The 72,089-nt window shown below is 43.8% G+C and overlaps 1 protein-coding gene across 1 annotated transcript; it reads right to left on the bottom strand.

Annotated features, from left to right (window-relative positions):
- Positions 1–20,545: 20,545 nt before the first annotated feature.
- LOC144680394 (uncharacterized) lies at positions 20,546–61,899 on the bottom strand. The gene is made up of 4 exons (XM_078541364.1): positions 61,750–61,899; positions 40,299–40,428; positions 27,167–27,341; positions 20,546–21,551 (listed from the first exon to the last, which is right to left on the bottom strand). Exons 1-4 carry the CDS (start codon positions 61,870–61,872, stop codon positions 21,380–21,382), a joined length of 600 nt encoding a protein of 199 aa, XP_078397490.1. The 5' UTR covers positions 61,873–61,899; the 3' UTR covers positions 20,546–21,379.
- Positions 61,900–72,089: the final 10,190 nt, after the last annotated feature.

The following is a 72,089-nucleotide window of genomic DNA, read 5'->3' as shown; positions in this document are numbered from 1 at the left end:
GTGTTAGAAGCACCCGTGTCTCCGTCCACTTTTAATGATTTACCATTCACTTACGCTGTAACAAATATTGGCTCTGTCTTCCCAACTCTAATGTTGAATAATGAATAAATGTCAGGATTGGTTGTTTCTGCCTCTTCTACACTAAAGAGGTCATTGGATTTTGGTTGTTGTTTGGAGGCCTGTTTAAATCTTGCTTTGCACTATCTCATTATGTGTCCACATCTGTGACAAAAATAACATTCTACTTCTTTAAATTGCCAATTGCTAGAAGACTGATTGTTTCCACATCGATGAAAGTTATTTTATGATTTAATTGCTGAGCTGTTTCCTCTCATTTTTTGGTGAGCAGGGGCTGTTTCCCGCTTCGCCGCGGTCCCGGCTTTTTGTGACAATTTCGGCTGATTGTTCCCGCCCGACTAGGAGAACAGAGCCATTTTCGCCCCTTGAATTGCTTGTGAATCCCTTACAGCGCTTTCCATCACCAGCGCTATTTCTAATGCTAGTAATCTTCGTTGAATAATGTCTTTCCGCACGCCACATAGGAAACGAGCTCGGAGCATGTCATTCAGGGTTTCACCCAAATCACAATATTCCATTACTTGTTATAATTTCGGCAAATCAGGAGCAATTATCACCCCTGGGGCTCTATTCCATGAATTGAACCTGAACCTCTGCATTGGGACTGAGGTCTTGGGTTGAAAATGTCCCTTAACGAGGTCAACTAATTCACTGAAAGTCTTCGAATCTGGGGCATTGCAGGGATTCACCAAGGCTCCTTAGACAGCACCTTCCAAACCTACGATAACTAACATCTGGAAGGACAAGGGCAGCAGATACACGGGAACATCACCAAAAGGAATTTCCCAGCCAAGCTACTCACCATCCTGACTTGGAAATATAACACCGTTCCTTCACTGTTGCTGGGTCAAAATCCTGGAACTCCCTTCCTAATGGCGCTGTGGATGTATTTACACCACATGGACTGCAGCAGTTTAAGAAGGAACAGCACTACCTTCTCAAGGGCAACTTGGGATGGGCAATAAATGCTGGCCCAGCCAGCGAGGCCCACACACACTGCATAAGAAAACACATTGTGCCCGTTTCAGCTAAACAAGATAAGTGACTCAATCGCTGTCTCATTCTTCAAGGCAATGCCTTGACAAATCAAGGTCAAGTTGCCTGGTTAAATTTCAAACTATGTTTGGCAGTTAACTGTCAGTCACCATCACTAGTGCATCCTTCATGGCAATGCCTCTACCAATCGGAGTCCACTTGCCAACCAGTCAGCACTCTCTTCACATTTATTCATATTTATATTAATATTTACCTTAAATCCCCAAGCAGAAAACTACCAAGTCTAGCAAGATGCCTCGATCCAAGTTAAGGGGATAACTATCATCACTACACTATAGCAGCATACCTTCACCTTGAGACATGCTGGAGTGAATACAATAAATATAAATATCCTACTGTGTAGTTCCAATATATATACATGAACATACGGACAAGGAACAGGAATAGGCCATTTTAGCCCCTCGAGCCTGCTCTGCCATTTAATAAGATCATGGCTGATCTGATAGTAACCTGAAATCGGCATCCCCCATACCGCCGATAACCTATCAACCCCTTGCTTATCAAGAATGTATCCATTTCTGCCTTAAAAATATTCAAAGACTCTGATTCCACCACTTTTCCAGGAAGAGAGTTCCAAAGACTCACGAATCTCTGAGTGAAAAATGTTTTGTCTCATCTCTGTTTTAAATGGGTGACCCCTTATTTTTAATCAGTGACCCCTAGATCTAGATTTTTCCATAAGAAGAAACATCCTCTCCACATCCACCCGATCAAGATCCCTCAGGATCTTATATATTTCAATCAAGTCACCTCTTACTCTTCCAAACTCCAGCGGATACAAGTCTAGTTTGTCCAACCTTTCCTCATAAGACAACCCACACATTCCAGGAATTAGTCCAGTAAACCTTCTCTGTACTGCTTCCAATGCATTTATATCTTTCCTTAAATAAGGTTACCAATACTGTACACAGTGCTCCAAACGTGGTCTCACTAGTGCCCTGTAGAACTAAAGTATAACCTCCCCTCGCAATAAATGATAACGTTTCAATTGCTTTCCTAATTACTTGCTGTAGCTGTATACTAGCCTTTTGCGATTCATGCATGAAGACACCCAGATCCCTTTGCATCTCAGAGCTCTGCAATCTCTTGCCATTTAGATAATATGCTTCTGTTTTATTCTTCCTGTCAAAATGGACAATTTCACATTTTCTCACATTATACTCGATTGGCCAGATCTTTGCCCACTCACTTAACCTACCTATATCTTTTTTATAGCCTCCTTATGTCCTCTTCACAGCTTACTTTCCTAACTATCTTTTTATCATCAGCAAATTTGTCAACCATCCCTCCAATTCCTTCATCCAAGTCATTTATATAAATTGTAAACTGAGGTCCCAGTGGTACACCATTCATTACAACCTGCCAACATGAAAGAGACCCATTTATGCCTTCTCTCTGCTTCTTATTGGCCAGCCACTCTTCTATCCACGCCAATGTGTCACCCCCTATACCATAAGCTCTTATTTTCCGCAATTACTTTTGATGTGACACTTTACCAAATACCTTCTGGAAATCTAAGTAAAGTACATCCATCAGTTCCCCTTTATCAACATGTTTCTTCCTGAAAGAACTCCAATAAATTGTTTAAACACGATTTCCCTTTCACAAAACCATGTTGACTCTACCTGATGACCTTGACCTTATCCAAGTGCCCTGATATCTTCAAAGGTATTCAGCAGCAACTACACGTGTGCTTTCACTTCAAACTCTCTCTCTACGCAACTAACTAGTAACTACAGAGGAAGCCTGTGCTAGTCTCCTATTGGGTCTTAAAGATCATGTAATCTTCCTTAACAAACATTCTTCTTAATGGTATATTACACATTAGAGAAAGCCACAATTATCACACCCCTCTAGTTCTTTGTTACTTATCTTCAAACTATGCGGGCTGGTACCCAACCGTGCCTCCAATGCAAACAATTTCCTATTTCAGGGAATCATACTGCACTGATGGAGGCCACTTGACCCATTGTGTCTGTGCCAGCTCTTGGAAAGCACAATCCAATTACTTCCACTGACTCTGGCTTTCCCTGTAGCCCTGCAATCTTTATCTTTTCAGTGCATGTCTGAATCGTATTAGAATATAAAAGCTGCTTCCACCATCCTTTCAGACAATGTATTCCAGAATATAACTCACTGGGTAAAAAATAAAATGGTGTGCGTCTCTCCTCCTGTTCTGTGAAAATAAAAATGTGATTCCGGTGTGACTCTGTGATTGGACAACACTTAATAAACAATCGCAATTATTCTAAGAGTTACACTAATTTCCAATTTAAAATAAAATTTGTGCTTACAGTGTGGTTCACTTACGCAGGCTAGAAGCTACATATATTCACAGATAGAGCCCCCTCCTTTTCAAACAAAAATAAACATGTCCATGCATTGCACGTTTTTCAACTAAGCAAAAGCTTGAGGGACAGTCATTCCCTGGTTCATTCCCATGGCAACACCTGACCAATCAGTGCTGACTTGCCTGGTTTGAATTTAAACAGAATTTAAACAGAACAGATAACTGTCCTCGACTTTTTATGGTGTATTCTCTATGGAAATGCCTCCACTAATCAGATTCCAATCAGCACCCTTTTCTCATGTAGTATAAATTGTTGTTCCCTTTGAAATTTGGAATTCTTGCACCTGTCCTATGTGTGCAGGACAAAAAGCTTTGACAGCAGGTCTCTTTTTTTGCAGTGCTGAAGCCACTAAAGTTAGGAAAGGAAGAAAAGGGGGAGGGGTGACAATATTGATTAAGGAGAGCATTGCAGGGCTGGAAGATGTCCAGAGGAGCCAAGGACACAATCAATTTGGCTGGAGGTAAGGAAAAAAATGATACAATTGCTTTGCTCGGTGAAGCCTGTAGGCTACCAACTATTGGGAAGGATGTAGAGGAACAAATTTGAAAGAAAATTACAGAGAGGCACAAAAATTATGGGGCAACATCTTCCGGTCGGCAAACGGTTAGGGTGGGGGGGGGCAGGGGGGGTTTGTTGGCGGGGTGGGGGGGCGGGGGGGTGGGGTGGGAGGAAGCCCACTTGCCAATGTATAAAATGATGCGAGGATACATCAGGCGTGTGTCCCAACATCACCCCGCATCATTTAGATTTTCAGTTCGGCGGGTGCATAGCCGAATTGGCTGTGTGCCTGCTGAACTGTCAAAGGCCTATTGAGGCCATTAAAAAAGTAATTAACCTGACTGATTGAACTGTCCATCCAACCTTAAGGCTGGCGGGCAGGCCGGGAGCCCAGGAGAGCCTTGGAAAAACCATGAAACCTCAACAACAGGCGGGATGAGGTTTCATGAAGGTATCTTAATTTTTATTCAAGGTTTCAATAAAAGTTATGGACATGTCCCAACTCATGTGACAGTGTCACATGAGGGGACATGGCATGGAAACTTTTTACATACCTTTATTTAAAGTTTCAAATCGGAGACGATGTCCTTGGGCAGCACTTTGTCTCAGGGGGATCTCTGCGCTCTTTCGCATGTGTGCGATAAAGCGCACTCCTGGCTGAGGGAATCCTCCCCCAGCCATCACAGGAATTGGACTTCCTGGCGGACGTCACGCTGGGCCAGCCTTAATTTGCCCGCCCACGCAAAATGGTGGCGTGCCCCCCAAGAGGGGATGCCGATCGGAAGGCTGCACACCCACGGCCGGTCCCACATTACTCCAGATGTGGCTTCACATGTGCCCTGCACAACTGAAGCACAAGCTCCCTACTTATGTAATCAACTCCCCTCACAAAAAACAATAACATTCTGTTGACTTCCCTAATTACCGGCTGTACCTGCATTCTAGCCTTTTGTGATTCATGCACTTCGACACCCAGATCCCTCTGCATCTCAGAGCTCTGCAAACTCTCACCATTCTGATAATATGCTTCTCTTTTATTCTTGCTGCCAAAATGAACAATTTCACATTTGCCCACATTATCCTCAATTAGCCAGAACTTTGCCCACTCACGTAACCTATCAAAATCACTTTGTATCCTCCTTATATCCTCTTCACAGCTCACTTTCCTACCTATCTTTGTGTTGTTAGCAAATTTAGCAACTATGCCAAATGTGCCTTCATCCAAGTCATTTATATAAGTTGAAAAAGTTGAGGTCCCAGCACTGATCCATGTGGCCACCACTCACCATATCCAGCAACCAGAAAAAGATTGAATTATGCCAACTCTCTGCTTCCTGTTAGCTAGCCAATCTTCTATCCATACCAATATGTCACCACCTACTCCATGAGCTTTTATTTTCCACAATAACCTCTGGTGTGGCAATTTATCAAATGCCTTCTGAAAATCTAAGTGCAGCACATCCATTGGTTCGCTTTTATCTATAACACATGTGACTCCCTCAAAGAACGCCAATAAATGTTGACTCTGCCTGACTGCCTTAAACATTTCTCAGTGTGTTGCTATAAGATCTTTAATAATAGTTTCAAACATTTCCCTCTGACAGATGTTCGGCTAACTGGCCAGTAGGTTCATTTCTGTATCCCTCCCTTTTTGAATAAAGGGGTTACATTTGCTATTTTCCAATCGAATGGAACCTACCCCAGGTCTAAGGAATTTTGAAAAATTAAAACCAATGCATCAACTATCTCACTAGCCACTTCTTTAAAGACCTTAGGATGAAGTCCATCAAGCCCTGAGGATTTGTCAGCACACAACTCCAACAATTGAGGGTGGCAAGGACACAGAATGTACTCTGGGTGGGGGACTTCAATGTCCCTAACCAAGAGCGGCTCGGTAACACCACTACTGACCGAACTGGTTGAGTTCTAAAGGACATACCTACTAGAATGAACCTGTGGCAGGTGGTGAGGCAACCAAGAGGGAAAAACATACCTGGCCTCATCCTTACCAACCTGCCTGCCACAGATGCACCTATCCATAACAGTATTGGTAGGAGTGACCACCGCACATTTCTTGTGGAGACAAAATCCGTCTTCACATTGAAGATACCCTCCACTGTGTTGTGTGGCACTACCACCATGCTAAATGGGATAAATTTCAAACAATTCTAGCAACTCAAGGCTGGGCATCCATGAGGTGCTGTGGGCCATCAGCAGCAGCAGAACTGGACTCAATCACAATCTGTAACCTCATGGCCTGGCATATCTCCCACTCTAACATCACCATCAAGCTAGGGGATCAACCTGGTTCAATGAAGACTGCAGTAGGGCATGCCAGGAGCAGTAATAGGCATACCTAAAAATGAGGTGTCAACCGGTGAAGCTATAAGAGAGGAAAACTTGTATGCTAAACAACATAAGCAGTAAGTGATGAACTGAGCTAAGGGACTCTATAACCAACAGATCAGATTTAAGCTTTGCACTCCTGCCACATCCAGTTATGAATGGTGATGGACAATTAAACAACTCGCAGGAGGTTCCACACATATCCCCATCCTCAATGAGGGGGAGCCCAGTGCATCAGCACAGAAGATAAGGCTGAAGCATTTGCAACAATTTTCAGCCAGAAGTGCCGAGTGGATGATCCATTCTGGTCTCCTCTGAGTTCTCAGCATCACAGATGTTGGTCTTCAGCCCATTTGATTCACTTCATGTGATATCTTGAAATGGCTGATGGCTGTGGATACTGCAAAGGCTATGGGCCCTGACAACATTCTGGCAATAGCACTGAAGACTGCTCCAAAACTTTCCGTGCTCCCAGCCAGGCTGTTCCAGTACAGCTACAACACTGTCATCTACCCAGCTTTGTGAAAAATTTCCCAGGCAGGTCCTGTACACAAAATCAGGTCTAATCCAACCCAGCCCTATCAGTCCATTGTCGATCATCAGTAAAGTAATGGAAGGGGTCATCAACAGTGCTATGAAGGGGCACTTGCCTCACAATAACCTGCTCACTGAGGCCCAGTTTGGTTTCCACCAGGGCCACTCAACTCCTGACCTCAATACAGCCTTGATTTAAATATGGAGAAAGGAGCTGAACTCCCAAGGTGAGGTGAGAGCGACTGCCTTTGACATCAAGTCAGTATTTGACTGACTGTGGCATCAAGGAACCCTAGCAAAACTGGAGTCAATGGGAATCAGGGGGAAAACTTTCCACTAGTTGGAGTTATAACTAGCACAAAGGAAGTGGTTGTTGGAGGTCAGTTATCTGAGTTGCAGGATATCACTGCGGGAGTTCCTGAGGGTAGAGTGTTGGCACAAACATCTTCAACTGCTTCATCAATGACCTTCCTTCCATCATAAGGTCAAATGCGGGGATGTTGGCTGATGATCGCCCAATGTTACATACGAACAAGGAGCAGGAGTAGGCCATTCGACTGCTTGAACCTACTCTGCCATTTAAAAAGATCATGGCTGAGCTGATCGTAACCTGAAATCTGCATCCTGTCTCCCCTGGAACCTATCACCCCCTTTCTTACCAAGAATCCTATCCACCTGAGCCTCAAAAATATTCAAAGACTCTGCTTCCACCGCCTTTTCAGGAAGAGAGTTCCAAAAACACACCACCCACTAAAAGAAACAAAATTGGCCTCATCTCCATTTTAAATGGATGGCCCCTTATTTTTGAACAGTGACACTAACAGTGAATCTATTCTAGATTCTCCCACAAGAGGAAACATCCTCTCCACATCCACCCTGTTAAGACCCCTCAGGATCTAACATGATTCAATGAAGCTGTCTCTTACTCTTCTAAACTCCAGCGGATACAAGCTGAGCCTGTGCAACCTGTCTTCATACGACAACCCACCCATTCCAGGTGTTAGTCTGGTAAACCATCTCAGAGCTCCTTCCAATGGCATTTACATTCATCCTTAAATATGGTGACCCAAACTGTAGACAGTGCTCCAGATGTGGCCTCACGAGTGCTCTGAAGAACTGAAGCATAACCTCCCTACTTTTGTATTCAATTCCCCTTGCAATAAGTACTTGCTGTAGTTGTAGCTGTATACTAATCTTTTGCGATCCATGCACTCTGCATCTCAGAGCTCTGCAATCTCTCACCATTTAGATAATATGCTTCTCTTTTATTCTTCCTGTCAAAATGGACAATTTCACATTTGCCGACATTATACACCATTTGCCAGATCTTTGCCCACTCACTTAACCTATCTAAACATTTTTGTGGCCTCTTTATGTCCTCTTCACAATTTAATTTCCTACCTGTCTTCGTGTCATCAGCAAATTTAGCAACCGCCCCATCCATCCCTTCATCCAAGTCATTTATATAAGTCGTAACAGTTGAGGGCCCAGCACTGATCCCTGTGGCACACCATCCCGCCAACCTGAAAAAAAGAACCATTTATGCCTATTCTCTGCTTCCTATAAGACAGCCACTCTTCTATCCATGCCAATATGTTACCCCTGTACCATGAGCTTTGACTTTCTGCAATAACCTTTCATGTAGCACTTTAACAAATGCCTTCTGGAAATTTAAGTATAGTACATCCACTGGTTCCTTTTTTCCACAGCACATGTTATTTCCACAAAGAACTTCAATAAGTTGGTTAAACATGATTTGCCTTTCACAAAACCATGTTGACTCTGCCTGATTACCTTGAACTTACCCAAGTGCACTGCTATAGCTTCTTTAATAATATCCTCTAACGTTTCCCCTATGACAGATGTCAAGCAACCTGGCCTATAGTTTCCCGCTTTCTGTCTCCCTCCATTTTTGAATAATATTGTTACATTTGCACTCTTCCAATCTAATGGGACCTTTCCCGAATATAGGGAGTTTTGGAAAATCAAAGCCAATGCATCAACTATCTAATTAGACACTTCTTTTAAGACCCGAGGATGAAATCCATCAGGACCAGGACACTTGTCAATCTGCAGCTCCAACAATTTTTTCACTACCACTTCTCTAGTGATTGTCATTATCCTGAGTCTCTCCCTCGTTTCCATTTCCTGATTTATCACTGTTACTGGGATGTTACTTGTACCCTCTATTGTGAAGACCGATGCAAAATACCTGTTCAGTTCATCTGCTATTTCCTTGTTTTCCATTATCAGTCCTCCAGACTCACTTTCTACAGGACCAACACTCACTTTGTGAACTCACTTCTTTTTAAAATATTTATAGAAACTCTTCCTTACTTTTTTAATATTTCTGGCTAGCCTTCTCTCGTACCCTAATTTTCCCTCATTATTAATCTTTTTGTCATCCTTTACTGTTCCTTATATGCTGTCCAATCTACCTTTGCCCATCTGACTTTCCCAATCTAAATGTAGATTAAAATCTCTTATGATTATTGTTGTGCCTTTCTGACAAGCTCCTATTATATCTTCCTTTATGCTCCATCCTACCTTGTAGTTACTATTAGAGGACTTGCACATGACTCGCACAAGTGACTTCTTGCCTTTACCGTTTCTCACCTCTACCCAAACCATTTCCACACCCTGGTTTCCTGAGCTTAAGCCATCTCTCCTTATTGTGCTAATAACATAATTAACTAACAGAGCCACCCTTCCACTTTCCCTTACTTCTTGTCCTTCCTAAATATCTTGTAACCTATAATATTCAGGTCCCAATTCTTGTCCTCCTGCAGCTATGTCTCTGTAATGGCTATCAAACCAAACTTATTTATTTCTATGTACACTCTCAGTTCATCTGTTTTATTTCAAATGCTTCCTGCATTCAGATACAGAGCCTTTAGATTCATCCTTTTATTCTTTTTATAACCTCTTGTCTCATCTGTTGATTTATTGTTAGATTTGCACTCTCACTCCCTTTCTCTCATGGTCTGCTTTTCATTTCCGGTAATAATACCTTTCATTTCAGTTTTGTCTCTACTCTTTGATTTACCACATCTTCCCAATTTTGTACCCTTGCCCCCACTACTTAGTTTAAAACCCTCAGCACCATTCACGACACTTCAGATACTGAAGCAGTCCCTGTTCAAATGCAGCAAGACCTGGACAACATCCAGGCTTGGGCTGACAAGTGGCAAGTAACATTCACAGCGGAGAAGTATCAGATAATTACCATCTCCAACAATAGAGAATCTAACTATCGCCCCTGACATTCAATGGCATTGCCATCACTGAATCCCCCACTGTCAACATCCTGGGGGATACCATTGACCAGATACTGAACTGGACTAGCCATATAAATACTGTGGCAACAACAGCAGGTCAGAGGCTTGGAATCCTGAGGCAAGTAACTCACCTTCTGACTTCCCAAAGCCTGTGCACCATCCACAAGGCACAAGTTAGGAGTGTGATGGATTACACTCCATTTGTCTGGATGAGTGCAGCTCTAACAACATTCAAAAAGCTTCACACCAGCTAGGACAAAACAGCGCACTTGATTGGTACCACATCCACAACCATTCACTACCCCCACCACCGACCACAATACCAGCAGTGTGTACCATCAACAAGTTGCACTGTAGAAACTCACAAAGGCTCCTGAGACAGCACCTTCCAAGCACATGACCACTATTATCTGGAAGAACAACGGCAGCAGATAGATGGGAACACCACCACCTGGAAGCTCCCCTCCAAGCCACTCACCATCCTGATTTGGAAATATATCACCGTTCCGTCACTGTCACTGGATCAACAACGCCCTCCCTACAGTACTGTGGGTTTATCTACATCACATGGTGAAATGGTTCAGGAGAGCAGCTCACCACCATCTTAAGGGCAATTGGAGATGGGCAAGAAATGCTGGCCTAGCCAGCGCTGCCCAGGGGGTTGTACTGTACTGTGCAGGCCGATTGTAAAAGGGGAAAATCTCAAGGGTTATTTAAAGGGGACTATGAGATAGTATGTGGAGAAGTTTGGGTGTGACATACCCCCACTAGCTGAGCATTTGAGTAGGTTATGAGAGGAGATAGATAAGATCCAGGAAAGCATATTATCAAATATGACCTGTTAAACATCAGATTTTGCAAAGAATTAAAGATATCCCAGAAAAATCTTGGTGAGATGCTGGGACTATTTTTGTAATATGTTCCTGCATGAATATAATATTGTATGTTCTGGTATTGGTACAGCTTTGAATTGTAATGTATTTAGTAGGCAAATCTTGTACTTAGTCTGTCAGGAGTGTAATAATGTTCTCAGGTGAAATTATACACTTAAGGATGGATGCTGTAAGCCAACGTATCATTTACCTTTTGAATGTACAATCACTTTTTAATGATGTAACAGTTTATTTCTTTTATACTGATTAACGGATACCAGTTGTGGTATAACCCTGTGTGTGGAGTCTGCCTCATGGTGGAGACATAGAACATCAAGGCAATAGAAGAACCCAGACAAAGGATACTTCCAAAGAGGTGTATTGAACTGATCTGTGTGCTCAAAATGCAAAGCATGATGGTTAATTTAGTCAAGTCAAATCCTTGCCAGAATCAGTAAGTTCTGCAAAATGACTTAACCTGTAGAAGTGCTCGTACCAGAGAAGATAAACGGACTGAACTTCATTAAGGGACAACAGATTGGCCACCTTCTCCCAGCTCTGGGGATTGATAACAGTGTTGGAGATAACAAAGAGAAGTCAAGCTGGTTATGGTGCCTCAAGTGTGACCTTCAAAGGAGGCCTAGCCAAGGATTAGCTGGAGAAAACATGGAGATGATCAATGGTGTAATTAACAACCAATTAAAAGGATGAAAAGCAGGCTTTACTTTTTATGGCACAGGAACATAGCAAAAAAAATATAATGAAAGAGCCCACAGAACCATCTCTACTGCAATGGTTAGAGCAATTTGGCCAGTTGGTCAGAAGACACACACGGAGGATTCATCATTGGATTGGCCACTGAGACAGACTCCGGCTCACATGGAAGCTAAACAACCGGTATTATTGTGAGTGTGTGGACTTGCTTAGTGGTTTAATAAAGGGGAAATTTTGGTGAAATTTCATCCAAGTTGTTGAGTGCTGTTGATATCCAAGACAAAAACCTTTAGACTTGGAGCATGGTATTACAATGGAATACCTTCCACTTTCCTGGATTAATTCAGCTCCAACAACAATCAAGAGGCTGGACACCATCCACGACAAAGCAGCCCACTTGATGGGCACCCATCCACCAGCTTCAACATACACTCCCTCCACCACCAACACACAGTGGCAGCAGTGTGTACCATGTACATGTTGCACTGCAGAAACTCACCAAGGCTTCTTCAGCAGCACCTTAAAAACCCGCAACCTCTTTTACCTCGAAGGAAAAGGGCATAAGATACATGGGAACATCAGCACCTGAATGTTTCCCTCCAAACCGCACACCATCCTTACTTAGAAGTATACAGCTGTTCCTTCACTGTCGCTGGGTCATAAATCCTGGAACTCCCTCCTAACAGCATTGTGGGTGTACCTACACCACAAGGACTGCAGGTGTTCTTCTGTCTTTGTCCTTCTTCTCCTGCACACATATGCAGTGAACCAAATTTTATGCCACACATTATTGACTCTCATGTGACCTTATCAAAAGGTCTTGATGTCTTTGATTATCCCTCTACATATGGTCCTGATGAGTTGTGTGTTGGCAAGAATATCAAATTCAGTTCTCTAAAAAAAAACATAGACAAGGACAAAAATATCACCAACTGAAAGCTATCAACTTCCGAGCCTCATCTCTGCTTTCCTTTCACTAGAAAGTACATCAGTACCAGATTGAAATGTTCCATTGAATTACACCCAATATAGATTATTTCAATTCTCATTTGGTGCTGTGTTCTCTTGTCTCCATCTTCCGCCTTCAATTACTTCCTCTCATTCAATTTCACACATCCCACTAGTTACTACCCTATCTCATTCATGAGCCCTGGAGAAATTTGCAGTCCAATAAAATATTCTCATATCTTTCAAACAGAAATCGAACATTTCTGTTTGATTCAAGGCATTAATATGTTTTGCTTCTTTGTTCTGTATCTTAGATGACATCATAGTTTTACAGAAGTAACTTGCTCAATTAGACGGCACTATTCACATCTCAAAATTGCCCCAAATCCAAACAATTGGGCTAACAGATTTCCTTTCACATTTAATTTGTCTCTTCTTCAAATAAAACCTTGGGCAGAATTTTGCCCTTGATGGGTTGGCGGGACCGACTGGCTCGGCGGTGGGCGGGCAGCCAATCGCCGCCGCCGAAACGGGCCCCGCCGCCATTTTGAGTGGGCTGCAGATATGGATTGGGACCTGAATATTAAAAGGTATTAAATATTTTGGAAGGAGAGTAAGCGATGAAAAGGAGAAGGGGTGCCTCTTAGTTAATTATGGTATTAGCACAATAAAGGGAATGAACTAAGTTCAGGAAACCAGGATGTGGAAATAGTTTTGGTAGAGATGAGAAACGGTAAAGGTAAGAAGTCACGTGTGGGAGCCATGTACAAGACCCCTAATAGTAACCACATGGTAGGATGGAGCATAAAGGAAGAAATAATAGGAGCTTGTCAGAAGGGCACAACGATAATCATGGGAGATTCTAATCTACATATAGACTGGAAAAGTCAGATGGGCAAAGATAGTCTTGATGAGGAGTTCATAGAATGTCTCCGGGATAGTTTCTTAGAAGAGCATGTTCCGGAGTCAACCAGAGAGGAGGCAATACTCCACCTGGTGTGCAATGAGATGGGATTAATTAACAACCTCATGGTGAAGGTGTCCCTAGATAGCAGTGACCATAATATGATTGAATTTTACATTCAGTTTTTGGGTGTGAGGAGCGGGTCTAAGACTATGTTGTTAAACTTAAATAAGGGTATTTATGAGGGCATGAAAGCAGAGCTGGCTAAAGTGAATTGGCAGATTAGGGTAAAGGTTAGGTCAAAAGAGATAAACAGTGGCTAATACTTAAGGGGATATTTCACAGAATAGATACATTCCAACGAGTAAGAAAAATTCCAAGGGACGGACACACCATCAGTGGTTAACCAGAAAGGTTAAAAATAGTATCAAACTTAAAGAAATGGTATATCATTGTACAAAGATAGGTGGAAGACCAGGAGTTTCTACAGAATACAAGGAACAGCAAAGGGTGCCTAAAAGATTAATCAGGGTGAAAATTTAGAATACGAGAGAAAGTTAGCCCGAAATATAAAAACTGATGGCAAAAGTTTCTATAAATATTTGAAAAGAGAAACGAGTTAACAAAGTGAGCATTTGTCCTATTGTAAGTGAGTCTGGAGAATTGATAATGGAAAACAAGGAAATGGCAGATGAATTGAACAGGTATTTTGCATCAGTTTTCACTAGGGAGGATAAAAGTAACATCCCAGAAGCAGCTATAAATCAGGAAGTGGAAGACAAGGAGGAACTCAGGAGGCTACAATAAGTTATAGATAGGTTAAGTGAGGGGGCAAAGATCTGACAAATGGAGTATGTTGTGAGAAAATGTGGAATTGTCCATTTTTGGCAGGAAGAATAAAAGAGAAGGATATTATCTAAATGATGAGAGATTGCAGAGCTCTGAGATGCAGAGGGATCTTGGAGTCTTAGTACATGTATTGCAAAAGTTCACTATGCAGGTACAGCAAGTAATAAGGAAAGTTAATGAAATGCTGTCCTTTATTGTGAGGGGAATTGAACAGAAAAGTTGAGAAGTTATGCTTCAATTAAATAGTCCACTGGTGAGACCACATCTGGAGTACTGTGTACAGTTTTGGTCACCATATTTAAGGAAGGATATAAATGCTTTGAAAGCAGTTCAGAGAAGGTTTACTAGTCTAATAACTAGAATGGGTGAGTTGTGTTATGAGGAAAGGTTGGACAGGCTAGGCTTGTTTCCGCTGGAGTTTAGGAGAGTAAGAGACAGCTTGATGGAAATATGTTTGATCCAGGAGGGTCTTAACAGGGTGGATGTGCAGATAAAGTTTCCTCTTGTGGGAGAATCTAGAATAGGCGTCACTATTTAAAAATAAAGTGTCATCCATTTAAAATGGAGATGGGGTGATTTTTTTTCTTTCAGATGGTCATGAGTTTTTGGAACTCTCTTCCTGAAAAGGCGGTGGAAGCAGAGGCTTTGAATATTTTTAAGGCTCATGTGGATAGATTCTTGATAAGCAAGGTGGATGATAGGTTATCGGGAGTAGGTGATGTGCAGATTTGAGGTTATTATCAGCTCAGCTGTGATATTTTTGAATGGCAGAGCAGGCTCAAGGGGCTGAATGGCCTACTCCTGCTCCTTGTTCAGATGCTCATATGTAACATTGTGTAATCATCAGGGAACATCCCCACTTCTGACCTCATGATGAAAGGAAGGTCATTGATGAAGCAGCTGAAGATTGTTGGGCCGAGGACACTATCCTGATGAACTCCAGCAGTGATGTCCTGGAACACAGTTGAAAGACCTCCAACAACCACAACCTTTTTCCTTTGTGCTAGGTATGACTCCAACCATTGGAGAATTTTTCCCCTGATTCCCATTGCCTCCAGTCTTGCTAGGGCTCCTTGATGCCACACTCAGTCAAATGCTGCCTTAACATCAAGGGCAGTCTCTCTCACCTCACATCTGGAGTTCAGCTCTTTTATCCATGCTTGAACAAGGCTCTAATGAGGTCAGAAGCTGAGTGACGCTGCTGGAAAGCAAACTGAGCATCAGTGAGCAGGTTATTGCTGAGCATGTCCCACTTGGTAACACTGTAAATGACCCCGTCCATCACTTTACTGATGATCGACAGTTGACTGATGGGACTGTAATTGCTTGGGTTGGGTTAGCCCTGATTTTTATGGACAGGACATATCTGGGCAATTTGACACATTACCGGGTAGATACCAGTGTTGTAGCTGTATTGGAACAGCTTGACTAGGGGAGCGGCAAGTTCTGGAGCACAAGAATGCCTTCCTCTTACACATAATCGCATCTCCCCTATACAGGTTTCTCCCTTTTTAATGAAAATCCTGTTGTCCCAATATGCCTTTCTACTCTATCTTTCCAATAAAAATCTTTTTTAAAGATCTTTCACAGTTCCAATTTTATCAGTAAGCTTTGGGGAAAATAAACACACTGTTTGGCTTCTTCTGGTTAAGAATAACATTTTAACGCCAATTTTGAAATTCAAACTACTCTGGTTTATCTAAAATTGCAAATTTCCCTTTACACCTCACATTCTAAAACTTCAGCCATGTTTAACTATTTATAATTTCAAACCCGGCTTCACTTCTGTTACATCAAATCCTTCAGACCAGCTATTTTTAATTCAATTAAGTCCTACCTTACAATAAATTGCGATACCATTCGAAAAATTATTATAACAAAAGCAAAATACTGTGGATGCTGGAAATCTGAAACAAAAACAAAAATAGCTGGAAAAACTCAGCAGGTCTGACAGCATCTGCGGAGAGGAATACAATTAACGTTTCGAGTCCATATGACTCTCCATCAGATAAAATTATTATATTTTCCTAACTAGGGGTAGGAGGTTCGGTGTCACTCCATCAAAGACACGTTTCTCATGGAAACCAAAAAAGATGTTTGAGAGAGCTGGGCCTCGAGTTGACCCCATAGCAACACCATCTATTTGGGCTTACATGATGTCATTAAATCTGAACTCAACTGCGCGAGTTGTCATGTTCATAAGTTCAATGAAAACTGATTCACGTCTTGGCAACACCTCTACCAGTCAGAGTCCACTTGCCAATCAATCAGCACTCTCTTCTCATACAGCATAAATTATTGTTTTCCCCTTATATTGCTATTCTTGAGAAGAGTCCTGATGAGTATAAAATGAAAAGCTTTGACATGTCCCTGTTTTCAGCAATAATCATGTTCCCTACTACCAATAATGCAATATTAGTAAGACTGCATTCCCAATTAGAAACAAGATTATACAAAGTTTTCCTCGAAGTGTAAATGTTGCGATTGAATTACCATAAAAATGAATTGCATGCTCAGTTCCTGAATAAACATTTATATAATTTAGAAAGTATATTGTCTCATATCACCTTCTATATCCAAACCCGGAAATACATCTCTGTACAGCCTTCAGTGGAGAATTATAATGTTGAGGAGAGATGCCCGAACCTCAATAATATCTGGGCTGTTATAATCGAGTTTAAACTTGTTAAAAAGGCTATCTGGAGGACAGCAATATTCTCTGGTAGTTCCTTCCCTTCAGGGAGAGTTCGATCAGCTCTAAATATCTGTGAGGCCTCATTCTCTTAACCCGAAGTGAGAGTGATCATCCGAGGAGTGTGTCTGATCCGGAATAGCCCAAAGAGGGGCTAGGATTATAATCCACTTCATCCTAAACCAGTTTTGACCCTGTTGGAGGCTACACTATAAACAAAATTGTCAAAATCCCAGCTCCCAACCGCTGGGATTCATCCTTGAATTGAATGGTTGCTTCCTGGGAAGGATCATCATGGAGCAGGATATCCGGCTGCCCCATGGATATGCTGCTGCCCCTGCCTGGAATTCCAGGATCAGGACGATTGGAATATATTGGGGCTGTGGCTGTGATTCCCTCACTAACTGGTGTGTCTGTCTGAGTGGGGTTTGGACGGATATCACTGTGTGATCTTGCTGCCATGTAAGTGGGGCCTCTTCCAAAGATCCTTAAAAAAATAACAAGACCTGATTTTAAATGTTCTGTTTTGGCAGCAGGAAAAGTGTCCTTTAGATGGAAAGCAGGTCTCACTCCAGCCAGGATCAGGCCCTGGAATGCTAGTCTCCCAGTTTCCTACAGGGAGAAGCAACTTTCACACAATGGAGGTGGAACTGACAGAAATCCCAATTGATGAGATTCTCCTGTCAGTTCAACCTCTTCCTGAAAATTGTGGAGGGAAGGAGTTTTGGACCATTCTTGGGTGTAAATTTGAACATGTGAGGAAAGGAGAATGAGATGCAGATTAACCAGGTCCCTCCCCAGAATCGTCCCTTACCTGCCCAGATTGGGAGAGTTTCCAAGCGAGATGAATTTCACAACACCCGACCGATGATTGATCCATGAATTGTTGTGTGTTGCTCTCTGTCTATCCTGGGAGTTTATCAGTGAAATCCCATTGAGAGAGTTTTAAACCCTGTTCAGAGTGGAGTTTGACAGGTTGAAGTGTCAGGCTGCACGGGGTGTGAGCTGTCACCTGGAGAATATGGAGCTCACTCTCCAAGTGTCACATCTCTCAAGAAATTACTCTCTGTCTTTTCATTCCTTCTCAGTCTTTCCTCTTACACCTTAATATTTTGACAGAATCATTTCACTGAAATGTGGAGAGTTTATCTAAGATTTTTATTTCATCTTCCATGGGATATGGGTGTTCACAGAATGACAGAATCACACAGTGCAGAAGAGGCTCTTCGGCCCATCGAGTCTGCACCGACACTTGAGAAACACCTGACTTACCTACCTAATCCCATTTACCAGCACTTGGCCCATAGCCTTGAATGTTATGATGGGCCAAATGCTCATCCAGGTACGTTTTAAAGGATATGAGGCAACCCGCCTCCACCACCCTCCCAGGCAGCGCATTCCAAACTGTCACCACCCTCTGGGTAAAAATGTTTTTCCTCACATCCCCCCCACTATTACCACAACACCACTATCTCCCCAGAAATAGTAAATGAGTGACCCAGATTTATTTCTGAGTAACAATCTAACATGAGACCAAATGTTGAAATGCATCACCCTCTTTATTTCACAGTGAGAATACATTCCCAGCAGTTTGAAAAACAAAAGACAAACAAAGGCAAGAAGACAATGGCTTATTTGTTCCATGAGAGAAGCCTGTGAATGGGTCACCTGTTAACAGGGGTAATATCTGAATAGATCATGTCCTCAATCACAGGTTCAGTCTGTTGATATTCCAAATGTGAGCTCCCAGTGTGGGTGAGGAGATGGGATTCTGATTTTTATTCCATATTCAGTCCTTGGATTCTAATTTTAGATTGGGGTTCTTTCTCAGTTTTAAGCTGCTTCAAACTAGAGTCGTAAAATCTTCCACTTCAGGTTCCTCACGATTCTAATGAAAACTTAATTTGCCAATTGTGTGCATGGGAGACGTGTGTGACCATGCTGCGGGGAAGCTTTTCAGTGGTGAACACTGTTGTCAGCTGACATATGAACAGGTATAGGCGGGTTATAAAAGAGTCTCCTGGACAAACAGGGAGGATCTTCATCATGACCACAACTTTCCTGCCCAAATCTATTGCTACTAACAGGAGAATTATTGAGAGCAGAAAGGTGGACTGCGTGTTTTCAAATTTAAACTTCACTTGTAAGTATTTCACATTACATTGGTTTCTCTTTATTCATGTCGGCACCGTCAATCAGCCAATCAACAATTAGAAATGGATCCACATGTCCTGACATTGTCCTTTAAGCCCCTCATTTTCTGTTCAAAAACTCCTTTTCCCCACCACCCTTACACCCACCTCTACCAGACTCAAGATGCCAGGCCCCTCCTATTTCACCCCTCCCTGCCCCAAGTCCACCCTCTGCCCTCCTTGGATCTTTCTGTTTTTGATTACTGTTTTGAAATTGCAATCTGTACATATTGTTCACTAGAAGCTTCCTTCCAGAATTATACCCACAGAGGGAGCCTGCAGGAAGAAGTGGAGAGTCTGAAGAAGCTGTTTTAATACAAGGAGCCATGTTGCTCATGCATTTTAATTCTAGTTGTCTCTGGCTGTTTCTATTACCGAGCACCTCACACACTTTTTAACTTCTGCATGTCCCCGACCCCTGACTCAACTCCATATACCCCTTCACCACTGAGTCACTCGTGCCAGTCCTGGGCCTCAATGCAAGCTGCCATTCTCATGCTCCCCTCCCTGAGCTCAGGTACAATGCCAAACCTGACCACTCCATAATTTCATTCGTAACAACTTCAATTCTCTCTGCTCTGAAACACATCCCATTTTCAATTAGATACTTTCACTTCACCTTTAAACATTCTGATCAGCATGACTGTGATAAACATAAATATAATCCATCGCTGTGTCAAGATAGAACATTCTGGAACTATTTCAGTCACTAGGACCATCTCAATCTCAGTCTGGTCATGATTCAAGTAAAGCAAGATTTTAGAAAAGGCAAATTACTGCAGTGAATAATCTCCGTTACCCAATGGAGGGCCCACTACCCATGTCCAACTGGGATTAGGCCTGTGTATGTGCAGTGCGGTGATGTTAGACTCATTTTACCTTTGCTGCCCACAGAGGTGGTTGGTCAGAAATGAACCTGAAACATGAGCAAATAACTTGGAATTGAAGGAGAAACCTAATTATAAACAATATGAAAAGCAACAGCAGCAGTCAGGGCTCCTCTGTCAGGGACAGTCAGATCTGCCAGGGCTGGATCCTCATGTCTGCTTAACGTGTGGGAAGAAGACCATGTGGTTTCTCCATATTTGGTTGGTTAAGTGAATGGGTAAGAAGGTGGCAGACGGAATCTCATTTGAGGACGTGTGAAGTCAGTCAAACATAGGAAAAATTTAAAGTGGAATATTTTGCATGGGTGAGTGACTGGAAAATGTTGGTATTCAGAAGGGCTTGGGTGTCTTTACTCATGAAGCATAGAAAGGTAATATGCAGTTACAACAAGCAATCAGGAAAACAAATGGTATCTTAGCCTTTATTACAAAGAGAGTAAAAAGAAAATAAATTTTACTTCAATTATATAGGTGACACCACAACTGTAGTTTTGGCCTCCTTACCTAAGGTTGGATGAACTTTCCTTAGAGGGACTGCAATGCCTGTTTATTAGACAGATTACACACTCGAGGGATAGTGTGGGAAGGTGGAATTGAGGGAGAAGATCAGCCATGATCTTACTGAATGGTGGAGCAGGATTGAAGAGCCTCTGTTTTATTTGACTTTGGGAAAGACAAGGAGGGACAGCCCCTGGTGAGAACCATGATCTGTCTGTCACAGGATAGTGTGGGAGACATTGAGCTGGACATCCGGAAAGAGCCGTCGTTTAGAATCACTGAACAAAACAACTAAAGGGACCAGTTTATGTAAATGGGGAAGAAAGGCTCACTGTTGATGCTAACGTGTTCGTATAATTTTGAATAAAGATTAAATGCAGCAGTGTGTGTGGGAGTCAGAGTTATCTGTCAGTAGAGGGCAATATTCTAAACAGGGTCTCAGTGTTGAATGTGTCATTGGTGGAATTGTTCATAACCCCAATACCAGCACATATATGTAATCTGTCTAATGAACAGTCATTGCGTTCCCTCTAAGGTAAATATATCCTTCCTTAGGAAAGGAGACCAGAACTTTGCACAGTACTCCAGCTTAAACCCAATGTGTAATTAGTGGAAGGTTCAATCAGTTTAAGAATAGAGTTAAGCACATCTCACTGTTCGATGTCCATAGAGGCAACAAAACCTACCCGAGAGAATTTACTATCTTTCTAAAAGCTATTTGCATGAGCCCATGTGTGTTAAAAAAAGCAATGATAAATCTTGGATCAAAGTGTTGATTGTCTTGTTCCAAGTCCTGCTGGAATTCTGTCACGAGTTTTTCATATTGTTGCCCATCAAGTTTCTGGTCAAAATCCCTGCAACAGAATTAAGAATATATAATTTTCATTTTTGTTCCTCCTGACAAAGCCCGTATGGAAGCCAAATGGATTGTCAGGACAATCAGCCCACTGAGGACCCTCCACCATTCAGTTCATCCACAGCTGTAGTGACATAATAGATAAGATAGCCCAATGGGCAGACAAGTGGCAGATTGGATTTAATACAGGGAAATGACATTCAATGGCATTACCATCACTGAATCCCCTACTATCAACTTCCTGTGGGTTACCGTTGACCAGAAACGGAACTGGACTAGCCATATAAATACTGTGTCTACAAGAGAAGGTCAGAGGTTGGAAATCCTGTGGTGAATAACTTACCTCCTGACTCCCCAAAGACTGTCCACAAACTACAAGAATGTGATGGAATACTCTCCGCTTGCCAGGATGAGTGCTGCTCCATCAACACTTGAGCAGTTTGACATTATCCAGGACAAAGCAGCGCACTTGATTGCCGTCCCATCCACAAACATTCACTCCCTCCACCACTGGTGCACAGTGGCAGCAGTGTGTATCATCTAAAAGATGCACTGCAGGAACTCACCAAGGCTCCCTAGACAGCATCATCCAAACCCACAATCACTACCATCTAGAAGGACAAGGGCAGCAGATGGAGTTTAGAAGGATGAGGGGGGATCTGATTGAAACTTACAGAATACTGAAATGCCTGGATAGAGTGGACGTGGGGAAGATGTTTCCATTAGTAGGAGAGACTAGGACCCGAGGGCACAGCCTCGGAGTAAAGGGAAGACCTTTTAGAACAGAGATGAGGAGAAACTTCTTTAGCCAGAGAGTGGTGAATCTATGGAATTCAATGCCACAGAAGGCTGTGGAGGCCAGGTCACTGAGTGTATTTAAGACCGAGATAGATAGGTTCTTGATTGGTAAGGGGAGATGGCGGGAGAATGGGTTTGAGAAACTTATCAACCATGATTGAATGGCGGAGCAGACTCGATGGGCCGAATGGCCTAATTTCTGCTCCTATGTCTTATGGTCTTATGGTCTTATGGTGTGGGAGAATTGGGTTTCGATTCATGGTCGCTGGCACCAGTATTGGGGAAAGTGGGAGCTGTGTTGCTGGGACAGTTTTTATCTGAATTGTGCTGCGACCAGTGTTCTGGCGAGTCATGTAACTAGGTTGGCAGCTAGGACTTTAAAATAATTCGTGGGGCCGAGGGATCTAGTACAGGAGGATGTGATGAGAGAAGACAAGGCGGGAGAGCAAGGAATCAATAGGGGAAACGATAGAGTGTGGCAGGAAGGGACAGAGTGTAGAAACTTATATGTGCGCCAGCAGATAAGGCTGGAGGTTGTGGAAATAGAAAAAGCATAGAACTAAAGGCTCTGTATTTAATTGCATGGAGCATTCACAATAAAATGAATGGATTGAGCGTCCAATCATAAATAAATATGTATGATCTGATAGCCATTGCAAACACATGGCTGCACGATGGCAATGCCTGGGACATGAATATTCGAGGGTATGTGACAAGTCAGAAGGACGGGAGCTGGGAAAAATTGGAGGGTTAACTCTGTTCCTTAAGTTTGGCATTAGTACTTTAGAGAGAGATGACTTTAGTTCTAAAAATCAAGATGAAGAATCAGTTTGGGAAGAGATGGAAGTCATTTATGGGACTGGTTTATTGGCCCCAAACAGTAACCACACTGTAGGAGCGGGTATCAGAATGGAATAACAGGGGCTTGTGACAAAGGTACAGTGATAATCATGGGTAATTTTAATCTACATATAAATTGGATGAATCAGGTTGGCAAGATGTGCTCAGAGAGAGTTTTTGGGACAGTATCTTAGAGCAGCACATTCTACAGCCATCCAGAGAGCAGACGATGCTACACCTGGTCATGGGCAGCAAGACAGGATTATTTAATGAACGTAACAGTAAAGGCACATCTAGGCAGCAGTGACCATAATATGATTGAATTTTGCTTTCAGTTTGTGGCAGAGAACTTGGGCCAGAACTTCCGTGAATTGACAACGACTATTTGATTGCCACTCTGCTCCTTTTTCCAACCTTACTCAGGAGCTGCACCTTCCTCTCCTGACCTTTCACCTCGGGCCAGGTGAGAAATGTGCACTGCAGCGTGTTCCCGAGGCCTTCAGTCGAGGGCAGCAGAATCATTCGAGAGGAGGCCAGACCCCTTTTTATGGCACCAGCTGCTATAAAGCAGGTAAGTTTAAAGTATAATGAGCTGGAGAGGCTGGGCCGCAAAATACATTCAAGGCTGAGATAGACAGATTTTTAATCAGTAAGGGAATCAAGGATTATGGGAAAAAGCAGGAAAGTGGAGTTGAGAATTATCAGGTCAGCCATGATCTCATTGAATAGCAGGGCATGCTTGATGGGCCAAATGGCCTACTTCTGCTCCTACGTCTTATGAACTTTTGGACCCAGCCATTTTGAGAAGCCAGAGAGAAGGTAAGTGTGCAAGGTAAGTGGGTAGGATCGGGGGATGCCTGGTGGCCAGTGAGGGTGGTGGGATTGTAGGGTGAGCCTGGGGCTGGCATGGGAATGGGAGGGTATCCGCGGAGGATGGGAGTTGGTCATGGGATCGGGAGGGTTCAACCAGTTGCTGGGTGAGTAGTCGGGGAGGGTAGGGAGTAGGTTGGGCATGTTGGGCCAATTGGAGTTTCGAAGAATTAGGTGACCTTATTGAAACATAAAAGATGTTGAGGGGGCTTGACAGAGTGGATGCTGAGAGGTTTTTTCCCTTTGTTGGAGAGACCTGAACCTGAGAGCAAAGTTTAAAAATAAGAACTCTCCTATTGAAAATGGAGATGAAGTGAACTTTTTTTCTCTCAGAGGGTCTTGAGTGAGTGGAACTCATTCAATAGTTTTAAGGTAGACGGAGTTAGATTATTGACCAGTAAGGGAGTGAAAGGTATAGGGGGTAGGCAGGAAAGTGAAATTGAGGCCGCAATCAGATCAGCCATGATCTTAGTGAATGGCAGAGAAGGCTCCAGGGGCTGATGGCCTACTCCTGCTCCTAATTTGTATGTTTGTATGATCTTGCTGTGCACAAATTGCCTGCAGAATTTCCAGCTCTCTACAAATCTACCACATACTGCCAACCCACATAAAGGATCCACATCCAGCTGATGTCTCAGAAACTCCTCCCACCCCAATTTCTGCTCTTTGAAGGGAAAACTTCCACTTTCTTTGATTGTTTAAAATATGAGGACAGAATTTGTGATCGGGAATTCCTGGAGTGAATTGTTGTTCACAGGGGTCACTGGTTGGGAATTCACAGGCCCCAAGTCTGAATTTCTGTCAATAATTTAAAGAGAGTGAAAACTAGGCCGTAATTTTACCAAACAGCAATCTCTGTGATCACAGCTGCTCACTGTAAAAGCTCAATGTGCAAGCTCTACAGATGACAAAATAGCATCACTGTTCATTGCAGCAGGAGGACAATGTCCACATTGGAGATTGTCCTGTGTAGTGACCCTCACTGATAGTGTGAATTGGTGAATGTTTAGTGAGGAAAGGACTGGGCCCAGCTTGATCCTCTCTGAGATCAGCAAATCACACCGACATTCATTATCCAGACACATATGAGGAAAATGTCCCATCCAAAGGGAATGGGAGGGAAGCCAATAACATTTGGAACCGTGCCAGTTATGACTAAGCACAGAAAGAGCAGATAAAGGGACATTTAAACTAATTAGAATAGAACATCAGACATCTCAATGAGATGATGAAATGAAATGGTTTTGGGTGAGGCACTGATTAACCATAGAACCATAGAAAAGTTACAGTGAAGAAACAGGCCATTCAGCCCATCATGTCTGCACCAGCCAAAAAAGAGGAAAACAAAACTAACCACTCATTTTAATCCCACTTTCCAGCAATAGGTCCGTAGCCTTGCAGGTTACAATGTTTCAGATGCAGGTCCAGGTACCATTTAAAAGAGTTGAGCTTTTCAGCCTCAACCACCAACTTAAGCAGTGAATTCCAAAGTTTTTCCACATGTTCCCTCTAATACTCCTACTAATCTCCTTAAATCTATGTCCTCTGCTAATTGACCCCTCAGCCAGGGGAATCAAGTCTTTCCTGTTTACCCATTCTCGGCCCCACATCACTTTGTACACCTCAATTAGGTCACTCCTTAGTCTCCTCTGTTCTAAGGAAAACTACCTGAGCCTATCCAATCTCCCCTCATAGCTGCAATTTTGAAGCCCTGGCAAAATTCTTGTAAATCTCCTCTGCACTCTCTCCTGAGCAATTATATCCTTCCTGTAATGTGGTGACTAGAACTGTGCACAGAATTCCAGCTGTGGCCTAATCAGCATTTGATAAAGTTCCATCATTATATCCTTGCTTTTATATTAAATAGCTCGCCTGATAAAGTTAACCATCTTGTCTACCGGTCCTGCCACATTCAAGGACCTGTAGACATGCAGTCCAAAGTCTCTCACTTCGTCAAACCCTCTCAATAATTTCCCGTTTATTGAATATTCCCTTGCTTTGTTTGCCCTCTCCAATTGCATTTCCTCACACTTTTCCGGATTGAATTCCATTTGCCATTTCTCCTCCCACTCAACAAAACCATTGATATCATTCTGGAGTCAACAGCTGTCCGCTTCACTATCATCTGCACAGCCAATTTCTGTGTCATTTACAAATTTCCCAATGATGCCTCCCACGTTAAAGTCTAATTCATTAATAAATACAATAAACAGCAAGGTCCCAACACTGAGCCTGATGGAAAACCACTGGAAACCCTTTGTTTCCTGTCACTGAGCCAATTTGGGATTCAACCAGCCACCTTCCCCTGTATCCAATGGGATCTCACTTTTCTGAACAGTCTGACATGTGGGACCTTGTCAAATGCCTCATTAAAATCCATGTAGACAACATCCACTGCACTACTCTCATCAATCCTCCTTGTTGCTTCCTCAAAAATTTAATTAAGCTAGCAAGACACAATATTCCCTAACAAAACCAGGCTGACTATCCATGATCGATGCGTCCCAGTTCATCCTGTCTCTCAGAGTTGTCTCCAATAATTTGTCCACTACTGAAGTCAGACTGACTGGCCTGTAATTTTCTGGGATATCCTTCACACCCTTTTTAAAAAATGGTACGACATTTGCAGGCCTCCAATCCTATTGAGGATCGGAGAGTGATCCTCAGAGCATCTGCGGTTTCTTCCCTGGCTTCATTCAAAAACCTGGATACAATCCATCCGGCCCTGGTGATTTATCCACCTTCAAGGATGCCAGTCCCTCCAATACTTCCTCTCTCACTATGCTTATTGTATCTATATAAAACAAGGATGTGAATTTGTTCTTCCAAAAATAAACAATGTGGTGGATGTGAGAGTGTCAGAAAAACAGGAGCCAACTCCACATGAACCTGACTAATGTGGACGGGGAGGTCTCGCTGTGTTCTCAGAAGAAGGAACTGCAGATTGTGAGATATGAATCACTCCATTATACAATAAATATTGACCAATGTTCCAATGTACTCGGATGAGCCCATTAATCATAGCCTGATTCTAGGTTAGGTGATGTTGACACAAGAGCTGAGTTAAAGCAATATCAAACTCAATGTATCAGTAACTAAATTCACCTGACATAGTACCAATCTGTGGGTTGAATCCCTAGTTGAACTGTTGGATCTGTTGGTTCTGGTGGATTGATGACTTCAGCAACTATCATAACAGATGTCAAGAGTGCCTGTCCCATTGTGCCATTTTCCATGTATCCAGAAACTACCCAAGGTGCAGAGATGGGAACAATTGTACCTGTAGACAAAGAAACACATTGTTACAGCATTGCTCATGGTGAATCAGGGTGACTTTGCTGAGATGTGGAAAACACTGATGTGGCTACATTGAATCATAGACACACAGAATGATACAGCTTCCAGGCAGGCTGCTCCTGTGTTGTTTGGTGGACATATCCCACTAATCACCCTGACCTCCTCTTTTCCTACAGACACACAAAAATGTTTCCCATTATCTCAAGAATTGTCTTTTGAATTTTAATATTGAACTTGGTTCACCACCAGTTCAGGCAGTGCTCTCCATATCACAGTGACTCATTGTTTAAATAAATGTTCCACCTGATCCTTTTGCCAATCATCTAAATTCTATGCACTCTGGGTATCAGCTGCTCTGCCACTGAAAACAGTTTCTCCTTATTTACTCTGTCAAAACCCTTCCTGGTTCTGAAAACCTCTCTCAAATCTCCTGGCAACTTTCTCTGCTCTAAGGAAATGACCTCCGACCTCTCCAGTCTCTCCATGTAACTGAGGCCCATTCACACTCCTATCATTCTAGTAAATCTCTTCTGCACCCTCTCCAAGGCCTTGATGTCCTTCCTAATGTAAAGAAACCAAAGATGTGCCTGGAGCAGGTGTGATTGACAGAATCTGAACAGCTACCGCCTGAAAACAAAAAGAGCAAAACAAGAGAGAGAAAAGGAAACCAGCAAAGAGAAAGGAAAGGAAATGGAGGCAGAGGTTCTGATGAGAGTCATTGGAACATGGCAGGAGACTGTGGACAGCAAGATCAGCATGGAAGCAAGATGGAGAATTAAAATGACAGGTGACCAGAGGCTTGAAGACTGAAGGGACGTGTTTTGCAAACCAATCGCCTGATCTCACTTTCATAAAAACATACAAATTAGGAGCAGGAGTAAGTCATTTGGCTCCTTGAGCCTGCTCCACCATTCAGTAAGATCATGGCTGAGCTGATTGTGGCCTCAACATTCTTGCCCACCCCCTGTACCCTTTGACTCCATTGTTGGTCACAAATTTATCTATTTCTGCCTTAAAAATATTCAGTGACCTGCCTCTACCCATCTCAGGGGAAGTGGGTTACACAGACGCACAACCTTCTGAGAGAAAACAAAATTCTCTTCATCTCTCTCTTAAATGGGAAACCCATTAATTTTAAACTGTCTCCCCCAGTTCTGGTCTTTCCAACAAGGGGAAATATCCTCTCAACATCCACCCTGTCCAGCCTCCTCTGGGTCTTATATGTTTCAATAAAATCACCTCCGTCTTCTAAACTTCAATGGATACAGGCCCAACCTTTCCATTATTTCCTCATAATATAACCCCCTCATCCCAGGAATCAGTTGTTTGAACCTTCTCTGAACTGCTTCTCACGCAATTATGTCATTTCTTAAAAAAGGAGATCAAAACTGTACACAGTACTCTAGATGTGGTCTCACCAATGCCCTGTAAAACTACATGAAAAGCATCACTACCTTTATATTCAACTCCATTACTCAAGGAGAGTCTGGGCAGGAGGAGTGGGCCTGGGCATGCTGGAGTTTGAAATTAAATGTGAGAGAAAAAATAAATCAAAATGTCACATCACTGGAAAGTATGAATTAATTGGCTGGTGAGTATTGTAGCTTGTTTCCCTATCTCCAAAGTTAAGGAGATAGTTTAAGGAGCAGGGAAATTAAAAACTACAAAACAAAATTAAGAAAGTCAATGAGGTTTAAATAAAACATTTGGTTACATTCCCTATGTTTCAATGGCATCAGTAGAAAAGAAGTGAGCTGCTGGTGAGTCTTTATTTTTTTTAAGTAGTAAGCTGTATTAGTAGTAGTAAGTTTTCTTATCTAATAGATAGAGGAATGGAAGGGCAGCTCTGACCTCTTGAATGCACATCCTGCGCTACGTAGGAACTCCAGGATGCTTGTGCAGGAATTGTCATCAGTTGTAACAGCTCGAGCTCTGAGTTTCAAAGCTTGAGCAGCAGCTGTTATCACTATGGAACATCTGTACATCAGTAAGTTTGAGAGCTTTGCGATAGCATGTTGTTAGATGTGGTCAACCCTCAGTTTAAGAGTGTGCGGGAAGGAAGAGAATGGGTGACCACCAGGCAGTCAAGGAGAAACAGGCAGGTTGTGCAGGAGCCCCCTTTGTGCACCCCACTCTCTAACTAGTATTCAGTTCTGAATACTGATGAAAATGATGGTTTATGTGGGGAGTTGAGTCAACCCAGAAAGAAAAAACAGTAAAAACTGGGAAATAAGAATACTGGTCTGAACTGGTCTTGTGTACCTTAAAATGGAACACCAGCAAAACTAGGAAATAAGAGTACTGGTCAAAACTGTTTTTACCTCCTAGGAAGTCATGAGCACCACCATTGGCCCAGCTGTAGAGGGACACATGAAGAAGACTGAAAAATTCAATAGTTTGGGGACAGATTGTTTTTTTTCTGTGACTGAAGAGGTGAATTTGGATGGTATATTGCCTCCATGGTGCCAGGGTCAAAGATGTCATGGATCAGCTGCTGAGCACCCTCCTGGGGAAGAGTGAACAGCCAGCAGTCTGGCCCAAAGCAGTACCAATGGCACAGGTAGAAAGAGGAATATAAAGCCCTCCCTCCTGCTCCATCTTTCCAGCTACGCGCTCATCTGCTCTGTCCTCTCATCAAATGTGGTACTGTGAGTCATCCGGAGATTGCTACTCTTGAGGTCCTGCTTGCTATCTTCCGACCTGGCTCCCTAAATCCTGACTGTTGGGTCATATTCCTATTTCTACCTCTTCTCTATTCTTCTATTCTCTTCCAGTATTCTTCATCTGTCCCTCTACAGCTGAGCCAATGATGGTTTTAATGAATTCCCAGAAGGTAAAAACAGTTTTTCCAGCATTCTTATTTCCTAGTTTTACTGGTGTTCCATTTTAAAGTATACAAGGTGGGTTCAGAGTAAGGGGGAGAGTAATAATGTCTAAACCAATGTTACTGTGCATGCATGTGAACACATGGAGTGTGGTTAATAAGATTGGTGAGTTACAGGTGGAGATAGCCTCATGGAAATGTGATGCTGTGGCCATAACGGAGACCTGGCTCAAAGAAGGGCAGAAGTGGGTATTAAATATTCCTGGATACAAGGTGTTCAGGAAAGATAGGGAAGGGGTAAGTGTAGCAGCATTGATTAAACAGAACATTGCAAAGCTGGATGGGATTGTGTCCCAGAGGGATCAAGGACAGAATCTATCTGGCTAAAGCTAAGGAAGAAAAAGTCTTGTCAGTACATTGTCTGATGCAGTCTAAGGCCACCAACGAGTGGGGAACATGTACATTTTGCAAGGAAATTATAGAGAGATGGCAGAAATACAGAGTATTTATAATATAGAACTTCATCTGAATATGGACTGGGATAAAAGGAATGGAAAGGACAGTGAGGGGCAAGAGTCCCTAGATTGTGTTCAGGAGAATTTTCTACAGCAGTATTTTTCTAGTCCAACGAGAAAGGAGGAACTGCTAGATCTGGTTCTTGGGAATGTGAAGGGTCCAGTTGATCAGAAGGGGAACATTTATGTAATCATTGGGTTTAGGTTGATTATGGAAAAGGACAAAGAACAATCCATAGTCAGAATAATTACAGGGGGAAGCCATTTCAGTGGGGTAAGAATGGATCTGGCCCAGATAAATTGGAGTCACAAGTTAGCAGGTGATTGAACAACAGGCTGCCTTTAGAGAAGAGAGCGTTCAGTCACCATCAAGGTATATTCCCACAGAAGGGGAAATTAGAGCAAACAAATCCAGAGCTCCTTGGATGACGAAATGGATAGAGATTAAGCTGAAAGAGAAAAAGTGTGCACATGACAGGTGTCAGGTTGGCAATGCAGCTGTGAACCAGGCTGAATATAGAAGGTTCAAATGAAGCAAATGAAAGAACCAAAGGGAGAGTATGAGGTGAGGCTGGCAGCTAACATCAAATGGAATCCAAAAGCCTTCTGTTGGCTTTCATCTTTTATTTCATAATTGCATTTTGTAAGGAGGCCTTATAGTGGATGTTTACTTACAAGGAAACAGAGTAGGTCTGAAATGAGCATTTGGGGATAAGTTTTGAAATTGATTTGTAGCTGCTGCATTTCAAAGCAGTCTCAAAGGTACAAGAACAGGAGATTTGTGAGTAAACAGGGGCAGGCATTTTAAATTTTATGGACCTGAAATAGAGGTAAAATAGGAACATGAAAGGTTTTGATATTTGGGAGCCTGAGTTTTCACAGAGATAATTAAAGGCAATGGAGAACTAAGATGAAAGGGGTGAAAAGGTATTTATTCAAATGAGTTTTCAGCTGTAGCAGTTGCTGTGGGGGACGTCCCACCGAAGGCCAATCCCAGTGTTTTGGAGTGTGCAGAAAAGCTCGGAAAACCTTTTAATTGATGAAAGAAACTCAGTTTCGGGCCAGGAGAATATGTGTCCTGAGAAACACTTGTTCTAACTCTCCCTTTGGAAGGGCCACATAAGCGTGGATTTGTTGGATCTGGGAAGTTGTGGATTGTACTTCTGTTTAAAGTGAAAAACAATTTCTCAGTTTGGGGAATATTTTCAGGATTTTATGGTTAAGAATCTGTAAAGGCTGTTGTGAAAAAATAGTTTAATTGTGTAACTTTGATAAAGCATTTTGGGTGTCATTTTGTACGATTTATTTTCGTGCTGTAGCTTTTATCTTGTGTGTTTAAGTTTCATCTTTTCTGTTTTTTCTTTTAACAAACATGTTCATTTTTCAATTTTTAAAAGTAATAACTAGAGTCCTGTACTTTTGTGTTCTGTAGCTTTCCCTCCTCGTTTCTACAATACAGGAAAAAAAAATACAATCAGCCAAGATGGGTTTCAATCTGAGAACTGGCTTGCTGAGCATTAACATCAGCTGCAGCTGAAACAAGACCTAAATTGACAAGCCTCCAGTACCGGATGGCCTACATCCGAGGGTCTTAAAAGAAGACGTGGCATAGATTAGAGATCCATTGATTATAACCTTGTAAAATTCCTTAGATTCTGAAAAGGATCTAGTGGACTGGAAAATAACTCAAAGTAACACCTTTATTCAAGAAAGGAGGAAGGCAGAAAGCAGGTAACTATGGGCCAGCTAGCCAAACATCAGTCATAGGGAAAGTGCTAGAAACCATTACTAACTAGGCTGCAGCAGGATTCTTGATCAGGCAGAGCCAACATGGCTTTGTGAAAGGGGAATCGTTTTTAACAAATCTGTCCGAATTTTATGACAAAGCAACGCTCAAGGCAGATGAAGGGGAACCTGTGCATGTGGTGCACTTGGATTTCCAAAAGGCATTTGATAAGGGACCACATCAAAGGTTACTACACAAGATAAGAGCACTTGGTTTAGTGGTTAAAATATTAGCATGGATAAAAGATTAGATGGCTGACAGGAAGCAGAGGGTGCGGATAAATGGTTCTTTCTCTAACTGGTAAGCTGAAACTAGTGGAATGCCAGAGGGTTCACTGCTGGGACCTCTACTGTTTACAATCTATATCAATGACTTGCATGATGGGAATGAAATTGAATCCAGTTCTTTCACTGTGGCTGGGTCAAAATCCTGGAACTCCCTCCTTAACAGCACTTTGGGTGTATCTACACCACAGGGTCTGCAGCAGTTCAAAAAGGCAGCTCATCATCACCTTCTCAAGGGCAATTATGGATGGGCTATAAATGCTGGCCTAGCCAGCGATGCCCACATCCCTTGAAATAATAAACAAAATATGTATGTTAGTTAAATTTGCCAAGGTCACTAAGGTATGTAGGAAAGTAAGTTGTCAAGAGGAGGTAGTAAGTCTGCAAAGGGATATACACAGATTAAGTGAGTGGGACAAATTTGGCAGATGGAGTGTAACATGGGTAAATGTGAGCTTGTTCACTTTGGCAGGAAGAATAGAAAAGCAGTATGGTATTTAAATGGACAGAGATTGCAGAACCCGATCGTACAGAGGAATCTTGGCGTTCTCAGACATGAATCACATAAGGTTAGTGTGCAGGTACAGCAAGTGATTAGGAAGGTAAATGGAATGTTGGTGTTTATTGCAAGAGGAATGGAATATAAAAGTCAGAAAGTTTTACTACAGCTGTACTGGGCCTTGGTGAGACCATATCACTGGGCAGTTTTGATATGTTTAAAAATAAGGCATAATTGTTTTAGAAGCAGTTCAGAGAAGATTCACTGAACTCAATTCTGGAATGAGGGAGTTGTCTTATGAAGAAAGGTTGAACAGGTTAGTCCTATACCCAGTGGAGTTTAGAAGAATGAGAGGTGATCTTATTGAAACATACAAGATCCTGAGGGACATGACAGGTGGATACCGGAGAATGTTTGCTGTTTTGGGGCAATTAAAGCAAAGGAACATAGTTTAATAATAAGAGGTCTCCCTTTGAAGACAGAGATGAGGAGAACATTTTTCTCCCAAAGGATCGTTGGTGTGTGGAATTCTCTTCCACAGAAAGTAGTGGAGGGTGGATCTTTGAACTGATTTAAGGCAGGGTTAGAAGATTCCTGTTAGGCAATGGAGTCAAGGGTTATGGGGAGGCAGACAGGAAAGTGGAGCTGAGACCACAGCAAGATCAGCCAAGATCTTATTGAATGGTGGAGCAGACTCAAAGTGCCAAATGGCCTGCTCCTGCTCCCATGCTCCTACGTTCATGTTGGATGTTCTGTTAGAACCTCCTTATTTTTTACTGCATTTCCCAACATTAATATCATCTGCAAATGTTGGCATTATGCCTTGCATACCCGATTCCAGATCATTAACATTTATCAAAAGTGTAATAGCCCCTGAACCCTGGAGAACACCACTGTAAACTTCCTTCCAGTCTGAAAAACAACTGTCCACCACTACTCTCTGTGTTCTGTCACTTAGCCAATTCTGTATCTATGCTGCCAATCCCTTTAATCCCATGGGCTTTAATTTTAATAACAGTCTATTATATATTAATTTGTCAAACATCTTTTGAAAGTGTATAGACATAATATCACCTGTACTCTCATCCAGCATTAACCATTAAATATCTCAATGAAGCTAGTCAAACATGATTTATCTGTAACAAGACAGAATTTCCTGCCACTGAGCCTCAGTCTGGACCCAGCATCCCAGCAGCATCCAGTAACCTGAGAGAGATGCAATGTATCAACTTCCACAAGGGTACATGTCGACTCCAGTAGTGGGATTCATGCCTGGCGTATGGAGCCTTTATTATACTAGGAACATTCAGCAACCACTGCTGGAGTAGGAACATGAGTTTGGAATCCCATCCCACCATGGGCAGGATTTTCTGTGCCCGCTGGAGTCGGCATGATCGGTGGCGTGAACGGATAATATGGCGCGATTGGTTTCATGACAGCAGTAAACCAGTTTGCGATTGCCCGCTCAGCCCGCTAACGGACATCATTGTAACTCATTAGGAAACTCATTGTAATACATCTGCATATCATTATCAGGCCAGCCCGCCAGAATCGGACCCCCCTCCCCCGGGTCATCCGTCCATGTCAGCAGGATAGTCCGCCAACGTGGTTCACAACAGCACATAAAAGGAGTGAGCTTGGTGGCCTGCACTTTGAGGGGAACTCGGAGGTGAGTACACAGTAACTTTGTGCAGCTCTCGCCAGGGTCACCTGTTGGACTTCAAGCTTCAGGAGAATCAGTGGGGGTCGGGGTTAAGGGCAGCCACGATGCTCACAGCTCCTTGCAATGTCAGCATCCCAGTTTAGACCCGTCTCCCCAATTGCTCAAGCTAATAGGGCAGCCATGCAGCGCACTATTCTCTGACCATCCAGGTGGTGGCCAGCACTCTCCGGGAAGTGTTATGGGGCCATTACACTTAACCAGGACAGGTTCTTAGTGCACCCATGCTAACCACATGTCTCTCACTTTCATCCTGCAGGCTGAGTACATCAGGATCATGGAGCCTGGTGAACTAGCTGTGTGCCTGATGGCCTACAGGATGTCATGACGACGGAGGAGAGAGCGACTGAGGATCCTGGCTGCATAGAGGCAGGAGCAGCAACCTCAGGAAGAAAGGGCAGCTGGTGCTCCAACAAACATCACCCACGAGCCCCAGCGAGCCATTGCAGGCCAGCGCCTAGCCACACCCAGGGTCTATAGACGCTGCCTGTCATTCCTGCAGATGACCAAGAACCAGTGTTGCCGAAGACTGCACATGTCTAGGGAACTGGTCGGTCCCATCTGCCGGCTCCTGCAGGATTTGGTGCCACGGGGACATGGAGGGTATCCACTGCCAGTGGCCATGAAATTGACAGTGTAGCTCAATTTCTACGCCAGTGGCTCTTTCAGGGCTCCACGGGTGACCTCTGTGGGGTATCACAAGCTTCCACCCACAAATGCATCCATGAGGTCACGAATGCCATCTTCACGAGGGCACACAACTCTGTGCATTTCACCAGGGACCAGGACAGCCAGGAAGCAAGAGCGATTGGATTCACCCAGATCTCGGGTTTCCCATAGGTGCAGGGTGCGATTGACTGCACCATGTGGTGCTCAGGTCTCCATTGCAACATAGTGGACTATATCAACCACACGTGGTTCCATTCGCTGAATGTGCAGCTAGTGTGCGACCACCAGAAACACATCCTGCAGGTGTGCGCACGGTTTCCAGGGAGTGTGCACAATGCCTACATCCTCACTCAGTCACAGATCCCTGGAGTTTTGCAGGGCCCACAGAGGCTGCAGGATTAGCTCCTTGGGGACAAGGGCTACCCGCAGAGGCCGGGGCTGATGACACCCGTGCGTCAGCCTCAGACTGCAGCAGAACAACGGTATAATGAGGCTCATGCTGCAACTCGTAACTTGCTGGAGCAGACCATCGGGATGCTAAAGATGAGGTTCCGCTGCCTGGGTCAGTCTGGTGGAGCCCTGCAATACAGTCCTCAGAGGGTGACACACATTGTTGTCATCAGCTACGCCCTTTACAACCTGATCCTGCAACGTGGAGAGGAGCTGGCTGAGGACGAAATGGAGGAGCTGCACGTCTCCTCTGATGAGGAGGACGCCGACAGGGATGAGGGTCAGGGGGTCCTCAGAGGCGACGATGATGGGCATGAAGCCCTCGCACTGACTAGATGAGGCAGGCATGCTCAGGAGGCCCTCATAGCTGCTAGATTTGTGGAGGATGATGACGACATTCAGTGAGGAGACACCATAGTTCCTCACATCGCATGTGTTAATGTTTGACTCCAGTCTTGCTTATGGTAGCGCAAATACCCTCTGTGATAATGCATGGAGACGGAGAGGAGGCCCTAATAGTTGCTTGATTGCAGGAGGATGATGATGACATGCAGCGAGGACACTCCATAGATCTTCACATAGCCTCTGACAATGTCTGTCTCCTGTCTGGCTGAGGGGCAGGTCGCCTGTGCTCTGTGATCAGGGTCATATCATAGAGACACAGCCATGAAACTTCAGAAGCATCTGGTCCTTTGTCCGCCTTCAGCATCTGAGCCCTTCAGGAGCACAGCGTCACTGGTCACAGATGCTGAAGAGACGGGGGTCAGCCCCTCCTTAAAGGTGCTGAGAGCACACTGAGAGAATGAGCGAGCTCTGTGGCACCTGCCCACTACATTCTGGCAGCAATGACAAGCACTGTCGAGGTGCAGACATCAGTAATATTTCCCGGGGTAGAATTTTCCGTTCGTCGTGCGGGTGCGCGCCCGATCTGAACGTGTGTAAAATGACACAGGATGACATCAGGCGAGCATCCCGACGTCATCGCTCCCTCACGCGGTATTTCAGTGGGCAGGCGCGTGCAGCAGTCGGCAGCTCGCCCGCCGACAATTAACAGGCTCATTAAGGACATTAAAGGTCCAATTGAATGAAATGTTTCACTGCCCGTCCGACCTTAAGGTTGGCGGGTGGGTGAAAAGGCCAAGCGGCCTTTGGATTTTTTGTGAATCCTCATCCATGGGCGGGATGAGGTTTCAATCAATCATCGAAAAAAATTTAAATGTTTCAACTAATTTCTAACACATCCCAGTCCAGAAGCTCGTCATCTGACTCGGACTCAGCACATTTCTGGCCTCCAGCAGTCCTCCGAGTGCCAGAAACCTCGGAGGTCACTGCCTCCACCTGCTGTGCGATGTGCTCACCAGATTGTGATCCCGGGGCTGCTCTAAGGCTCGTTCCCACCGAAGTGTGTCTCTGCGCTGGTGAAGGGTGAGGGTCAGCACTGTGATGGGACTTCAGGGAGGGTGCCTCCAGATTCCTGCACAGAGGTTTCTTCGGGGCTTGTTTGGAGGCGCTGGGCTGTGGACTCCATTGGCTTTTTGGCAGATGTGCTTGCGCAAGCAAGGGGAGATAATTAGTGCATGGCAGTGGCCTGTGAAAGAGAACATATCATTCACAGCATAGTTGTCTGTTGTGAAGGGTTCTCAAAATTCCCACATTTTTAAAATCATCAACAGGTATATGACTTTTGGACTTTTAAACTGCTGAGTTAAGTGTAAAACCCTGCAGACAGGAGGCTGGGCCCATGAAGGCCTGGGGCTGGACATGCCCAGGCGTGTTGAGTGCAGTGTGGATTGTTTTGCCTGAAACCAGACAACGAGAGGAGACAGAATACTCATTCTTCCCTTTAATACAATCAACCCAGAGAAAAACTTCACCTCACACGAAACTGTAGCCCATAAAAATCTTGCATAAATAATCAAAGGCACAATCAATTCAATTATGCGTATCCATTAATACTCCACCCATACAATGGCTTTCAGTTTAAAACTAGTTACCAGGCAGGAAGACAATGATAAACATCATGCGAACCCATTAAAAACAATGAGACACCAATTACCTGGGGACTCCCACCAAAATCAAACAAAGAACTAACCTTCATTTGGATTCCGATAAGAAATTCGAAAGACAATATAACTGCCCAGTCAGTTACGAGAGGGAGAGAGGGAGAAACCAGCTAGCAGAATGGCAAGCGGTTTTGAAAGCTGACACAGGAGAGTGAGCAGTTGGGAGCTGTTGTAAGCAAGAAGATCTGGAGGTTTGCAGGCCCGCAGGCAACATCACGGCGAGGGGCATGGGGTGGCAGGTTCAACTGAAGACAACAAGGCCGCAACCGCAGCCCTCCACGAAGACCGACCACCCACAACCGCGCCCTCCACCCAACTGAAGAACCTTCGCAGATTCCACAGACCAGGACCACGTGGGGACGGCAGACCCCAGAGGACACAAAGATTGTACCCCAAAGCTGCAACCGGCTTACCTGGCTGGATTTCGAACTGTCAAGTGACCCTGGTTGGTGAGCATGATCCCTGACCTCTCCAAGATCAATTTTGTTAGGTTTTGGGGGTGGGACCAGGGTAAGGGGATTAGTAGCGTGATTTTTCCTCGTTATGCCGTGTGTTCCCCATTCTTATCTAAGTGTACTTTGTAAGTCTGTATAATCTCAGTGTAATTCTAATGTTATAAATTCATTTGTGACTTCAATAAACTCAGTTTTTTTTGCACCAAAACCAGTTGTCTGCTGCAACTTGTCACAACCCCCAAGTAAGTCCAAGGTCTAGAACCCAGGGAGTGGGAGCGATTCGGAACACTCAGAAGTCAGAGGTGAAGCTGACTCACACCACCACCTCCTACAGTTGGATGTTACACTGCTGGACCCTCAGTTGGTATAGCACCGCTGACCTCACCGTCAGCCAGGACCGGTCCAGATCATCACTGGCCAGCTGGACGGCTCTGTTTTCAAAGTCCATGAGGACCTTGATTTCGGGCAGTCCACCAGCGGTCTCTTGAACCAGCAGTGAGTGATGGCCCTGTGGGTCTGCGATGGGTTTGTGAGTGTGTGAGTTGAAAGTGATGAGAAGAGTGAATTGTCTATTTTTATTCGTTCATGGGATGTAGACGTTGCTGGCTAGGCCAGTATTTATTGCCCATCTCTAATTGCCCTTATTCAGAGGGCATTTTTAAGTGTCAACCACATTTTTGTGGGTGTGGAGTCACATGTAGGCCAGGCCAGCTGAGGACAGGAGATTTCCTTCCCTAAAGGGCATTACTGAACCAGATGGGTTCTTATGACAATTGACAATGGTTTCATGGTCATCATCAGAACTTCAATTCCAGATATTAATTGAATTAAAATTTCAAATTCCACCATCTGCTGCGGTGGGATTTGAACCGGGTCCCCAGAGCATTACCCTCGGGATTACCAGTCCAGTGACAATACCACTATACCACCACCTCCCCTAATTACCCTGGCAGAAAGAAGGAGATCTTTCATGCTCTTGTAGCACTGGGTGGCTGTCCTCTATTGAAGGGCGTTGGCACTGCCAACTGCTGCCACTGCCTCCCAAGCCGGGTTGGTGCTGTTGATGCCCTTCCTGTGGCCAGAGTGGGGGAAAGGACATCCCGGGAGCCCCTACGGCATCCAAACGGTGTTCGAGGGGCTCGTCGCTGAACCTGTGGGCTGCAGTCTTTTCCATTTCAGGGCCATGTCTTAGGTGCAGCAGTCGTAGTCTGGAAGCACTGAGATGTGTGCCTGCAGCTGGACTTTAAATGTGGCGCCCGGCGTGATGCAGCAGCGGGGTAATGGTGGAAGGGCGAATGACAGCCCGCCCACCATGGAAATAGCGTGTTTCCCAGGAGTACATAAATAATGTGGTGGGCTTGGGATGATACGGCGTGAAAACCCACCATCGTTTTACCTGCCTGCTTCCGCACTGAGTACGAATCTGGGATGATTCCGCCCCATATGTGGGAAACCTTCCGATTCTGGGAGCATAAAGTCTGCAAATATCAAAGAAATAGCCCAAGTGGCACTTCTACCCACTGGGAACAAGTGAACAAGGAAGCCCCTGGGATTGACAATGGGGGGATTTTTCAGTCAGTGTCTCAGTCTACACACTAAGTTTGAAACAAGACAGATCAAAGATCGAAAGGTTGTTTTCTATTGTTTTGTTATTTTGAGGGAACATTGGATGTACCTGCAGCATTAGAGAAATGTGAATAATTGAAAAGTCTCTCCAGGCCGGTCTCTATTGCACGATTCATATCCATTCCAGTAACCGTTGTTCGAGCCCATTGGAAGTGTTGGAATTCTTCCTCTTCATAATTCTAAGACAAAAAGGAGCAGAATGTATTACCCTATGACACAACTGAACTCCCTCTGTAAAGCGTCATTGTTGAGAAGGCACCCTAGTTTCCCAGGTGCAGTAGCAGCATTCATGTCCTGGATGGGCTGGGATTGAAAGAGAGTTAGGGGGTTTTGATGGAATTCTTGGCATTAGCACTTCCTGGTTCATTTTCCTTTTTCTTTCACTCTTTCAACTTTAGCGTTTCCTGCACTATTGGCCTTGCTCCTCCCCTTGGGTTTTCAATAAAAAAAAATAGAGAGTGTTATTGGAAACCTTTTACACTGAGTCACGTCCCTCTGAGTGTTCTCAGGGCCAGGGAGAGAAGTGCTTCTCCTCTTTTTGGGCTCCTTATTCCCAACACCACCAACACCCCACGTGCTTACCCCCACCACACCATTTCCCCCTCAATGATGCATGATCATTTATCCCCATTCAACATTCACCAATTCATTCACCAAACAATCACACAAAGGTCCCAGTAAAATTGTAACTCCCATTGTTGGCATCTGGTTGTAAATATCATCTGGAATTTTTCAGAATGGGTCATTAATATTAAGAGCTACAGTGATACAATGCAGTGTTAGTTTGTGGGCACCCGAAAGGTGATCCCACCATGACCATTAAACAGACCAGAGATTACACATGTTACTTTAACAGCATCATGCAATATATCCCATTAGTTATTTATAACACTGCAGACGATAACACTGATTTTGTTCAGCCCTCATTATAATATTCTGCATGTTGTACCTTATGGAAGTGGTGACAGTAAATTAATATTTGTGGAAAGATTCTAAACTTGCATCTCCGATAAACTGCACAAGATCTTTTTCATTCTATGGAAGCAGTAGAAGACTTTATTCTGCCTTAGGTGCATGACATTATTCAATATAATTATTTCACACAAGGGGTCTTACAGTCATAGAGTCATAGAGGTCTATAGCACAGGAAAAGGCCCTTCAGCCCATCTTGTCTGTGCTGGTCAAACAAGTACTTAAGTATTCTAATCCCAATTTCCAGCACTACGCTCTTGTATGCCATGGCATCGCAAGTGCACACCCAAATACTTCATAAACGTTATGATGGTTTCTGACTCTACCACCTTTTCAGGCAGTAAGTTACAGATTCCCACCACCCTCTGGATGAAAAAATTCTTCCTCACATCCTCTCTAAACATCCTGCCCCTTACCTTAATAGATTCTACTTTACCAGTAAACTCACAGGATAGAAATATCAAATACCTCCTTGTCAATAAAGTGGAATGATGGCACAACATGGTCTTCACTGTCAGTGAGAAGCATTGGAGCCCTAATGTGTCTCTGTGCAATGCAACATTTGAGAAGCTAAAGGACAAAGTCTGAATGGTTCACATTTGTATTTGTATTTTCTTGTTCAGCAAGTCTGAAGACTCTTCTGATTGCTGCTTCTTACTATGATATAGTTTAATATCTAGTATGCAATACAAATTTATCATGATATTTCAATGCCTCAAGAAACTCATAAAAGCACCAAGACAGAGTGAGGTAATAGGTAAGTAGATAAAAAGACAAGATTGAAGTCAATGGAAAAGACTTTTGAGAATCATGTAGAGTGTAAAATAGGTTACAGATTCACTATGAGCCCATTACCCTCTTGTGCCCTTGTAATTTCACCCCACAAAGCCTGCTCACAGTAAACTTCCATTGGCAAAAAAATAAACAGAACTCCAGCAATGATTCAACTTCCTGACGGCAAGATAATTATGGATGATAAAGGCCATTTAGACCAGCTTATTGGATCCATCCAGAATGACACACAAACATACTATTAGGAGCAGGAGTCAGCCATTTGGTCCATTGAGCTTGCTCTGCCATTCAACAACATTCCCTAAATGATAACAATAATTACAACTCAAAAGCACTTAATTGGCTAGAAAGTGATTTGAGACATTGTGAAAGGTGCTGTACAAATACATGTTTAACTTTTTTCATTACACCTGCATTCAGTAGGCAGAGTGACTGTAGCAATGGTGATATTGCTGGACCAATGCTGATTCTCTTAGGATAATTAATCTCAGAGCAATCAACTAGTGTAGGCAAAGTGGCTACAAAGAAAACATTACATTTACAAAACAATTCGACTCTGTAACAATATAACCTTGCCATTCTGACTTCGCTGGCACCAACTCATAGTATACTTTAAATGGCATTGGTCCCTTGTATGCTAATGCCACTATCCAAGGGTTTGTCAATCAGACATTTACCAGCAGCTCAGAAAAAAACGTATATTGAATCGTTGATCTGAATGTTTCAGAGTAGAATGATACATGGTACAAACATTCAGTACGGCCATCACTCAAGAACTGGATTGATTTCCCTGCCCCCAGAAGCTGTCGTACAAGTTGTGTTGAGCACTGAATTTACAGCCTATCCACAGGTTCAATGTGATGTTGCATTTCATTTCTACTAAATAAATGTGCAAATAGTATTTTTTTTAAAAATTCTACTTGCTTTTGAGATGTGTGAAAAACAGGGAAATTAAGTGGAAAAGTGTAATTAATAAAGAAGAATCTCCAAAAGGAAAAAAAAGTGACAGCAATTTTCAGTGTGACCGAGCACTGGAGTGTGACCTCAACAGAGTCCCGAGAGTTTGGTGAGTTTAGGTAACATAAATCTCATTCTAAATGTCTAATAATGTTTATATTTAGCATTTAACATTTAACTGCCAATTCTGTTTAAATTCTAAATCTCATTCAGGGGCCCAAGCAGGGAGAGAGTATCTAAACACTGGGTGCAGCTGTAGATAGCTTGCAATGTTTTTCTGTACCTGGGCTCAGCTAGTGCTGTTATTTTCAGAGCACATGAATTCAAATATTTCAGTGCAACTTAGCACTGGAGTGTGACCTCATCGCACTGCTGGGAGTTCAGTGAGGAAGGGAGGAAGGTGCAATTCTGCTTTTTCTCACTTTTTCACCTGTAGGAACTGGTCCTTGCTCTACTACATGGGAAGGAGGTAGCTGTTTGATGAGGATCTGGTCTGTGCTTCAGGTCAATTCTATTCCTAAGGTTTAAAATAGCATAGGAACTGGTGGTGAGATTAATAGAATACATAAAATAAAATAAATAATTCAATAAAATAATTAAGTAGTTAATTAAAACACATAAAGAAGGCAGCACAGGTGATGTGACACAGCTGCAGCATGTGGGATCTGGATACCACTGTCATCCAGGGCAAACACAAAGCCATTCAAGTGGAGGGAGCTAGAATGAATATAGTGATAGTCGGGGACAGTATAGTGAGCGAGACTGACACTGTTCTCTGCAGCAAAGAATGAGAGTCCAGGCTGCTGTGTTACCTGCCTGGTGTCAGGGATAGGGCTATTTGCTCAGGGCTGGAGAGGAACTTGCACTGGGAGGGGGAGAATCAAGTTGTCATGGTCCATGTACCAATGACATGAGCAGGAGAAGGAAGGAGGTATTACCTAGTAAGTGTGAGGAACTTGGCACCAAATTAAGAAGCGGAACTCCAAAGGTGATAATCTCTGGATTAATACCTGAGCAATGTGCAAATTGGCATAAAGGAAATAAGATTAGAGAGATAAATGTGAGGCTCAAAGACTGGTGTGGGAGAGGTGAGTTCCAGTTTGTGAGGCAATGGCATCAGTACTGGAGAAATTGGGGGCTTTATCGCTGGAAAGGCATACGTGCTGGGACAAGTGTTCTAGCGAGGCGCATAGCTAGGGAAATAGAGAGGGATAAGCTAAATAAAGGGGATGAGGGATCAAGCTTGGGTGGATGTTGAAAATTAAGGCATAGAGTGAAGGCAGGAGAGCCAATTAGCCACATGGGAAATGAGGGTTAGAGAATGGCAGGGACAGAGAGAAAAAAAACCTAAAATACACCAACAGTCAAGGCTGGATATTACAAAGATAACAAAAAGACAAAACTAAAGGCTCTGTATCTGAATGCACATAGCATTCAGCACATAGTAAATCAATTGATAGCGCACATTGAAGTAAATAAATATGACCTGAGAGTCATTATGGAAAATGGCTGCTGGGATGACATGGATTGGGTTCTGAATAAATTAAGGGCAAATGACATTCAAGAAGAATAGGAAGCTCGGTAAAGGTGGAGGGGTGGCACGGTTGATCAAGGATGGCATTGGTGCAATGGTTAGAGATGACCTTGGTTCAGGAGATCAGAATGTTGAATCGGTTTGTGTGGAGATGAGGAATAGTAGGGCAAAGAAGTCACTCATGGGACTGGTCTACAGGTCACCTAAAAGTAGCCACAATATAGGACAAAGTATACAAGAAGAAATATTGGGTGTTTTTGATAAAGGAATGGCAATAATCATGGGTGACTTCAAACTACATATAAACTAGAAAAATCAGACTGGCAGTATTAGCCTGGATGAGGAGTTCATGGAATGCATTCGAGATAGTATTTCAGAGCAGTACATTCTGGAATTAAACAGAGAACAGGTTATATTAGACCTAGCACCGTATAATGTGGTAGGATCAATTAACGACCTCAGAGTGAAGACACCCTGAGGTAGCAGTGACCACAATGATTGAATTTTACCTTCAGTTTGAAAGGGAGGAGAGTGGGTCTAAGACTCGTATTGTAAACTTAAATAAGGGTAACTACTTGGGCATGAAAACTGAGCTAGCTGAAGTGAACTGGGATATTAGGCTAAGGGATAGATCGATAGAAAAGCTGCGGCAGGCATTTAAGGGGATATTTCAGAATACTCAGAATAAGTATATTCCTACTCTAAGGAAAAATTCTCAAGGGAGGACCGATTGACCATGGTTAACTAAAGAAGTTAAAGAAAGCATAAAACTGAAGAAAAAAAGCCTATAACGGTACAAATTTGAGTGGCAGTCAGGTGATTGGTCAGAATACAAAGAATGGCAGCGAAGGCTAATCAGTCGAAAGAAATTAAAGTATGAGTGGAAGCTAGCTAGAAATGTAAAAATGGATAGCAAGATTTTCTACAGTAAAACAAAGGAAGGGGTTATCAACAGTGCTATCAAGTGGCACTTGCTTTGCAATAATCTGCTCACTGATGCCCAGTTTGTGTTGCACCAGTGGCACTCAGCTCCTGACCTCATTACAGCCTTGGTTCAAACATGGACAAAAGAGCTGAACTCCCGAGGTGAGGTGAGAGTGACTGCCCTTGACATCAATGCAGCATTGACCGAGTGTGGCCCTAGCAAAACTGGAGTCAATGGGAAACAGGGGAATCAGTCATACCGAGCACAAAGGAAGATGATTGTGGTTGTTAGAGGTCAGTCATCTCAGCTCCAGGACATCATTGCAGGAGTTCATCAGGATTATGTTCTAAGCCCAACCATCTTCAGCTACTTCATCAATGACCTTCCTTCCAGCATAAGGTCAGGAGTGGGGATGTTTGCTGCTGATTGCAAAATGTTAAGCACCATTCGCAACTCCCCAGATACTGAAGCTGTCCATGACTTTTGCGCTACACAATGACCATCTCCAACAAGAGAGAATCCAACCATTGCCCCCTGATGTTCAATGGCATTACCATCACTGAATCCCCCACAACTGTCAACAACCTGGGGGTTACCAATGACCAGAAACTGAACTGGACGAGCCATATAAATACTGTGGCTACAAGAGCAGGTCAGAAGCAAGGAATCCTGCAATGAGTAGCTCACCTCCTGATTCCCCAATGCCTGTCCACTACCTGCAGGGCATAAGTGAGGAGTGTGATGGAATACTCCCCACTTGCCTGGATGAGTGCAGCTCTCGCAACAGTCAGGAAGCCTGACATTATTCAGGACAAAGCAGCTCATTTGATTGGGATCACATCGACAAACATTCACACCCTGAAACATTGATGCACAATAGCAGCAGTGTGTACCATCAACAAGATGCATTGCAGTAATTCACCAAGGCTCCTTTGACAGCACCTTCCAAGCCCATGACCACTACCATCTAGAAGTACAAGGGAAGCCGACAGATGGGAACACCACCACCTGGAAGTTCCCCTCCAAGTCACACACCATCCTGACCTGGAAATATATAGCTGTTCCTTCACTGTTGCTGGGTCAAAATCCTGGAACTCCCTTCCTAACAGCACTGTGGGCGTATCTACACCAAATGTACTGCAGTGATTCATCACCTTCTCAAGGGCAACAAGGGATGCGCAATAAATGATGGCCCAGCCAGTGAAGCCCGCATCCCATTAATGAACATAAAATAAGCTTCAACAGAAAAGCTTTTGCAGAAAATAAAAATGCAAAGTGTAGCTGGTAACATATTAGGATTGAAAGAGGATTGGCTGGCTGACAGAAAACAGAGAGTATGCATAAATGGGTCTGTTTCTGATAGCAGGATGTGATGAGTGGGCTTCTGCAAATCTCTGTGCTGGGGCCTCAGCTTTTTATAATTTATCAATGACCTAGATGAGGGGAGTGAAGGCACGGTTGTTAAATTTGCAGGTGATAGGTAGAAAAGTATGTTGTGAAGAGGACACAAGGAGTTTGCAGAGAGATATATATACAGGTTGAGTGAGTGGCAAACTCTGGCAGATGGAATGTAATGTAGGAAAATATGAAATTGTTTAAATTTTGGCAGGAAGAATAAAAAAGCAGAGTGTTACTTAACTGGAAGACGGCTGCAGAATTCCGAGGTGCCGAGAGATCGAGCTGTTCGAGTGCGGGAGTCACAAATAGTGCGCAAATAAAGCAAGTAATTAAGAAGGCTAATGGAATGTTATCCGCTAATCCGAGAGAGGTTAAACATAAAAGTAATGATGTTTTGCTTCAGCTATACAGGGCATTGGTGAGACCACATCTCAAATACTGCTGCAGTTTTGGTCTCCTTATTTAAGGAAGGATGTAAATGCATTGGAGGCGGTTCAGAGGAGATTTACTAGATTAATACCTGAAATGAGCAGATTGTATTACGAGGAAAGGTTGGACAGACTGTCCTTGTTTCCAGTGGACTTTAGAAGAGTGAGGGGTGATTTGATTGAAGTATAGAAGATCCTGAACGGTCTTGATAAGGTGGACATGGAAAGGATGTTTCCTCTTGTGGGTGAGAGCAGAGCTAGTGGGCACTGTTTTAAAATTAGGGGTCGCCCTTTTAAGGCAGAGATGAAGAGAATTTTCTTTCTCTCAGAGGGTTTCTGGGATTTCAATTAACTTTTTTTTGCCAAAGCTACAACGAATGATCAGGAATAGTCCTCCCCTGGGACATTTTAGTCCCACAGTGTGACCACATTCTGCTAAATTTTAAACAGGATGGTGCAGGGTGGGATGAATCTAGGATGGAGCAGGGATTTGTAAAACCTTCCTTTAACCCAGGCTTGTCCAACCTTTCGGCTCCGGGGGCCACATTTGCATATTTTTCACACCCAAGAGGAGTATGAGCAAATTTCAGAAAGATAAGATTTGGCACAACAATAAAGTGATTTTTAAAAAAAAATCTGAAGTTTTAAGGAAAGAAACATTTGCTGAGCAGATTAGTGATAGCGACCACAACATGGTACAATTTAAACTTCTTATGGACAAAGAAATAGACAAGTTGCAAAAAAAAGTTTTGGATTGGGGGAGAGTGTATTTTAGTAAAATAAGGCAGGATCTGGCCAAGGTAGACTGGGAACAGTTACTTGTGGGGAAGTCTACAGAAGAGCAGTGGGGAGCGTTCAAAAAGGAAATGGGGAGGGTACAGGCCTCAAAATGTTCCCTCCATGCTGATAGGAAAAAGTAACAAGCCCAGAGAATCATGGATGACCAGAGATATTCAGGATACGATGAGAAGGAAAAGAGAGGCTTTTAGCAGGGACAAGGGGAGCAAATCAGCGGAGGCATTAGTGGAGTACAGAAAGTGCAGGGTGGAGCTTAAGAAAGCAATTAGGAGAGCAAAGAGGGGGTATGAGAAAGCTCTGGATAGTAAAAGTCAGGAAAATCCCAAGATACTTTAAAAGTATATCAATGGGAAGAGGATAACCAGGGAAAGAGTAGGATCCAATAGGAACCAAGCGGGCAATCTATGGGGGGAGCCAGAGGACATCGGTGGAGTGTTGAATGAACACTTCACATCTATCTTCACCCAAGAGAATGAGGATGAAGGTATCGAACTTGGGGAGAGAGACTGCGAGGTGCTTCAACAAATTGATATAGGGAGTGACAAGGTAATGGAGGTGTTGGCAAGCTTAAAAGTGGACAATCTCCAGGTCTGGATAATTTGTGTCCCAGACTGCTGAGGGAGGCATGGGGGGAGATCGCAGGGGCTCAGACCCAAATTTTTAATTCCTCTCTGGCCATGAGGAGGTGCCAGAGGACTGGAGAACAGTTAATGTGGTTCTGCTATTTAAGAAGGGTTGTAGATATAATCCAGGGAACTACAGACCAGTGAGTCTCACGTCAGTGGTAGAGAAACTATTGGAGAAAATTCTGAAGGAGAGAATCTATCTCCGTTTGGAGAGGTAGGTTTGATCAGGGATAGTCAGCATGACTTTGTCAGAGGGAGATCATGCCTAACAAATTTGACTGAATTTTTTGAGGAGGTGACCAGTTGTGTCGATGAGGGTAGTGTAGTTGTTGTAGTTTATATGGATTTCTGCAAAGCCTTTGACAAGGACCCACATGGGAGACTTATGAAGAAGGCAAATGCACATAGGATGCAGGGTAATTTGATAAGTTGGATTCAAAATTAGCTTAGTTGTAGGAGGTAGAGTGTGATGACAGAAGGATGCTTTAGTGACTGGAAGCCAGTGTCCAGTGGCATACCACAGAGATCTGTGCTCGGTCCCCTATTATTTGTCATTTATATAAATGACATAGATGACTATGTGGGGGGCAGGATTACTAAATTTGCAGATGACACAAAGATTGGCCGGGTGGTTAACAGTGAGGTTGAGTGTCTTGGGCTACAGGAAGATATAGACGGGATGTTCAAATGGGCAGATAAGTGGCAGATGGAATTTAACCCTGAAAAGTGTGAGGTGATACACTTTGGAAGGAGTAATTTGACAAGGAAGTATTAAATTAACAGCATGGCACTAGGAAGTTTTGAGGAACAAAGGAAAATTTGCCTGTGTGTCCATAGATCTATGAAGGCGGAGGGGCATGTTAGTGGGGTGGTGAAAAAGGCATATGGGACACTTGCCTTTATCTATCGAGGCATAGATTGCAAAATTAGGGAGGTCATGTTGGAGTTGTATAAAACTTGGTGAGGCCACAGCTGGAGTACTGTGCGCAGTTCTGGTTGCCACATTATAGGAAGGATGTGATTGCACTGGAGGGGGTGCAGAGGAGATTCACCAGGATGTTGCCTGGGATGAAGCATTTAAGTTATGAAGAGAGGTTGGATAGACTTGGGTTGTCTTCGTTGGAGCAGAGAAGACTTAGGGGCGACCTGATCGAGGTGTACAAGATTATGAGGGGCATGGACAGGGTGGATAGGGAGCAGCTGTTCCCCTTAGTTGAAGGGTCAGTCACGAGGGGACATAAGTTCAAGTTGAGGGGCAGGAGGTTTAGGGGGGATGTGAGGAAAAACTGTTTTACCCAGAGGGTGGTGACGGTCTGGAATGCGCTGCCTGGGAGGGTGGTGGAGGCGGGTTGTCTCACATCCTTTAAAAAGTACCCGGATGAGCACTTGGCATATCATAACATTCAAAGCTATGGGCCAAGTGCTGGTAAATGGGTTTAGGTAGGTCGGTCAGGTGTTTCTCACGTGTCGGTGCAGACTCGATGGGCCGAAGGGCCTCTTCTGCACTGTGTGATTCTGTGCTTCTGGAAGTACAGCAATGTCATGGCAATAAACTGTTAAGTTAAAGAAGAGTAAATAATAAAAATGACCAGAGTGTGAGAGCCAGTGTGTGTGCGTGTGTGTGCGTGTGTCCAGATCACTCCCAATCTCAGGGTTCTCACTCATTCACTCACCCTCACCCACTGTGAGAAGGTCAGTGTGTGTGTTTGTGTGAAGGTGAGAATGAGTGACATACTTGTGACTGAGTGAAAGTCAGACACCCACACACAAAAAAACACACACACAAACGCACACTCAGTCTCTTGGAGTCCAACTGCGCCCTCCACCCAACTGAAGAACCTTCGCAGATTCCACAGACCAGGACCATGTGGGGACGGCAGGCCCCAGAGGACACAAAGAGCGTACCCCAAAACTGTAACCGGCTTACCTGGCTGGATTTTGAACTGTCAAGGAGCCCTGGGTTGCTGAGCATGATCCCTGACCTCTCCTAGTTCAATTTAGTTAGGTTTTGGGGTTGGGACAAGGGTAAGGGGATTAGTAGCATGATTTTCCCTCGTTATGCCGTGTGTTCCCCATTCTTATCTAAGTGTACTGTGTAGGTCTGTATAATCTCAGTATAATCCGAATGATATAAGTTCATTTGTGACCACAATAAACCCAGTTTCTTTCTTGCACCAAAACCAGTTGTCTGCTGAACTTTGTCACAACCCCCAAATAAGTCCAAGGTCTCGAACCCAGGGAGTGGGAGTGATTCGGACCACTCAGAATTCAGAGGTGAAGCTGACACACACCACCACCCACTTCACTGCTTCAGTATCTGAGGAGTCGAGAATGGTGCTGAACATTGTGCAATCATCAGCGAACATCCCCACTCCTTACGTTATGTTGGAAGGAAGGTCATTGATAAAGCAGCTGAAGGTGGTTGGGCCGAGGACACTACCCTGAGGAACTCCTGCAGTGATGTCCTGGAGCTGAGATGATTCACCTCCAACTACCACAGCCATCTTCCTTTGTGCTAGGTATGACTCCAACCAGTGGAGAGTTTTCCCCCTGATTCCCATTGACTTCAGTTTTGCTAGGGCTCATTGATGCCACACTCAGTTAAATGCAGCCTTGATGTCAAGGGCAGTCAACTCTTTTGTCCATATTTGAACCAATGTTGTAATGAGGTCAGGAGCTGAGTGTCCCTGGCGGAACCCAAACTGGGCATCAGTGAGCAGGTTATTGCTAAGCAAGTGTTGCTTGTCAGCACTGTTGATGACCCCTTCCATTGCTTTACTGATGATGGAGAGTTGACTGCTGGGGCAGTAATCCAAAGATTCACAAGCCTATGAGTGAGGAAATTTCTCCTCCTCCTCCTCTCAGTCCTCAATGATTAACCTCTTATCCTGAGTCTGTCCCCCCGTGTTCTAGGTTTCCCAATCAGGGGAAACAACCTCCCTGTGTCTGCCCTGCCAAGCCCCTTCACAATCTTGTACGTTTCAATGAAATCACCTCTCACTCTTCTAAATGCCAGAGAGCATGCTCCAATTTATCATTCCTCTCATCATAGCACAACCCTCCGCATCCCAGAAATCACCCCCGTGAATCTTCATGAATCGCCTTTAAAGTGTGTACATCCTTCTTTAGATCAGGAAATCAAAACTACACACAGTACTCCAGGTGTGGTCTCCCTAAAGCCTTGTACAATTGGAGCAAGACTTCATTATTCTAGAACTCCAAACCCCTTTCAATAAAGGGCAACTTAATGTTTGCTTTTCTAATCATTTGTTATACCCATATAAAAACTTTCTGAGTTTCTTGGATTAAGATACCAAATGCTTCTAAATACCAAAATGGAAATGTTCTTTATACCAATTCAAAAGTTAGAGCCACAGAAAAAGGCCCTTCCACCCATTGAGTCTGCACAGGTCAAACAATTACCTAACTATTCTAATCCCATTTTCCAGCACTAGGCCCATAGCCTTGTATGCCATGGCATTGCAAGTGCACATCCAAATACTTCTTAAATGTTATGAGGGTTTCTGCCTCTCCCGCCCTTTCAGGCAGTGAGTTTGCAGATTCACACCACCCTCTGGGCAAAAAAATTCTTCCTCACATCTCCTCTAAACCTCCTGCACCTTATCTTAAATCTATGCCCCCTGGTTATTGATCCCTCCACCAAGGGGATGAGTTCCTTCCTGTCTACCATATCTATGCTCCTCAAAATTTTACGCACCTCAATCATGTCCCCCCTGAATCTCCTCTGCTCCAAGGAAAATAACCTCAGTCTATCCAAACTCTCCTCATGCGTAAACCTCTCCAGCCTAGGCAACATCTTGGTAAATCTCCTCTGCACTCTCTCTAGTGCAATCACATCCTTCCTATACCGCCGATTACAGAACTGTACGCAATACTCTAACTGTGGCTGAACCAGCATTTTATACAGTTCCAGCATAACCTCCATGCTCTTATATTCTATGCCTCGGCTAATAATGGCAAGTATCCCATTTGCCTTCTTAACCACCTTATCTACCTGTCCCGCTACCTTAAGGGACCGGTGGGCATGCACAGTAAGGTCCCTCTGGTCCTTGGTACTTCCCAGGGCCCTACCATTCATCGTGTATTCCCGTGCCTCATTTGTCCTGTCAAAGTGCATCACCTCAAACTTATCTGGATTAAATTCCATTTGCCACTGATCAGCCCATCTGACCAGCCTGCCTATATTCTCCTCACTATTTACCACTCCACCATTCTGATGACCCTCTGATTTTCTTCTTATCAAAGTGAATAGCCTCACACTTGCTCACAAAATATTCCATCTGCCAACTTGTTGCCCAGTCACCTAACTGGCATATATCTCTTGGCAGCAGAAAAGACAGCACAGCCTTCGGAACACCCGGTCATAGCTGCAGAGAATCGTATCGATCCACTGAACTGACCCCAAGGATGTAAACTATCAAGTACAGTGAATTGGTCAGCCTTTAGTCACATTAGTTTCTCTAGTGCTTATTTTCTTCTATATTAATTACTCCAAATTCCACACTCTCTTTCACCCTTTGGCTCCCCATTATTTTATGTGGTAAGCCTTGGATGGACCAGTATTCCCGGAAAATTTATTGTTTCTCAATGGAATGTGGTTTCACTGAGAATTTGGATTTATTTCTTTAAATGTTTACCACAGTTTATCAAAACCCCATAGCTCTGTCTGTCCATTATCCAATCCCCTATTCATGTTAATGGCTCACAACATCCGGGGAGTGATAATCACCTTCTGATGCCACTCCGCTCCTTTTCACTCACCCAGGTGTGGGGGAGGGTTATGATGTCAGGAAGGATAGGGAGCAGTGAGAGGCGATGGGTATTCAGGGGGGGTTTGGAGTTCAGGTGATAGTCGACGGGACTGGTAGGATAGTTAGTTCAGTGTGGGTTAGTCGTAGGGTCATCGAGGTAGGAAAGGGGTGTGGTGGTTTGGGGATAGTCAGGGGTGGGATGTATTCAGAGTGTTTTGGGATAGTCATGGATTGGAGGAGTGGGGGAGTATAGTGTTCGAAGGGGTGGGGTGTGGGGATTAGTCAGGGGGTTGTGGTGTAATCAGGGAGTGGGACGGTCAGAGGATAATGGTGGGGGGTGGTGGTGAGCGGTCAGAGTGATGCAAGGTCTTTCTGTCCTCTTTCTGTCCATTATCCAATCCCCCATTCGTGCTAATGGCTCACAAATCCACTTTAGACCCACTGCTGGAGACGGAAACCCTGATATTCTCACTACACAAGCTGACAGTGGAGACCAATCAGCCGACAGCAGCTCATGAATAAAATGTTGTGGAGGAATAAAATACATGTATAATTGTGCATGATTGTGAATGAAATGAAATACACGTATAATTGTGAATGAAATAAAATACACGTATAATTGTGAATGAAATAAAATACACCTATACTTGTGAGAGAAATAAACTTAAAATACATGTATAATGAAATTCCTGTAGAATGTCCCCAAACAGTCACGCAGCCAACACATAAATTAGCAAATCAAAGGGCCAGTGCTACCTTCCCAGACTAAGGGGCTCCGGATGTCAGATACGATGGCAAAATCTAAGAGGAAAAAAACTATTGTGTGTGCATTGCCCAGGATATGTAACCAATTAGCACTATCGATTTGCTGAACCATCGACATTGTCCTGTCTATTTGCTAAACCATTGACATTGTCCTGTCTAATCGTTAAATCATTAACACTGATCGCTATCCTTTGAAGCCATTTGAAACTATTGTAATTGCCCAAGTTTCTGTCACGAACCTTTTGCTGTATCAAAGTTTTGAGTATAAGGTTTGAGTTGAGATTTCTGGCAAAAATTGTAATTTGAAGGTAGTGTAAAGATAAAACAGGGCTTGCATTTGTTTGAGATGAACCAACCCTTGTACCACCCCCTTGCAGACTAGTAGGGAATAACCCTCATCACCAGCTTCCAAGCTGATTGGGATTAATACAACTGACGTTTCGGGTCCACATGACCCTTCAACAGAACTAAAGTATAGTTAGGAGAGAGGTGAAATATAAACTGGTTTAAGGTGGGGGGCGGGGGGAGAGAGAAATTGAGGGTGGGGTGGTTGTGGGGACAAGCAAGCAGTGATAGGAGCAGATAATCAAAAGATGTCACAGACAGAAGGATCAAAGAGGTGTTGAAGGTGGTGATATTATCTAAGAAAAGTGCTAATTAAATAATCTTCCGACTAGGCACTTTACAGCCTTCCGGGCTGAATATTGAATTCAACAACTTTAGATCTTAAACTCCCCCTCCTCCCATCCCCACCCCGTTTTTCCCCCTCCCTTTTGTTTTTTTCCAATAATTTATATAGATTCTTCTTTTCCCACCTATTTCCATTATTTTTAAATCTACAACTAATACCTTGTTAGTCTTTCCACCCCACCCCCACTAGAGCTGTACTTTGAGTATCCTGCCATCCAATCTTAATTAGCACTTTTCTTAGATAATATCACCACCTTCAACACCTCTTTAATCCTTTTATCTGTGACATCTTTTGATTATCTGCTCCTATCACTGCTTGCTTGTCCCCACAACCACCCCACCCTCAATTTCTCTCTCCCCCCGCCACCCACCTTAAACCAGCTTATATTTCACCTCTCTCCTAACTATACCTCAGTTCTGTTGAAGGGTCATGTGGACCCAAAACGTCTGCTCTTTTCTTCTCCACCGATGCTGCCAGACCTGTTGAGTTTTTCCAGGTAATTCTGTTTTTGTTTTGGATTTCCAGCATCCGCAGTAGCTTTTTGTTTTTATCTCTGGGATTAATACATGCAAGTTCATATTCTAAAATTTTGAGAAAAAGATATTACTTGAAATTCAGAAGGATTCTAGGAAAACCAAAAGACATAAACACAAGGTCTAGATGGTTCCAATGGATAAAAAGGGGTTTCTTTTGAAGAGATGAATTAAATATTAAAGGAATTCTGCTTTCCAAAAGCACTGGAATTTGAATTGGGGACAATCTTGAGGTGTAAAGTGCAGTGTAATTTAACAGGTTATTTTTGAATCACTAGGATGCTATCTAAGATAAAGAATGTGTCGATAAACATACGGAAATTATGACTTGGATACAAATCATTATACATGAGAAAGAGGTTGTTTTAATATTCATAGTGTAAATTACAGTTCTTACAAAGTTTAAAAATTTGAGGTTTGGTTCTTGATAAAGTTCTCAAAAGGGAATTTTCATTTTAAAAGGGTTGACAACAATTGGCACTAATTCAAATGCTGCAAGCTTTTGTGTTTGTAAGTCTGTTCCCAAAATATGAAGCTAAGCTCAAGACCTTGGCAAAGTTTGGCAGAAATCCAATTTTTGGCGGAGTTAATGAATCTGGGATAATTTTAAAAGAAACGGGTCAGACACAATTTAGTGAGTTACTTTTAAGACAATAAAATCTTTGAGAAGAAGAAAAGGAAGCAAAACATGTCAATACCTGATTTCTGTTTTAAAACTGTTATGAGAATACTTTATTGGATTGTAAAGTCTCTCCAGACAACCTGAACAAGATAAGATGGTAGCTGTTGCAAGTGTAAACTGGTCTGAGGAAAGTAGGAGAATGAGTCAGGGAAAGAGGACATAATGTACAAACTGTTTAAGGGAAATGAATTTGATAATCTGGCCATCAACTAAGGCATTGGAACTGCACAGGGGGAGATATGCAAAGATCTAGAGACAGAGATCCCCATTGAAATGGAATAGTTAATATGGCCTAAAGAGTAAGGAAACATTTTAAACAATCAAGACAATAGAGAAACTGAACTCAAGAGAACCTTAGGATGATCATGGTCAGGGAAGAAAACTTAGAGGTAAAACTATGAGGAATCTGTAGTTCAGGAATTGAAATGTAAGGAGAAATAATACTTAACAACAATTTACCCCAAGATGGATACAGGTAAAGGGAAAGCTGGAAAAAGGCTAAATAGATGTATTACTGATTACGTTAATGTGCCTGTGAGCTACAAAAAGTAAAACCATAGGATTAACACTTTGATGGTAGACAGAGTTAAGCGGTTCCCAGAGAGAACCATCACTGGAAGTGAAAATACTGAGACATTGAAAGATAGGATAAGAAGGTGCATTGTAGAGTTGTTTAAGGAATTGAGGTCTGACATGAAAGCAGCAGGAGGGAGTAAACTGGAAGGAGTGGGGGTGCCTGGATTCAGTTCAGGGAACTAATTTCACAGGGAGAGTCATTAAAGAAGTGTGCAATCTTATGGAGATTAAACAGAAATTCCATATTCCTTACCACTCCCAGAGTCCAGAGATGGTGCAAAGGATGAACTGAACTTTAAAAAAAAACATCAATCAAGAGACAGGGAACAACCCAATATTCTAATGCACTGTGGGCTACCCCAAGCAGGACCGACAGGTTCACCCCCATTTGAAATGATAACAGGTAAGGGCCATGCAGTTGCCTGAAGGTATTATAGTAGGAGGTGTAGGGCCACAGAAGGGAAAAATACAGGACAATGTAAGGGAATTAAGTAGGCAATTACATAAGTTGAGAGAGGAAGTTAGAGACTGACAGATGATTAAAGATATGGAAACAAGGCAAATCCAAAGAGCAACAATGGACCATACGAGGTAATTATGACACATTGATACATGCGCACTTGTAGAAATGAGAACAGGAAGTAAATGGAGGCATTACACACATTGAAAGATACATGACAATTGACCAAGCGGTAACCCGGAGAACGGGAGCTGATGTTAATGTCTCCACAGACCTACGATCCTGGTCGTGGGCCTATCAGTACTGGGAACAAGGTCGGGTATCATCAATGCTCATCCTGCACCGCAGGAGGAACTTTGGTACAGCATGGACAGTGCCGAATGCGACACGCAACGGGGAATGATAAATGTAACAGTAGGAGAACAAATGCTTTCAAATTGTAGTAAGGGTTGCTTCAGATCGAGCATGGGAGCTCTGCCCAAAAGAGCCACTACCCAGCCACCTCCCACCTCTACTTTCACAGTCTGAGTAGCGATAATTGAAGCCCCTCAAACCACACCGACTGATCCATCTTGTCCGACTAAGCATCCAGGACTGACGAATGGTTTGGTACTGGTTAATCAGAAGCTTTGTATGATAATGTACACCATGAGCTGGTACCCGTAGTCTTGAATGTATCCGGTGTCGTCCTGCCCCAATGGTACTCAACCCATACCCAAGCACTCTATACGGCTCTGACGCGCCAGTTGATGACTGAAGCAGTTCAGTTCAATGGCGAGATGCGATCAGGCTTGGGAGGGAACCGCGTTAAGCGCAGCCTGATAAATGATGCCGCTACAATATTCAATATAGGGACATCATTGGTTAATCCAAAGTCTGGCTACCGTGCTCGAAAGTCATACGGGGACTATCAATAAATTAATTGAAATAAGGAAAAATATTTCAGACAAAGCGAGCAGAAATGATGTATGCAACACCTATGGATCTTGGGCACTGGAACAAGCCCGAGAAAATTTAAGACAGACTAAAGAAGGGGTAGTCCCTTTATGGGTAACTAATGAGCATTTATTGAATCTCTCACGACACAGTAATCATGACTTGACCGGTTGCCAACTCAGGGGTTTAACACGTGTAGAATGAATGTTGAATGTATAGTGAATAGTAATATGCTAATAGGCATTGTATTAGTAATACCTGTCATACCTATGTCAATGACATAACCCAGGCAAGACGCCCACAGTGACTGCTGGTACAGGACCCTAGCCATGGGGCCCATTTGTACACCTACAAATGGACTTTATACAAATGGCTAAATGTATGGAATATAATTATGTTTTAGTTCTAGTATGTTTGTTCTCACGATGGGTGGAGGTGTATCCCACCCGACAAAATGATGCTGTTGTTGTTGTAAAATTGTTGTTCATTTTACTGCTAAAGTGAAAAAGGAACTGTTGAAGGCCTTACAATGCGACCATCACCTCCCTGCCCCCTAGTCTACTGGAGAAATGGAAAGACAAAATGGTATTCTGAAAAACAAACTAGCTAAATTATGTGAAGAAACCAGTTTGAAAGGGCCTGAAGCTCTACCCTTGGTGCTCATGACTGTGCTCTCTCACCCTAACTGTCTCAAGAGCTTGCATATAAAGGTAGTAGAAGCTCAGAAAAAGCCCACCATTGAAGATTGCCATCAATACCAGCCCGGAGACCTAGTCCTAGTAAAGACCTTCAGGAGAAAGAACTGTTTGGAACCTCGATGGGTAGGGCCTTTCTATGTCCTGCTCACCACCCAAATGGCCGTAAAGGTTGAAGGACGCCCTTGTGGATCCACGCATCACACGTCAAGCGGACGCTGACCTCGGACGGAAGTGCTTGTACAAGAATTTTAACTGAGCCGTCAGAATGCTGACTCTGATTTGGATCCTATCCTGCGTGGTCCTTGTGGGGGCCTGGAATACCAATTCTGCGGTTCAATGAATGCAGGCCGTAGCCTCGCAAGTTCATCGGACTAAATGTTGGATTTGTACTCATTTTCCTCTATGCAAAACAGCAGCTGAATTCCATGAGAGGGTGGAAAGGACTCTACCTTGTGCTGCTAACAACTCGAACGGCCCTGAAGACTAAAGGGAAGGAAGACTGGGTCCACGCCACTCGTTGTAAAAAACATTGTCCGGCAGTCCTATAACCATCGTTATCAGTGAACTAATTTGCATTATGTATTGGATACTGCTTTTTTCTATATTCTGTCTTTTTGCTATAATTTGTGGGGTGTACCCAAAGGATTCTCACCCCAACACCTTTTTGTCTTTATGCCGCACCTATGGTAGAGAGGTAGGACAGGACGCCTGTTGGATATGCGGCCAGACTCCCCAACATGGAGAGAGACGGGTAATTGGCGTGCTAAATGACACTGAGTATGCTGATGTTCGAGCTTTTAATATTATAACACTGCAGCACAATATGTTTAGGGGTTGGTTCCATCGCTCTCCACCTGCCAATGGGTGGAACTATACAGAACATGGGATTAGAATTAGAGCCCCACTAGAGCCGGTAAACACCACTTGTTGGTGTTCCAACCTTACACTCAGCACTTATGATCTGGGACGAAGCTCCTGTCATACTACAGTATCATACATCTTTGACCTATCTGTCCGAAAGCCCGCCGGTACTGAACATCCACCAGACCCTCTTAATGGTACATACTGGGTTTGTGGAGATAAAGCTTACCCCTGGTTGCCTGGGATGCCTCAACTATCCCTTTTCTCTAATGTGCCTGTAGGAAATTCGGAAAAGAACGAAACCACTCCCACCTGGAGGGGCTGTTGCTACCTAGCATACTTAAATCCCTATCTTCGCCATATAGGTAAATCAGATATGCACCCACATCGGCGCCTACATCGCCGTGGCATCTCGGAATCTGAACGATTCTGGATGATTGCTTTGCCCCCTTATGGATCGGCTCGTAATTCACGTGAAATTATCAACCTGGCAGCTGCGCTTGAAAAAGTCGCTAATTCAACGGCTGATGCTCTGATTAAAACACAGAAGCAGATCTCAGCCAGCACCACTGAAATGATAGCATTATGCCAAACCGTATTACAAAACAGGATGGCCCTTGACTTCCTTCTCGCTGAAAAAGGTGGCACTTGTGCTATGATAGGCGCAGGGTGCTGCACTTATGTACCCGATGTCTCTGAAAATATCACTGACTTGGGACAGCATGTCATGGACAAGGTACAAGAAATAAAGAAGGCGGGGGAAAGTTCGAGCAATTTTTATAAAAGAGATTCTCAATGGTCTACAATACTAGGCTGGTTTTCCGGTTGGGGAAGTTGGTTGTTATACTTTTTAATTGGGAGAGTCGGAGCATGTATCATAGGGTGCTGTGCATGTGTTACTTTACGGATTTGCTACTCTCAGATTATCAATAGTGACTCTACTGGATTAGGGGGTGCCCCAATCATTCCCCAAATGATGCGCACTGGCCCCAGCGAAGCCCACTGGTGGGGAGAGAAAGTTTACCCTTTCAGGGACCAGCCTTTTCCTCATGGTTATGAACCCCTGTATGATGATGAAGATATTATTCCTCACTGGTGTTAATCTAAAAGAAAAGATTAATGAGGAGGGACTGTGGAGGAATTAAATACATGTATAATTGTGAATGAAATGAAATACACGTATAATTGTGAATGAAATAAAATACACGTACAAATGTGAATGAAATAAAATACACCTATACTTGTGAGAGAAATAAACTTAAAATACATGTATAATGAAATTCCTGTAAAATGTCCCCAGTCACGCAGCCAGCACATAAATTAGCAAATCAAAGGGCCAGTGCTACCTTCCCAGACTAAGGGGCTCCAAATGTCAGATACGGTGGCAAAATCTAAGAGAAAAAAAACTATTGTGTGTGCATTGCCCAGGATATGTAACCAATTAGCACTACCTATTTGCTGAACCATCGACATTGTCCTGTCTACTTGCTAAACCATTGACATTGTCCTGCCTATTTGCTAAACCATTGACATTGTCCTGTCTAATCGTTAAATCATTAACACTGATCGCTATCCTTTGAAGCCATTTGAAACTATTGTAATTGCCCAAGTTTCTGTCATGAACCTTTTGCTATATCTATGTGTGTAAAGAGGTGTTAGTCAGAGACTGGTTCGCTCCGTTGTATGCGACTAGGCTCTCCGTCGATATCACGACTTTAATAAAGACTTCCTAGACAAACCTCCAGGGTCTGAGTGTTCACTCCGTTTTTGCGCGACAAATGTTACTGAGACCCAAGGACCAATTTCAGTCCAGTCTCATGTTTCAGGGTTGGGGTGTGCACTGTGGGGGCACCACAGGTTATTTACCCCAAAAACGGGCATTGAATAATTTCAACAAAAAGCTAAAAGCTACTGCGGATGCTGGAAATCCAAAACAAAATAAAAACAGAATTACCTGGAAAAACTCAGCAAGTCTGGCAGCATCGGCGGAGAAGAAATCAGTCAACGCTTCGAGCCCTCACGGCCCTTCAGCAGAACGGAATAATTTCCCCTGGTACAAACATGACAGTACGCAGTAAACTCTGAACTATACTTACCTTGTCCACAATGACTTCTGCGGGCTCAGTGCAGTCATTTTCATCACAGAAGATGTCCACCTCATCCTGTGCAGCAAGTTGATGCCAGAAGAGGACAGACACAGTTAGGAAGAGTCTCAGCATCCTGGTGTCTGCTCAGATCACTGGTGAACGCACTGAATGATCTCAGCACCTTCAGGTGGATCTGCAGATTGAGCAGAGAGCTCAGGTCTTTTTATATTGTTTTATGAAGATGATTTTGAATAAAGTTTAGCTGCAGGTAGCAACACCATGTGTTGAAGAAATGCACTAGCTGATTCATTATGGAAATGTTACCTGAAGTTAGAAACCATTAACTCTCTGAGTGCCGGTTCCCGGGAAGTCTGAACACTCGGGAAGCTATTTTGCAATTGATTCCAGTTCACACATTCAGGATTGTCAACCCTCCCTGTTTGGGAGTCGCCTGGAATGGAAGATTGATCTGCCGGTCGCTGGTGTTAGTGACCCGGGAGAAAACAATTTCACATTCGGGTTTCATGTCTGCACAGTTTCATTTCTTGGGTTTCCTGTAATGGCGGAAAGTGGGAACCCAGTGGCCATGCTGCACTCCAACCGCGGGACAGACCACCATTTCCTCACTGAGTAGGTGAAGCTGGTGTGGGTCTCACTGCCCAATGACTTGAGCATTTCACATCGTTCCTGTTGGTTTCTTCCGCTCCTCTCCTGAGGTAACTGAGACTGGCTGAGGTACATTACCCTTGGTAACAACTCCCACTGAAGTCCAGTTCGTGACACTGCCTTGGGTTCGCTGATGATTACACGATGTTCAGCAACATTCGCCGCTCCTCAGATACTGAACCAGTCCATGTCCAAATGCAGCAAGACCTGGATAATGTCCAGGCTTGGGCTGACAAGTGGCAAGTAATATTTGTGCCACACAAGTGCCAGGCAATGACCATCTCCAACAAGAGGGAATCTAACCATCGCCCCTTGACTTTCAATGGCATTATCATCACTGAATCCCCAATCAGCAACATCCTGACCAGAAACTGAACTGTACCAGCCATATAAATACTGTGGCTGCAACAGCAGGTCAGAGACGTGGAATCCTGCGACATGTTACTCACCTCCTGATTCCCCGAAGCCTGTCCACCAGCTACAAGGCACAAGTCAGGAGTGGGATGGAATACACCCCCACTTGCCTGGATGAGTGCAGTTCCCACAAGACTCAAGAAGCTTGACATTGTCCAGGACAAAGCAGCCCGCTTGATTGGCACCACATCCACAAACATTCACTCCCTCCACCATTGATGCACAGTAGCAGCAGTGTGTATCATCTACAAGATGCATTGCAGGAATTCATCAAGGTTCATTTCACAGCACCTTCCAAATCAACAGCCACTACCTTATAGAAGGACAAAGGCAGCAGATAGATGGGAACACCACCACCTGGAAGTTCCCCTCCAAGTCACTCACCATCATAACTTGGAAATATATCGCTGTTCCTTCACTGTCGCTGGGTCAAAACCCTGGAACTCCTTTCCTAACAGCACTGTAGGTGTACCTACACCATATGGACTGCAGTGGTTCAAGTAAGCAGATCACCACCACCTTCTTAATGGCAACTAGGGATGGGAAATAAATGCTGGCCTAGCCAGCGAAGCCCACTTCCCTTAATGAATAATTTAAAAAAGCTTTCCTGGCACAGCCTCTCACCGGGTTACTTTATCCCTGGCACTGCCTCTCACCGGGTTACTTTATCCCTGGCACTGCCTCTCACCGGGTTACTTTATCCCTGGCACTGCCTCTCACCGGGTTACTTTATCCCTGGCACTGCCTCTCACCGGGTTACTTTATCACTGGCACTGACTCTCACCGGGTTACTTTATCCCTGGCGCTGCCTCTCACCGGGTTACTTTATCCCTGGCGCTGCCTCTCACCGGGTTACTTTATCACTGGCACTGCCTCTCACCGGGCTACTTTATGCCTGGCACTGCCTCTCACCGGGTTACTTTATCCCTGGCACTGCCTCTCACCGGGTTACTTTATCCCTGGCACTGCCTCTCACTGGGTTTTTGTTTCCTGCCACTGACACTCACTCGGGTGCTGATCCTTTGGCATTGAACTCACTCGGTTTCTCTTTCCCTGGCGCTGCCTCTCACTGTGTTACTTTTTCAGTGGCACTACCTCTCACTGGGGTGCAATCCCCCTGGCTCTGACTGACTGGGGTAAAAGGGAACCTGGAATGTGGCGGTGGGGGGTGGTGCACAGTGTGAAAATAAGGAGAAGCCTAGACATGTGCATCTTTATTTTTTGAAGGCTGGGGAAAGAGGACAGGGATAGATAGCACAACCCCTCGAGACTGACCATCCATTCAGGCCCAACAGTCTATCTGAGTGTCACTCCAGGACCTGGCCTGACCTCCAGTTCAGGCATCCCTTCACCTTCCCCAATTCCAATCATTTCCAGACCTTTTCCCTGACCACTTTACTAATGCCAGGGATCATTTTCTCCCGTCTCTGGTCGTAGCCTTTTTAATGGTTCTGTTATTTTTAGCTCCCGGTAAGGTAAGCCAATTCCCTTCAACTTATTGCTAGCTTAAAGTCCCAACTAGAAGAGGTTCTAAGCGTTAAAGGAACATAATCTTAGATTCGTTCCTCAAATATAAACCCTCTGCTCCAGGAGTCTCAAAGCCCCCAAAATATCTCAGGACAGGACATACGTTGAGGCCTGTCTTAGCAGACCAGCTTCTTTGAAAGTCAGACAATATCAGCTCTTAGAAATCATAATGAGACTTCTGGAGTAGTGTATTTATGTGGATTGCCGAGAATAAATATTTTAGATTGCACATTGCATATGCTTCAAAAACTTACACGCTTTATTGAAGCCCATTACAGTTTATAGCTTATACATCAAGTTATAAATGATAATTAAAGCTAAACATAGCATGTCAATAATAGTCTTAAATACATGAAATTTATAAATCCAACTTACCTGCAAATATTGTTGGATAACTCAAACAATCAGTCACTATTAATAAATATATTTACTCACCAATTCAATATGGTTATATTGAATTTTGATAAATCTCTGTCTCAACATGGGGTAATTCTCAAAAGGGAACACTGATCCTTTATGTTCCAAAGGTGGCTGAATGGCCTAATCCTCATGGTGTGATCTTTTAAATGCAGTGGGTGGAATCGTCTGTGCCCGCTGGCGTCGGGCGTGTTCGATGCTGTGAGCGGACAACATGGCAAGAAGGCCAAAAATGGGTTCCAGGGAGCTGTGAAACCAGTTTGTGATCGTCCTCTCAGTCCATCGATGGCGGGCCGCATTTCCATCCATTGGACATGGGGAACCTCAATGGCGTACACCTGCATATCATTGTAAGGCTCACCTGTCAGACTCATTCCTCCCCCGGTCGGATCGTCCACCCACGCTGATGTGTTTCACAACAGCATATAAAAGGCGTGCACTTGACAGGCTGCACTTTGAGGCAAACTTGGAGGCAAGTGCACAGTAACATTGCAGAGCACTCACCAAGGACACCTGTTAGACTTCAAGGTTCAGGCACATTTTTCAGGGTGTTAGGGGCAAAGGCTGCCCTGCAGTTGAAGGTAGTGTACAAGCCCGTGTGGGTTGGTGGGTGGGGGAGTGGGTGAGGGAAGCGGCCACGCATTAGGGACACCTTGTATAAAGTGACCCTTACTCTGCAGCTGAGACAGTTCAGGAGCAGCCACATTGATATGATTGGAGTTGGGCCTCGAGCTTATCTGCCCACTCAAGCAACACAGAGGCATTAAAGTGCCACCAAGTGCTCCAGAGCTTATTAAAGCATGGGTTATGAGAATGCCTGCCCCTGAGCTGAGAGCACAGCATGCAGTCCAATGGGCAAAGCTGCCGCCAATCGGCCGGGTGGAGTGGGGTGGAGGAAGGTGGGGTTTCGGGCAGCCATGCAGCGCAATAATCTCTGGCCATCCAAGTGGTGGCCAGAACTCTCCAGGATGTGTTAAGGGGACTTCAAACTTAACCGAGAGAGGTTCTTAGTACACCCATACTGACCCATGACTCTCTCTCTTTCATCTTGCAGGAGGAGCACATCAGGATCATGGAGCCTGGTGAATTAGCTGTCTGCCTCATGGCTTACAGAGAGCAAAGACAATGGAGAAGAGAGTGACTGAGGCACTGGCTGTGCAGAGGGAGGAGTAGGACATGGCTGATGACACCCGTGCGGCGGCCTCAGGCTGTAGCAGAGCAACACTATAGTGAGGCTCATGTTGCAACCTGGTGGAGCAAACCATCGGGATGCTGAAAAGGAGGTTCCGGTGCCTGGACCAGTCTGGAGGAACCCTACAATACACTCCGCAGAGGGTGTCTCCCATCATCGTCGCCTGCTGCACTCTTTACAACCTGGTACTGCAAACAGGAGAGGAGCTGGCTGAGGAGGAGATAGAGGACCTGGATGTCTCCTCCTCCTCCACCACCTGTGAGGACATCGACTGTGGTGAGGGTGAGGAGGGCCTTGAAGGCAACCATGACTAGGATGAGGCCCTCACACTGGCCAGACAAGGCAGACGTGCTCGGGAGGCCCTCATTGCCTCTAGACTTGTGGAGGATGATGACACCATAAGATCCTCACATTACATTTATGAATATTTGAATCCAGTCTGGCTTATGGCAGAACACATACCCTCTGTGATAATGCTCCTGTCATGGAGATGCAGTGGAGGCCCTAATCGTAACTTGATTGCAGAAGGATGAAGACGACATGCAGTGAAGACTCAGCTAATATGTTTACATAGCCTCTGAGAATGTCTGACTCCTGTCTGGCAAAGGGCAGCTCGCTTCCGCTCTGTGATCGGGGTCAAATCAAAGAGACAAAGCCCTGAAACTTAAGGAGCATCTGATCCTTTGTCCACCTTAAGTACCTGAGCCCTTCAGGAGCACAGCGTCACTGGTAACAGATGCAGAGGAGATGGGGGCCAGCCCACCTTAAAGGTGCTGAGAACACACAGAGAGAATGATGGATCACTGGGATGACTACCCACAACATTCCGGCAGCACTAACAAGCACAGCCGAGGTGCAGGCATCAGGAATGTGTCCATGGAGCGTGAGGATACACCATTACTTTGGTCTGAAGGCTGCACAGAGCACAGGGGAGAGGCCATGGACTGAGACTCCTAGCTTGATCTTGTGCAGAAACGTTTCATATCTGAGTGACATGAACAGTGCTCGTCAGAACAAGGAGGCAGAGGATTGGCTTCCTCTGGAGGCTGAGACCTGGAGGGCCCCGGCCTGCTTTCGGGGTCCTGCTGTGTGGCAGTGGAACCCTCCTCGGCCATTGCTGCTGGAGCTGTTGAGGCCACAGGAAGAGGGGGTTAAGATGAGCCGGACACTCCCGGAGTCACCTGAATGGATGGCCTCAGGGTGTGCACCTGCTGATCCTCCCCCCTATGGGTGCCCAAGGGCCCCTGGCTGACCCCGTGAGGAGAAAGGGTAGATTTACCATGGTGGAATTGGGGAGGTCATTCATCCTCTTGTGGCACAGGGTGGCAGTCCTCTTGTGCAGGGCATTGGAACTGACCACACTGCCACAGCCTTCCAAGCCGGATTGGTGATGTTGCTGCCCATCCTGCGGCCAGAGCGGGGGTTAGAGGACATCACGGCGAGTCTCCACTATGTCCAAAAGGTGCTCGACAGACATGTCATTGAACTGGGAGGGCTGCAGTCTTTTTTCCATTCAGGACTATGTCTTCTGTGCAGCAGCCGTGGGCTGGAAGCACTGAGAGGTTTTGCCGCAGCTACACTTTAAATATGGTGCCTGGTGTGAAGTGGTGAGATGATGGTGTGGAGGGCAAATGAGAGGCCGCCTGGCATGGAAACGGTGTGTTTCCTGGGAATGCATAATTAACACGGTGGGTTTGGGACAATAAGCTGTTTTCAGGCTGATGGGTAAAATGTCTTTTTACCCGCCCGCTAAACTCACTTAAAGCAAATCTGGGACGATTCCGCCCAGTGCCTGCAGAGACAAAACAAGCTCCTATTGTCTATTTTATTAATAAATCTTATCATTGAAGAATTAGTGAAGGCTAAATGTTTTCTTTCCAACCTGTGTAATGGGGTGTTTTGAAGTGACTGGCTGGTTGGCTCCCTTCCAAAAGTAAATTAGCTTCAGGGTTTAGCTGTACTCTGTGTTTCTTTCAATTTTGGCTGATACAAATGAACATACGAATTAGGAGCAGGAATAGGCCACTCAGCTCCTCGAGCCTGCTCTGCCAATCAATAAGATCATGGCTGATATGAATGTAAACTAAACCCCACATTCCAGTCTACCCCTGATAACCTTTCACCCCTTTTTTAAATCAAGGATCTATCTTGCTCTGCCTTAAAAATATTCAAAGACTCTGCTTCCACTGCCTTTGGAGGAAGAGAGTTCCAAAGACTCACAACTACCTGAGAGAAAAAATCCCCCCTCCTCTCTGTATTAAATAAGCTGTCCTTATTTTTAAACAGTGACCTCTCGTTCTCGATTCTCCCACAAGGTGGAACATCCTCTCCACATCCACCCTGTCAAGGCTCCTCAGGATCTTGAAGGTATCAATAAAGTCAATTCTTACTCTTTTAAATCCCAGTGGATACAAGCCTAACCTGTCCAGCCTGTCCTCATAAGACAACCTGCTCATTCCTGTCATTAGTCTAGTAAACATTCTCTGAACTGCTTCTAATGCACTTACATCTTTCTTTAAGTATAGAGAGCGGTGCTGTTCACAATACTCCAGATGATTCATGCATTAGGATCCCCAGATCCCTCTGAATCTCAGAGATCTGCAATCTCTCACTATTTAGATAATTAGATTCTTTCTTATTCTCACTGACAAAATGAACCAGTTCACAGTTGCCCACATTACTCTCCATTTGCCAGATCTTTGCCCACTCACTTAACCTACCTATGTCACTTTGTAGCCTCCTTACATTCTCTTCACAATTTACTTTCCGATCTATCTTTGTCTTGTCAGCACATTTAGCAACTATTCCTTCGGTCCCTTCATCAAAGTCATTTATATAAATTGTGATAAGTTGAGGCTCCAGCACTGATTCCTGTGGCACAAGAAACATAGAAACTAGGAGCAGGAGTAGATCATTCGGCCCTTCGAGCCTGCTCCACCATTCACTATAATCACTGCTGATCCTCTATCTCAACACTTTCTCACCATACCCCTTGATGCCACTAATATCCAAAAAATTATCAATTTATTTCTTGAATATACTCAGCGGCCTGGCCTCCACACCCTTCTGTGGTAGAGAATTCCACAGATTGAGCATCCTCCGAGGGAAGGCATTTTTCCTCCACTCAGCACTAAATGGCCTGCCCTGTATCCTGAGAGTGTGGTCCCTGGACTCCCCAACCAGGAGAAACATCCTCTCTGCATTCAGTCTGTCTAGCCCTGTTAGAATTTTATATGTTTCAATCAGATCCCCTCTCATTCTACTAAACTCTAGTGAATACAGGCCCAGTCGAACCAATCTCTTCTGATGCGACTGTCCTGCCATCCCCGGTATCAGTCTAGTGAACCTCTGCTGCACTCCCTCTATGGCAAGTATATCCTTTCTTAGGTAGGGAGACCAAAACTGCACACAACACTCCAGGTGTGGTCTCACCAAGGCCTTGTATAACTGTAGTAAGACATCCCTACTTTTGAACTCAAATGCTCTTGCAATGAAGGTCAACATACCATTTGCCTTCCCAATTGCTTGCTGCACCTGCCTGTTTACTTTCATTGACTGGTGTACAAAGACACTCAGATCCCTTTGTACATCCACATTTCCCAATATATCACCATTTAAATAAAACTCTGCTTTTCTGTTTTTCACACCGAAGTGTGTAACTTCACATTTATTCATATAATGCTGCATCTGCCATATGTTTGCCCACACACACAACTTGTCTAAATCGCCCTGAAGCCTCCTTGCATTCTCCTCACAACTCACAACTCTGTCCAGTTTTGTGTCATTAACAAACTTGGAAATATTGCATTTGGTTCCCTCATCCAAGTCATTTATATTTCTCCTGAATATCTGGGGCCCAAGCACTGATCCCTGCGGTACACCACAAGTCACCGCCCGCCATCCGGAAAAAGATCAATTTATTCCCACTCTCTGTTTCTGGTCCATCAACCAATTCTCAATCCATGCCAGAATATTACCACCAATCCCATGTGCTTTAATTTTGCCCATTAGCCTCATATGTGGGACCTTATCAAAAGCCTCCTTGAAATCCAAATGCATCACATCCACTGGTTCTCCCTTATCTATTCTACTAGTAACATTTTCAAAAAACTTCAGTCGATTAGTTAAGCATGATTTCCCTTTCATAAACCAATGCTGACTTTGTCTATTCCTGTTAATGCTTTTCAAGTGTTCTGTTACCATGTCTTTTATAATAGACTTTAGCATTTTCCCCACTAATGATGTTACGCTAACTGGTCTGTAAATCTCTGTTTTTTCTCTCCCTCCTTTTTTAAATTGTTACATTTGCCACCCTCCAATTGTAGGAACTGCTCCAGAGTCAATAGAATATTGAAAGTTCACCACCAATGCATCCAATATTTCCAGGGCCACTTCCTTTAGTACTCTGGGATGCAGATTATCAGGCCCTGGACATTTTTCAGCCTTTAAACCCATTAATTTCTCTAGCGCCATTTTTTTAACTTATACTGATCTTCTTCAATTCCTCCCTCTCATTAGACCCCTGGTTCCCTAACATTTCTGGGAAATTATTTGTGTCCTCTTTAGTGAAGACAGAAGCAAAATGTATGTCTACTTCTTCTGCTATTTCTTTGTTCCCCATTAGAATTTCCCCCGTTTCTGACTCTAAGGGACCTACATTTGTCTTTGCTAAACTTTTTCTCTTCACATGTTATAGAAGCTTTTACAATCAGTTTTTATGTGCCCGACAAGTTTACTCTCATACTCCATTTTCCCCTTCTTGATCAATCTTATTGTCCACTTTTGCTGAATTCTAAACCGCTCCCAATCCTCAGGCTTGCTGCTTTTTCTGGCAATTTTATATGTCTCCTCCTTGGATCTGATACTATCTGTAATTTTTTTTGTAATCCATGTTTGAGCCACCTTTCCTGTTTTATTTTTGCACCAAACAGGAATGAATGACTGTTGTAATTCATGCATACCTTCCATAAATATTAACTATTGCCTATCCACCATCAAGACTTTTAGTAAGGTTCCCCAATCCATTACTGACAACTCGCACCTCATACCCTCATTGTTCCATTTATTTAGATTCAGGACCATAGTTTGGGATTCAACTTCTTCACTCTCCATCTTAATGGGCAATTCTATCATTTTATGGTCACTCTTCCCCAAGGGATTTCTCAGTGCACAATACACATTCTAGGATAGCCTGCTGCCTAGATGGTTCCTCAATATTTGATCTAAGAAATCATCATGTATACACTCCAGGAAATCCTCCTTCACAACCTTATTACTAGTTTTATTAGTCCAATCTATATGTAGAATAAAGTCACCCCTGATTACAGTTGTACCCTTATTTCCTGTTTAATGCCTTTCTGCGTTACTATTTCGGGGCCTATAGACAAACCCCACTAATGTTTTCTGCCCCTTGGTATTTCTTATCTCCACCCAAACAGGATTCCACATCATGATTTTCTGAGCCAATATCCTTCCTCACTATTGCATTGATTTCATCCTTTACTAACAATGCTCCCCCAGCTCCTATCCTTATTTGTCTGTCCTTCCGAAATATTGAATAGTCCTGGATGGTCAGTTCCTTTCCTTGGTCACCCTGCAGCCATGTCTGTATAATTGCAACTATATCAGAACTGTTTATATCTATTTGCGTTGTTAATTCATCTACCTTATTGTGAGCACTCCATGCATTAAGAGACAATGCCTTTAGACATGTCTTTCTAACCTTGTTAGTCATCTTTATGTTGCACCATTTGTTTTACACCCTTGTTTTTTGGGGTTGAGAAACTTATCAGCCATGATTGAATGGCGGAGCAGATTCGATGGGCCGAATGGCCTAATTTCTGCTCCTATGTCTTATGGTCTTATGGTCTTATGCTCTCTGGCCTCTCCTCTCCGGTCTAAAACTCACCTTCCTCTAACCCTAACAGCAACTTTTAGTTAATTGTTAAATTAAAGAAAGACTAGACTTTAGATAGAATTTTACCCTTAATTTAACGCTTATACTCTCTTAGTCTCCAATCTCCAACTGAAGCTCTCTACTGCAGCCAAACACAGCACTCCAGTGCAGACAAAAGACCACTCGTCACATCCTGCCAACCAGAAAAAGACCCATTTATGCCAACTCTCTGCTTCC

Source organism: Cetorhinus maximus, chromosome 5 (genome assembly GCF_964194155.1).
Source record: "Cetorhinus maximus chromosome 5, sCetMax3.hap1.1, whole genome shotgun sequence".
Lineage (NCBI taxonomy): Eukaryota > Metazoa > Chordata > Chondrichthyes > Lamniformes > Cetorhinidae > Cetorhinus > Cetorhinus maximus.
This window is presented reverse-complemented; position numbering and strand designations above follow the sequence as displayed.

What these genes read in the sequence shown, in the direction of transcription:
- LOC144680394 (XM_078541364.1), bottom strand. Translation starts at nt 61,872, where the DNA reads ATGCTGAGACTCTTCCTAACTGTGTCTGTCCTCTTCTGGCATCAACTT. An exon ending in CAGAAGTCATTGTGGACAAG is followed by an intron (nt 40,429 to 61,749) that starts GTAAGTATAGTT and finishes TTTTTGTCTTAG; the next exon opens with AATTATGAAGAGGAAGAATT. An exon ending in ACAGATTGGTACTATGTCAG is followed by an intron (nt 21,552 to 27,166) that starts GTGAATTTAGTT and finishes ATTCTGTTGCAG; the next exon opens with GGATTTTGACCAGAAACTTG.